Consider the following 72,089-nt stretch of genomic DNA (forward strand, 5'->3'; position numbering starts at 1 on the left):
TATTAGTGATACATTCTCAGGGAAGAGAATGGGCCTAGGCAAGGTGGAGCAGAGGGGGAGAAAAAAAGAGAGGGAATAGGGAGAGAGAGAGAGAGAAAGTGAGTCAGAGAGAGAGAGAGGGAGAAAGAAAGGGGGGGAAAGAAAGGGTGGAGAGAAAGGGGGAGAGAGCATGAGTGGCAGAGAGCGCCCCATTTGTGTTCGTAGTGTACAGTGCTTGAAGGGAACCTTTGCTCCCAGGGCATTCTCACCGAGATTTCATCTCTACACTGATGAGCTATCAGTGACACATCCTGCCTGCGTGACTTGGAGTGACTCCACTACTAAGGCACAGCTAAGGCAAGGGTGGGGGTCTCTGGGACAAAGCTGAAGGCTCTGGATCAGAGCTAAAGTTGTGTCACAGGTCACAAGTACTTTAGGACGTCTACCATAAACATCCCTCAAAGCACAAAGCCCATGACTTAGGGACCTCCTCTGTCCCACCCTCTATCTCACATACACACACACGCACGCACACACACACACACACACACACACACACACACACACACAGCAATAATCTTATGTTCACCCTGAGGAAGACCTAATTCTAACGCTGGAGCATGGACTAAATTTGAAGCCATTTTCTGTATTCTGTCCACAGCACAAATTCCCTGTCAAGGCAATTGGTTCTGCACCTGTGACTCAGGGTACTGAATCTCTGGCTCACTCCAGAGATTTCTCGGTGACACAGGAACAGTTAACTCCACTATTTATTGAAGGGCAATGATATTCTAATATCATGGGCAAAAGACCCCCAAACGGGGTCAACTCAGTAGCAGTGACCTCACTCATGACTTGGCCAGTGTGGTCAGGTGGGGGTTGCCCTTGATTGCCACCCACACCCAGCACGCACAATGCTGCCCAGCCTTCTCAGTCTTCTGGAATCCTTCTCTCCCAAACGCATAGATAAGAGGCAGCAGTGGGAGGACACGAGTCCCCTGGAGACGGCAGACACTAGAGCATTGAGTAGCTAGATTTCCTGCCGGGGCTCTGGAGCTCTCAGTGGCTGACAGCACCAACACCCACCCCTGGTAAATTATTTATTCCCACAGGATCTAAAACCTTACTCCAGGCCAGTCACTGGGCTAGGAAGCTTAGAGATACAAAGATGAATGGAGTATGAACCTGATCCTCTAAGAAGCACCTTGACGAAGAGTTGGTGGGGTCCATGGATGGGTTTCAGGGGCTTCACAACCTCTTGAAGTTCTGTGCAAAATTTGCTGGACATTTGTAGATTTTTGTAGTTAGAGGATATTAGCTCTTACTAGATCATCAAAGGGCAGGACTGTGTGGTCCCAAAATTTTAAGAATGATTGGTTTTCTCAACTGTAATTTTTGTGTATTCTCATATTAAGAAGAGTAGCCCTATCACCCTGGGTAAAAGCGGGTGTGAGGAAGCTGGATTCTATCTGGTTTACTGCCCAACATTGACTTAATAAGTGGTCAGCAGATTCTAGTGATATCAGTATCTCCATGGAAATGTGTACCTCTATGGAAGATCAATTTGAAGAGCCTTAACCAAATCTAATTGCTGACCCTCATTTCCTGAAAATACAGTGTCTTATGTCACTAAATTCTATAACATTGGTGCAAGTTTCAAGTTTCTATCCTACTGTAGCTGCATGTTCAAAAATAAGTAAATTGTAAATTGAAGGTAGTCAGTTTGTTGTGCAATGCAGCCAATCCTCCTGTTTCTGTAATCAGTGTGAAGAGGGCAAAATTGCCCCATAGTGAGTTCTGTCACTGTGATTGCTGTAATCAAAAATATGGAGAGAAAGGACCAGGTTGGTGATGGGTCGGCCGGTAAAAGAACGCGTATGGTCAGGCAAGTTAAGAAAGTTTTTATTGTAAGAAACAAAAGTTCATCAGGCTGAGCAAAAGATGGCGACAGCCCGGGCTGCACGTCTAAAAGAGACTTGCAGCCCCGAAGGAGGGGGTGAAGAGGGTCTTATAGGGGCTGTGATGGCAGTGTAGCATTGTTTGAACAGAAAATGTTGACTGCCTGCAAACCAGTAGCTGTTTTGTGGTATTTTCTGTTGTCGTAAGTTTGGCTCCGTCAGCAGATGCAGGTCAACAGACATTTTGTTGTTTTCTTGCAGACATGGCTCTGTCTGTAAGTCAAGGTCTCTGAAACCTAACATTCAGAGACCTAACATTAAGCCAAGGTCTCTAACATTCAGAGACCTAACAGTTGGCTGTACCATATCCAGCTGGGCCATGATGCTTCTTTTTGAGTTGGCTTAATGCAATCCAGAGTCCCATTTGGCTAGTTGTTGTTCGATTGCATTGTAAAAATTTGAATCTAAGCAAATCTAAAATTTAGTCTTTGGAATTGTATTATTTCTCTTCACTTTTGTTGTGGGAGAGGCATTTTTTTCTTTGTTACCGAAGATTTTGGTGAAAATTTTACCTGCAGAAATTGTCCTCTAAATTACTGAGTAACTTTTACGCAATAATGTAATCTAAATTCAGGTGTTTTTATCAAATGATTAACTGTGGCCTACTTTCACAGCTTGTAGCTTTCCTAAGTTTAAAGAAGATTAATTCCATACCTAAATTGAGATTGCTTCTTTTTTTTTGTATGAAAATACCTAATTATTTAGAGCAAAAAGCTTCTTACAGATATTTAATACTAGCAAAATTAATTCATTCACTTTTAAAAGCAGTGGTCTGACAACAAGTGAAAACTTCAGGCTGCAGAAAATTTAAGTTATCTTCTATTCATTCCTTCCAATATTCTAAATCTATATTCTTTATCATAACTGGGTAATTACTGATGAAATAATAAAGTGCAGGGAAAGTTAACAGTTAACTATTCCATGTGACTTTAGTTATATAATATTGTTTGGGAGAGTTGTGTAAAAGTTGTATAAAATAAGCTCTGGTTGGCTGTTAAAAATAATAAAAAAATAATAATAATAATATCAGGCAACTTTATGATCAGTGAAAATCTAACATGACAATTTAAAAATATCCATTTAGTTTATGATGCTGCATTTTAAATATACATTTAGATGATAATGGGAAAAATGATTAAGTTGACACTTTTCAGTTAGCTAAGAGATGAGAAATATATTCTTTCCTTCATTGCTTTAAGTTTTATTGGTATTAATTGATAGTTTCTTTGCTGAAGAAGTGAGCCAGTGGTTCATGTACCAGAACATTTATATTTCCAATTCTATTTCATTTTTCTAAATCCCAAAGAATTTTACCAAAGTGAAAATTATAATTCATTACTGAATCATAACAAAAAAATTAAAAAGTGGACTCTGTGCTTTTGCTCAGAGCAGAACAATGTTTTATAAAATGTAAAACCAGAAGGAATTTCTTGTGACACAAAAGGATATTCTCCATGTTGTCTGACCAGACAGATCACAGAAATTGCTAAAAACTGTCTATTGCACCATCATAATATGGATTTTTTCCTTTTTTATTCACTAAATATTTTGAGATGCGTGAATGAAGTGTGTGTGCATATGTGTGTGTGTTAAAAGAACTTTTAAAAAGTGAACTGCAAAGATTCTGCAATAAAAGTTGTGTTTAAACTTTAAAAAAAAAAAAAACTACTCTCGTAAAATACCAACACAAATCCAACTGTGTTCAAATCCAAAATACCTGTTCAAATCTAACTGGGCATCCTGGAAGCATTCCTTGTAACATTGTGCTTTAATTCAAAAGATTATCTTTCCATAGAATGATGGAAACTGCCTTCGAAGAAAAATAGTCTTATTCGTCACATCTTCTAGGCAATTGAGATTTGGGAAGGGAGCAAGTTGTGAATGATACTTGAGAACTAGTAAGTTATGAATCTCCACAAATCAAGGCATGTGATTAAATATTTGCCACCAAATGTGATGAAGATAATTCCTTCCCACACTTAATATACAGAAGATGGAAAAGCTTTGTTCAACAAACTCATTCATTTATTCATTCATTCAACAAATATGTCATGTTTGAGATGTTTGTGGAACATCTAAGTACAGGTGTTTTGGTGTACCTGGCATTAAGATGACGAACTTGAAAAGACGTGGCCTCTGCCCATAAAATACTCAGAGCAATGAAGAGAGGGGCAGCCAAATGGACAATTACAGTACAATCACATATTACTATAATGGAAATACATACAAAACTCACACAGAGCATTAGGAGCAGCAATTCAGTCTGCTGGAGATATAAAGAAAGACTACAAAGAGGATTTTAAGTTTGTCAAACTAATGGGAAAGAGGTATTTCAGGCAGAGAAAAAGTCATTTTCAAGGACTCTGAGTCATGAGAAAGCTTAAAATACCCAGGGAACTACCCACTGATTTGTGTGGCCGTAGCTAGGATGTAAGTAGGCTATTACAAAAATACAGGGGAGACATGTCCAGATCAGTAGCAGCACAGAAGGGGTAGAAAAATGGGTGGAGATATTTAGAAAGTTGACTTGACTAGGTTTTGTAATTGACAGGATGCAGGAATAAAAGGGGGAGCACCAGGAAAATATTTACTCTAGCATTTTTGCCACAGAAAGGACAGGGGTTGATGCTGCGTTTGTTGTCTCCAGTGGAATTGCGATTGGCAGATAGCATTTCATCTTAACTTCACTCCCAGGAAAGCTGGCACATCATGGTAAGGTGATGTCATTGTACTCCCCTTAGATTGTCAGGTTCAACTTTTGAACTGTTTACCCAAGAATGTGGGTAGAATAAGCCTTTGAACCCTACATATCAGGAGCAAAGAAAAAACAAAGCAAAAGAAAAAACAAAGCAGGAACCCAGAATTTTCTTCTACTTACTGTTCTGTTTTCTGATTTTTTAAGGAGGGCAAGTATAGCATCATATATGTTTGTCCTATGCAGCTAGCACAGTGTTGAGTACTCAGTGGGGTCCAGGAAAGAACTACTGACAAGATGAATGATAGTCATAAAAAAAACTAGCTTGCAGCACACAAATATAAGATAATCTTGCATTTTGCAACTGGCCTTTCAGAGAAGCTTCATATTCAAACCAGAAACAGAGGCTGGGAGAACAAGCTGCAGCGGGTCCAGAGAAATGAGTAAATAGAAACTTTAGTCCTCCCCTCCCCCACCCGTCACTCCAGGAGTTAATCATTCCTCAAGCCCTAGAAAGTTTATCACGTGACAATTACAGGAGTTATTTGGGTGAATTAAATTCTCAACTGAAGTTTAAAATGATGTATATATAAAATTTTTCCTGTAGTTGAGGAGGAGAAGATAGCAAAAATTAGCAAATGTTTCATCTAGCTGGTCATATCTCTAGTGTCTTTAAGATACACTATTACTGACAGATGAAATAAACAAGTGTGCACCTGTACATTTGCTGTTAACTAATGTGTATGTGTGCACACGTGTGTGTGTGTGTGTATGTATGTGTGTGTTTAAATCAGAGAAAGATAATGGCACATGTTGCTTCTTGCATCTGAGTAGCCACCATAGATAGTATTTAGCCTTGATAGGTAAGCTTCACGTCTGTATTTATTTGTCTTGGACATTTCCGAAATCATAACTACTCCAGTCTTTCCAAGGTATGCTGCCTAGCTTGCCTGCTTAGTCTCTGAGATGTAATTTGCTGCAAGCAACAAGCTGCTTGGAAACATTTTCATTTGAAAAACGCATTCTGGATGTTTACATACAGTGCTAATTGGCCAAAGACTAGACGGGAGAGTGTGAAAAGGAAGGCCTTAGAAGAAGCAAGCCCATACAAATACTAAAAGAATTTCCTGGAGCCTTTGCTGTCTCTGGGAAAGTTTATTTCACTTTTCAGTCTCATTGGAGCTCAAAGGAATTTCATCAGCTGTAACTGGGCAGAGGGGTTCACCTCTTCATTTATTTATTCAATGAAAATTTGTTGACTATTTAATATGTGCCAGGTACTCTGTGTGAATGGCTAATAGGCCCACAAACTCTTTCTACCATTCACGCCTTCTTACATCAAAAAAAGAGCCTATGAGATATACACTTCTGGGTTCTTGATTACCATGGGCTGTCTTGGAGTAACCAGTCTCTACTCCTTGTCTCTCTAAACATGAGTAAATTCTGAGCAAGGTTTGCGCTTTCCCCTCCATTTTCCAGACCACACCATCTCCATCTTACTCATCACCACTTTCCAAAAAGTATTTTTCTTTGTTTTATACTGAGTAACATTTAAACTTGATATAAAAAACATTGTGTGTGTGTGTGTGTGTGTGTGTATTTCCTATTGGTTCAGTTTTCCTAAAGAACCCTGACAAAAAGAACCCTAATAAAAAGGGTATATACAAGCATAAATTTGTATGTTATAGCATGCATTGTACATGTCTACATAGTTTTACACAGATGATAACACTCTATAACCTTTATTTTCTTCTGTTTGTCACATAACAGACTATCTTAGAGACTATTCTATATTGGTACACATATAGAACTGCATAGTTTTCCACTGTATGTCTGTTAACTAATTGATTGAATTCATCTCTTGTGGATGGACATTTAATATTCAATTAAAGTTTCCAAACTTTGTTATTATAAATGATACTGTGTGAATATCTTTGCATGCCACACATGTCGTTTTATATGTGTAGATACATTGCATATATCTACAGATACATATTGTATCTATGATAAGTGCTTACAGGTAGAATTTCTGGGCCTCAAGGCATACACATCTTGTATTTTGCTTGGTCTTGCCCTATTGTCCTCCACTGAAGTTAAACAGATTTACAGTTCCCCATAAATAACAGCACGATGTGTTTTCAAAATTGTTTTATCTTTGCTAGTCTGACAAGTGAAAATATGAATCTCAATGTAAATCTGATTATATTGTTCTTATTATAAGAAAGAAAAGGACATCTTATACATGTTTAAGAATAATGACCTTTTCTGTGAACTATCTGTTTATATGTTTTGCTTGGTTTCCATTGGTGTGGGAACAATAGCCTTTTGTAGTAGTCACTACTGTGTGCCTAGAAGGTAGTCCCAAAATATATAAATGCTTTCATATTAAGCTAGAAGTTAATAACTGTCACATGGACAAATTATCATCAGAATTTCCAAGTTGGGACCCTCATGAGGCAGATGGGATACAACGATCATTATGTGGCTATCTATGTCTTATGTTATCATTATACACTAATCTGAGGGTAAAATATAAGCCAAGCTATTCTAAGTTGGAGTAATTTCTGTCCTTAGAACTCTAATTAAATCTACTAGACAGTATTCTTATGTTAAGGAATTCAGGATTAGAATTAATGGTTTTTGTGATTTGTTATAGAGAGAAATATTTTCCAAAACCCTCGTTTCATGAAAAATTAGTAGACGACAAAGGGTATCTAATTCCGTACTAATCTGGTCAGTTGTTCCAAAGTCTCTTACGGCTGTAACCCAAAAGCATTCAGGAGGTTCTAAGGCAACTCAGCTTTTAGCCCAACCATGAATATTTTGATTGTATTGCAAACTTCATAATGATACATATGATGGCATTTTTATAAATTGCATAGGAAAAGAATTATTTGTTTTTCATAAATATTAAAAGGAACAACAGCCTACCTGTTAAGACTGCCAAGATTTCTACAGAAACTCCATTGAAAACTTAAAGATGTCAGATAAGAAGGTGAAACAGAACTTTATAAAATGAGAAGCAAGTGTTTCTACTTCAAATAAAAAGATAAATTATACCTAGTAGAGAAAATAGCATGGACATATTTAATAAAATATAAGTATCACAAAAGTCACTTGGCCATTCAGCTGGCATCGCATGGAACTACAGTTGGCCTTTGAACAACACAGGGCTTAGGGTCACCGATCTTCTGCAAAGTCAAGATTCCACATAGAACTTTTGACTTTTCAAAAACTTAGTTTTGCCCTCAGTATCATTGGGGGATTTGTTCCAGGACCCACCATGGTTACCAAACTCCTCCAATGCTCAAATCCCCTACATAAAATGGTGTAGATCAGTACACACAGTCAGCCCTCTATACCCACAGACTTCTAACCAGAGATCAAAAATGTTTAGTTATTTATTGAAAAAAGTTCATGTATAATTGGAAGCACACAGTCCAATTCAGTCCCGTGTTGTTCAAGGGTCAACTGTATTTGCAAAATCCTTCAAAGGTTTGGATCTTTCATCATAGCATTTTATCTCCCTTAATCACCTCCCGTGACCTCGCAGTTCCTTTATCTGTCCCAAAGTATTAATATTTGGTCCTATTGTCTGGCCAGTCTTACAAGACTCACTTCCTTTATAAAAGTGTAAACTAGCAGAGAAGAACTTTTTATTCATCCTGGGAAAATGTCTGAAGTAGACATTATGTGTACCCCATCAGATCACAGTCGTTTGGAGGAAGAAGGGAAGTGAACATAAAAGGGTATGTTGACAGGCCAAAGATACATGCCTAATATTTACGGACTACTTACCAAGTGCCAGAACTGTGCAAAGTATATCTGTATTAACTTACTTAATAATCACAGAGCCTTATAGGGTAGAAACAGTCTATTATGATCCCCCTTTGAGAGATAAAGAAACAGAGGTACAAAAGATTAAATAACATGCCCCAACCACACAGCCAGTAAGTGACAGAGCTGTCACGTAAGTTCAGGCTTCTGGCTCTGGAGTATGTGCTCTTAACCACTCTGCTAATCCACTTCCTAAGAAGAGATAACTGAGCATCAGCACCAGCTCTGAAAAAAATGGTGAGTTTCTGGGTCTGCTTGGATCAGAGTAAAATAAGTATTGTAAGTATTTTACTCTTACAAGAAGAGTAAAATAAAGCTCTGCCTTCCTTGTTATTGGTCCCTATGGTTACTTAGAACTAACTCTGGCTAACCAGATGAATTAGTTGAACACATGTAAAAATCTTTAGGAACAGAAGTTACAAATATTTCAGCATATCATCATGGGCCTACGCACACTGATTCATACCTAACGTAAACACCTAATTTTCCTTCTAGGCCAATACTCCTTCCTTTACCACCTAGTATAGGGCTAGGGATACTGAAATATTTCTTTGCTGATTGATTAATTGGTTGACTGATTGATAGGGGGAAGCCTTATTCTTTTTGTCTTCTGAGCCCCAGCTTCATTGATAGTCAGGTGCTTCAACACCCCACTCTTAGCCATTTATAGAACCAACAGACAAAATCAGTAAGGGTATAAAAGAATTTAACAACACTATCAACCAACAGGATCTGATTGACATTTACAGAATACAGCACCCAACTCAGTAACATTTTTTTTTTCCCCAAGGGATCATGAAACATTCACTTTATTCTGGGCCATAAACAAACCTCAGCAAATTCAAAATAATTGAAATCATACAGTGGAAGTGTTCTGACCATAATGTAATCAAATTACTGTTGGGTTCTGTCAAACTATTCAGCCAAGTTATATAATGTCATTTTTACCACATATACTACTAATATGCCTTTCTTCAAAGACAGATTGATGTCATAGTGTCACTTTTAAAATCTCCTATATAAATAACCAAAACTACCGGGGATGCCAAAAGAAATGTACACACGACTTGTCTTCATCTTTTGTTATTGGTATAATTGAGTATTACAATTTTAATACAGTTGTATCCTTTCTTAAAATGTGTATACATTTTTTGGCACATACTCTCCACCCCACCCCACCCCCTGTATTTCTTCCAACACTTCCTTGAAGAAGCCTGATAGCTCATGTAAATAAATCCTTTTTAAATGTAGATTTTTTTCATGTCTTCTTTTCTTACAAGAGACACTTTTATTTCTCAGTTCCCCATGCAAAGCATTCACAGTATCAAAGCATTAATCTGCCCTTCCTGTTAGGCTGAGATCACTGGCTGCCTTGTCTCTTGAGCTAAGAGGATTGCGGGTCTGCAGGTACAAGGGAATCCATAGTTCTCTGGGAGTCTGCCTTTAATCCCTAGAGATAAACTTACTGTGCGAGGAGGAAAATAGCCCCTAAAGAGAAAAAGTCAACAAGCTTTGTCATTCTTCTTCCTGGGTTATTTCCCTATAGTTAACATGTTGTCTTAATGTCCCAGGCCAGTAGTTTTCTGAATTTGTCTTGTCCTTGGATTAGATGCCACAAGGTTTCATGGCTTTGTGGCCTCCAGAGTGCATCAGTGACGCCCAGGGTATGCCCAAGAGGCATTCTCCAACAAAATCCTTCCACTGAAGCAATCACCATGCCCAAAATCCATCTCAAGAAACACTTGGACACTGAAGAAACCATACTTAAATCAGTGGGACAGTTTCAAGATCATCTGGACTATAGTCCCTAGTCAGCTACTCAGTTTGCAGCATCTTCTTGAAGCTTTTCAAAGCCCTTCTTAGGAAACACAGGAAGTGTGTGTCTACATCACTGCCCACCATAAGGAGATCATGTACTTCTGTTTGTAGTCCCCATTCAGACCATTATGAGCTCAAGCTCCCACCAAAATTCATATGTTGAAGCCATAATCCCCAATGTGATGGTATTTGGAGATAGGACCTTTGGAAGGTGATTAGGTTTAGACAAGGTCATGAGGGTAGGGCCCTCAAGATGGGATCAGTGCCCTTGTAAAAAAAGACACAAAAGAGGGTTTCTCTCTCTCTCTCTCTCTCTCTCTCTCTCTCTCTCTCTTCTCTCTCTCTCTCTCTCTCTCTCTCTCTCTCTCTCTCTCAATCTCTCTCTCTCATCCCCACTCCCCAAACCCACTCCCCTGCCATGTGAAAACACAGGGAAAAGACATCTGTCATCAAGCCAGGAGGACAGCTCTCACCAGAACCTGACCATGCCGGCACCCTGATCTCAGACTTCCAGCTTCCAGAACTGTGAGAAATAACTTTCTGTTGTTTAAGCCACCCAGTCTGTGGTGTTTTATTATGGCAGCCTGAGTGGACTAAGACATATGTTGAAGTCCTAACCTCTAGCACCTCAGAATGTGACTGTAATAGAGACAGAGCCTCCAAAGAGGTAATTAGGTTAAAATGAGGTCATGAGTGTGGACCACGATCCAACAGGACTGGCATCCTTATAAGAAGAGATTAGGACACAGACATGCACAGAGGAAAGTCTGTGTGAAGACACAGCCATGAAGATGGCCATCTACAAGCCAGGGAAAGACGCCTCAAAAGAAGCCAACTCTATCAACACCTTGATTTGGACTTCTAGCTTCTAGAGTTGTGAGAAAATAAATGTCTCTTGTTTAAGCCCCAAAGTCTGTGGTACTTTGTAGGACAGCCCTAGCACATTTATACACAGGTGATGTTGGGAGTCATTGTGACATATTCCACATGTTCCTGTATCAAAGCCCATAAAATAACCTGAAAAATAAATGATTTCACTGATAGTGAAGTACCATGGTAGAGATGATGAAGAAAACAGGACAGACAACCTTAATAGAGAAAGTGGAGATTAGGGCTGAGGTTTGGTTATTAGGGCAGGAGAGTGAGTGAGATGAGAGACTGGGAGAAGAAGGAAGTCATACATAGGAGTGCTGCCTCTCTCTCCAGGGAAGAATTTTAGGGAGAGAAACATTAGAGTGGTGAAAGAGGGGCAGCTGTGATCTGCGCTAAAGATGGGGGTCCAGGCATCAGCAAGATGGGCTTGGAAGCTGCTTGAGTCATCTGATTCTCCCACCTCTCCTCTACCTCCCTTCTTTGAGGAAGGTTCTAGCTTCTCTGAGCATTAAGGGAGCAAATATCTCATCTGCCCTCTAACGAGACATAGCTCTGTTATTAATGAAGTGAGAATAAAGTAATTATCTGGATAATATAGACATCCACAACATTTTCAACTAAAATGTCCAGGTTAAAAAAAAAAAAAAAAGGTGTAAGAGTCAAGAAGACTAGATTGATTTGAATTAATGGCCCCAATTTACCATTTTATATTGGACTTGTCCAAATTAAGTTACACAGATGTCCTTTAGCTGTGTTTATGGGTCAGCCAGTGATAGAGAATGCTGTCAACCAGTGTTGCCCCAAGGAGCTCCACTCTCAGACATGATATGGGATGAGAGGACAGACATCATTTCATATTGAGTCATTCTTGGAGGTATTTTCTGGGTGTGTGTTCATCCAGTAGGATTAACTATGCAAAGACCATTATACGCAACAACTGAGGTCTCTGAGCCAACTTCTTGTTTACCTACTTGGGGAAAATGCATGAAGTCATTTAGAAGGAGAAAAATTGCAACAAACGGCATTTACATTAAGAGCCCATCCAAAGCAGTGACCACAGGTTGCTTCAGCACATTTATGCTTAATCCCTAAACCTAGATGTTACCCCCTGAATGTTATCATATCATAACCTGGCAAATGCCACTAAGCCCATCTCCTCCTCAGGCAGAGGGTCATGACAGTATTTTCATGTTGTCTCTCTGGAGCCAGCGAAAGCTCAGAACCCTTATGCCTTATTTCTCTTAAAAAAACATCATAATGGGTCCCATATTTCCCATTCCTCTCAGTGAGATTCAGGATGGTGGAGTTCGAACTACCTGGACTATGAAGTCAGAACATGTGAGTTTGAGTTCTAACTCAGCTAGTTATTATGCCAGGTGGTCCTGAAAGTCATTAAACTCCAGGGAGCATCAAGTGCCTCACCTGTGACATATAACAAAAATCTCACAGGGTTACTCCATAGAAGGATTGAAAGAAGTCGTGGATGCCAAAGCCCTTAACAAACCTTAAAGCAATGTGCAGCTGCAGCTCTTGTTAATAAAACACGAGTTTATTTCCTCAGATAGAAGGCAACTTGTGTGTGTATGCCCAGAGTCAAGCAGATGTGACCTGATGTTGTTCATTTGATCTCTTACACTCATAATCACCCCTTCTAGGTACCTGTACTTACATAATGAAGATAGTAGAATTGGGTGAGTTATACAGAAGTTAGCCCTGGATTCCTTATTTGTAGGAACGGGTTAAATATCTATTTTGCAGGTTTTTTCTTTTGAATATTCAATGAAATAATTTAGGAAAGTTAACTATCACAATGATTGATACATTGTCGGTACTTAATAAATGTTAGGTTTTTAAAAAATATTTATAATGATATGGCCATTGTTCTGTTGCTGCTCCGGAGCAGACGGGTGACTACTTGCCCTGCTCAGCATACAGCGTGCTGTTATCATTGGCCTGGGAAGGTCCCTGTCTCATTTTGTTGGTTTATTTGTTTGTTTATTCCCCATCCCAACTCCCCATTCTCATTCCCAACTCCTGTTCTCTTCACCCCAAAGCAACCATTCTAAGTTGTTTGATGTCACTTCGTTTATTTAATTTATTTATTACTAGTTTTGTATGTTTCCTTATAAAATATGCTGAGCTGTTTGGTGTGCAGAAAAGCTTCCTTTCTCTAACCACTGCATACTTTCTAAAGGAAAAAGGAAGAATGGTTAACAAAGCATGATGGACTCCAAAAGCAGGTGGGGATTTCGGCTTCAGAGACCAAGAACTACTCTTTTTTTTTTTTCTTCTGACAAGACAAGAGCTCAGGGCCTGGTCCCTCAGTGACTGTGGCTCTCAGGCCCGGATGACTGGTCACTGCTTGGAAAGCACCAGGGCGGTGCAGCAGCCTGATAAGGGGCTGATCCTGCTCATTGAGCAAGAGGGCTGATGTCACCCTCATGAGGAACAGGTCATGCCCTATTAGCAGGGAGGTGGAAGAGGTTACTCAGAGCCATGTACAGGCTCACGGAACCTAGAAATTTCTAAAACAAGGCTCAAAAGGAGCCTTCCAGACATAAAAACTAACTCTAAGTGGATCGTCGACCTAACATAAGACCTAAAACAATAAACTTCCTAAAAGAAAATATAAGAATAAATGTTCTTTACCTTCTTTTAGGTAATGTTTCCTAAATATGGCACCAAAAGAATAAGTAACAAAAGAAAAATTAGATAAAGTAGACTTCATCAAAATTAAACACTTTTGTACTTCAAAGGACACCATCAAGAAAGTGAAAAGACAATACACTGAATTAGAAAAAAATTGCAAATCATATATCTGATAAGAAACTTATATCCAGAATATATACACAACACTTAACAACTTAACAATGAAAAAGTAAGAACAACTCAATTAAAAAGTTCAAAATCCAAAGGATTTGAATAGACATTTCTCCAAAGGATATATATAAATTGCCAATAAGAACACAAAAAGATGCCCAAAATTATTAGCCATAATGGAAATGCCAACCAAACCACAATGAGATACTACTTCACACCCACTAGGATGGCTATAATAAAAAAGACAGTTAATAACACGTGTTGGCAAGAATGTGGAGACACGGAAACCTTTATATACTGGTGCTGAAAATGTAAAATGATGTAGCCATTTTGGAAAACAGTCAGGCAGTTCTTCAAATAATTAAATATAGAATTATCATATGACCCACCAGTTTCACTCTTAGGTGTATATCCATGAGAAATGAAAAACATATGTCCATGCAAAAACTTGTACATAAATGTTCACAATGGCATTATTTGTAATAGCCACTAAACGGAAACAACACAAATATCCATCATTTATTATTGGATAAATAAACTGTGGCATATCTATAAAATAGAATATTGTTTGGCAATAAAAAAGGAATAAAATGCTACAATATGTATGATCCTGGAAAACATTATGCTAACTGAAAAAAAGCCTACCACAAAAGACTATATACTATATGATCCCATTTATATAAAATGTCCAAAATAGGCAGTTCTATAGAGATGAGTGTACATTCATAGCTGCCTCGAGCTGGGGGAATGGGAAGTTTAGGGAGTGACGTCTAATTGATATGAGATTTTTTTTTTGAGGCAATAAAAATGTTCCAAAATTGATTGTAGTAACTATTGTACAATTCTGTGAATATACTAAAAACCATTCAATTATGCACTTTAAATTGGTGTATTTTATGATGTGAATTTTATCCCAATAAAACTGTTTAAAAAAAGAAAGTTTCTTTCAAGACTGGACCTTAGAACAGCTGAAGGTGGCCATTATTTTTTTTTTAAAATAACTTTACTAAAAGCTAAATGCCAAGAAAGACAAGGAACTTCTGATATTAACTGGCGCATGTTTCTAACCTCTTTCTACGTTGGAGACCAGTAACCAAGCAGACTGAATGCTGGGAATACCTGACTCTTCCCCTCCATGCTAACAGAGAGGGAAGGATATACAGATGAAAAAAACTCAGTAAATCTGTTAATTATTTATTTTTGACTTCAAAATATAGCTGAAGACAGTGTCAGAGAAACTCCCATCCCAAACTGGTATCTTTCCCAGCTTTCCCTATAATGGATGGTCTGTGACCTGGATGGGGGACAGAAATAGAAGAAACCAGAGATGTGGCCACAAAGCATTGCTATCCATATACAGGACCCATTTGGCCATCTGTAGATTGACAGGCTGGGGAAGTTTCCCTTGTAGGGACTCTTAATTGCTATGCTTACTAAAGCATCATCTAACTTCACAAAGTCCTACCAGTTAGACAACCTCCCAATGGGTGTCCAGATATTCTCAGATGGATAGAACACGCACACTGAAAGATGAGCTGGGTTCAATGAGTTTAATGGCCCTTTGAGACCCTGAACGTCTGTGATTCTATATACTTAGTTACATAGCACTATTTATTCTAAATACAAACCCACAGAAAAAAAATGAATTAAGTTTTCACTTTTAACAACTAGTAGATTGCAAGGAAATACACTATCAAAGATTCCTCTGCATAAAACAATCTCCAAGCAATTTTATGTCATTAATATAGATTTAGTGCAATTAGAGTAGAATGAATACTGTAGATTATAAAGTAGGAGACCCAAAATATTGCCCTACCTCCTTTTTTTTTTTTTTTTTTTTGTGGGAAAAACAAACAAAAAATCCTCAGGCTGTCAAGATCTCAGTTTCTCTATCCATAAAATGAGAACAATAGAGTCAGTCTCTCTGGTCTTCTCTATGTCTGACACGCTATGAATCTGTGTTCCTCCTCCATTTCCCTTCACACCTCTGGACAAAGAGAAGTCAGCCATACTCATGGCCTTCTATCAGTCTAGAGGTTTAATGCCATTTGTACTAAATTTAATGCTGAATATATAATATGCAATTTGTATAGTAACCCGTACTTAAATCAAAGATTGAAATTAGCCAGAAAGTTCTGTCTCTGGCCTAGACAGAGCAAACTGTGCTCCCTCCTGACCTGCTCTCCCACTTTTTTCCACCTTCTGAATGGACTCAGCTGGCTGCCTGGGTTACAGACTGTCAGACATGTCAAATATAATCTCAGCTTCCTGCCATTGCTCTTTCAGCGGTGCCATGCAGTCCAATTATCCAATTGCCAATCATCCATGATCCTGCTCAAGTCTCCCTTCCTCCAGGACGTCTAAGACCCACATTGGACCCCTGCAGTCTAGCTGTAGATCCCACACTGGGCACTTTATATACACTCATTATTAGCTGTGATGTATAATCATGCCCTTCTCCTTATCAGTAAGCTCTCAGAGGACAGAGGGTTCAGGCACTCCCTAAATCCTTAAAGAGACTCAGTGGTCAGTCGTGTGGGAAGGGTGAGGCTTGTTTATCCAGCCAGCCATCTGTTTATCATAAGCACTGGTTTCAGCCTTTTGAGGACCAGGTTTTCTGGTTCTTAGCCCTGTGAGAACATACAGAAAACTTTAAAAAAAAGAAAAAAAAAAGTAAAAAGCAGCTGACAAAAGTTGTCAGCAAACAATAAAGCCTTTCAAAGGAAAAGCTGAAGAAGTATATCTGAAGCCAAGACAAGGGTAAAAACTAAAGCTAGACATGAGGAAGAAAGAACTTCCTGAGAGTTCCCCAGCACCCCCAGGAGGGCATGCCGTCTCCTTATTTGGAAATCTGTTTTAAAGGGGTAAAGTACTCTATTTCTTAGGCAGTCTGAGTGTCTTTCTAGAGGTAGCTAGCCTCCCAGAAAATCCATCCTGCTTAAAGATTCTGAAGCTTCAACCCTTAACCGTTATGAGGTTTGAGCCCAGCATAACTTATGTATCTTTTTTCAAGTGCAAAGTCTTCCTAGAATCGAAGTAGTCAGTGCTGCAATGGGTATAAGAGGTCATCTAGTCCTGTCCACTCATCACACAGATGAGGAAGTGACACTCGGGGTCTTAGAGACTGTCCTGTGATCCTACTTTGTAAATCCTGCCTCTCTCCTCCTGATTCAAGTTCACCATAGATTCTAAACTGAGATATCAGCATATGCAGCAGCATGTATGAAAGAGAATGGTCTCACCAGGACCATCTTAACTTATAATCACAGTATTTACGCTTTAGCTGCTATCTGCCTAGCCTAGTGTGAGGCGTTCATGAGGGAGAAGGGAGAGGGATACAAAGGTGAAAACTGCACAGTTCTTGCCCTCCAAGCTTATCTCTCTGGTTGGCAAGGTACTATGTAAACAGGTGAAAAATTAAATCGTATTACCAGAGAAAAATATACGTTCAGGGCAACAATAGAAGGTTTGTATGAAGACCCATCGGGATCAGTTGCCCTGCCTAGAAACTGATTGATAAAAGATCAGGGTCAGACGCCAAGAGGTCTTATCTGGGCTGGACCCAGAGAAAGGCTCCTCAAAGAAAGTGGGGCTGGTGCAGGTCCTGGAAGTGTGAATGGATGAAACTGCGTAGTCTAGGAAGCGATACTTCACTCACATAGACTTCACCACACACCTCGAGCAGTGCTGACTTCTGACTTCTTGCCCCCAGGAAGGACTGCTATTCAACATTCTGACCCTATGTCTTGGATAGAAGAATGACAGAAAAGGAAAGTTTCTTTTGGCTGCTTCATAGGAGGAGATTCTTTACTGATCCATCAGTAATGTCTCCATTTGGCTGACACTGGCCCATTCCACCATCTTCCACCTAAAGGCCCAATTTTTTTTCTTGACATTTCTTATTTGTGTTTGTGTGTATGTGTTTGTGTGAGTATCATGGCCATGTACAGACCACACTGGGCATAGTTCTGTTCTACAATTCTTGAAGTTTACTTTCCCGCTTCTGGGCATCATTTGCAATTATAATGCTGTCCTGGGCAGAAAAGAGATAAACTAATTAATCACTGTCAGTACTGGTCCCTATTTGCCAAATGAGTTGTTTGAACCGCATAACTGGACATAATTTGTATCAAATTGTATATCCTTATTTTATACCACTGAAAGTTATTTAGCATCATGGTCAAAATATCCTGGTAGCAATGGGGTATAATGAATGGCACAGATTCATTTATTTGTATTCACCAAATTATGTACTGAACAGTCATTTCAATACGTGAACTACACTGAACTCAGAATATTGGGTTTCTGAGGGGCATTTAATAGCTTCCATAGTTGTTGGCCAGGACACTTCTGGCCACTGCAGATAAACAGAATGCATCGCTTCACTTCTAGAGGCCATAACTGGTATATTCTGCATTATCTAATTCCTTGGAATTCCACTAGTCAGGCAGCTTCCTAATGGGTACCCAGAGCTCCGTGATTACTCAGACTGATGATTCCCCCCACGGGACTTTGCGTTTAGAAGCTGATAAGTCATAGCCACTCGCTGAGATTAATCTTTATGACACCAGAACGTGTCTCTGCAACAGTCGCTTGTCTGCTTGATGTGGGACAACCGCCTTTCCCCCAGAGAGAACTGTGATTTCAAATACCCAGAAATGTTAGGAATCATCAGAGACTAATGGATACTCAGTCACAGCTCTTCATAGCCCTCGTGAATGCCCTGTTTTTGCTTCTGCTCCCTTTCCTCAGCCCCAATTTCCTATTTTTGTTCCATAAACCTGTTTTCATATATACCGTGGTTAGCTCGCTCAAATAGGTACCCAACAAATACACTTCTACTCTAACACACATAAGAAATGCTAACAGTTACCATTTATTCTCTTTTGTTTGCCAGCCATCATGCTATCAATGCCATTATTTACATAATTGTTCCATTTAATTCTCACAAAAATTCCTATGAGGAAGGTAGATATTTTTAATCCTGTTTTAGGAATGACTAAACAGAGGCCTTGCATGGTGAAGTCACGTTCCCAAGGTTTCAAACTTCACAAGGAACCCAGGTAGAACTTAATTCCAGGTCTTCTTGAGTCTAACACTCACACTGGTTTCCTTTACATAGGCTGACCCCACACAGGTTAGCGCTGCTTACAGCCAGAATAGTATTTCCTCTGTTCAATGAGTGACTTATACTAGATTTCCTGACTCCTGATTCTGTTTGATGTCTCTATGAAAACTGGTCGATATTCTTTTGAAATTTAAAACATGTTTAGGGGAGGGAACTGAGAAATGTTCTACTTAAAGGGAAGGAGGAAGGGTGCTATCTGTGGTCACATATAATGCTATAATTTCAAATAGCTTTTGGAAAAAGATCTAAGTGGATTTTGTAACTAAGGAAAATCTATGCACTATTCCTTATAGTATTCTTGGGAGTGTAGTAGTCAGCTCAACAATGCAGCATGCGTTCCGTGGGGCTTGTGCACTGTCAGAGGATGAGTTCTGCTGCTGGCTGAAGCCCCGCACGGGGGATGGGCGGGGGGGAACTTTCCAGGGGAAATCAGGGAAAGAAAGAGAAGCTGAGCCCAGTCTCAGGCTTCCTCCTTTAGAGGTCATGACAATCCACTCAGGGAAGTCCAACCGTCCCACGAGTTTTCCCTGTGTCCAAGTTATCAGATGCATTTTTGATTCCCAAATCGTAAAAATGATGTCCTCTACTGCTGCTGGCTATGACACTGACTTCCTCTGTTCAACACAGAATAGACTGTGCTCGTAAATGAAAGTCAGCCATCTCTGTCTGGTTTCTTTGTAACTAAGTATTCGCCCCCATTCTCCTTAAAGTGAATACACGTGGAGGAGGGACCATTCCTCGAAATACTGCAGCTCCTCCTGTGGCGAGTCAGCCCACATAAAATAGTTCAAAGAAAGTGCTCAAAGAATTGGGGTTTCAGGACAATTACTTTTTCCAGATCCTTCACAACTCAGTGGCGTAGGGTTGGGTTGCCAGCCTTGGGGTGAGACCTTTGTAATAATATCCACCTTTAACAATATTGATATGCCATGGAGGTGAAGCAACTGACCACTAAAGAGAGTTTAGCTACCCACAGGGACTTCGTAGCTAAAAACAACAATACTGTACATGAGGGAGAAGTGTCTAGGCCCAAGTGCCGGGAACAAGACAAAAGTCGTGGTGAGAGTCTTCCTAGGGAACAGGGGTCTTTATACTATTACTACTTCAGAATACGACCCTTCTAGAACCATTAGCCTTGCCACCGGAAGATTAAACAACGTCACAAGTAGTTGTCACAACTGGATGTATAGCTGAATACATTTCATAAATAACAGACTATTATAACAAGTACTGACTCTGCCACAAATGCTTCAGCTGTCTATTAATCCATAGCCCCTCTTCATTGCTCCTGGGCCCCCTCCATGCCCACTGTTCACTTTGCACTCCTCCGGAGTTTATACCCCACACATGTTAGGGCTGCTGACAGCCTACCTTCATTGCTCACCGGCAGTTTTCTGTCTATACATCTTGTCTCCCCAACCAGATTGGAGTTGCCGTGTGGATACGGCCAGTCTCAGACATTCATCCACCCCATCACAGCACCAACCCATCAATCACTCTTTATGGTTGCTTCAGGGTCAGTCAAATCAGTGATACTGAGCTAGCTCTCCTATGCCTGATTTCCTACAGCTGAGCAGAGGAAGGGCGCCTTGGGGGAAGTTTCCTGTGGGAAACATCAGTACCGAGGGAAGGAAGGAAGGATTCATGGAGAAGTTTCTAGGATATTTAAATGGAACGTGGCATGTCCAGTCCCCTACTCTGCTTCTCCTCACTGGCCTCCCCAACCCTGGAGGAAACTCAGGAGCTGGTTCATGTAGGGAAAAGCCTCCTCTCCTTCTTGGGATTTCCCAAGAAGATCCTGCCCAAGGGGATGGAGCAGGGCTGAAGAAGGGACGCTGGTCTTCTCCAAAGACCTCACTTCACTGAGGATTCTGGAAGATTTGGGCACCTGGACTCCTTCTGTGACTGTGACTTGGTTGTCCCTCAGGGCAACTTCTGGTTAGTCACTCACCAGGCCTCCCTCCTTCCCCTTTCTCTCTGCTCCCTCCTGATAGTCTGAATTCAGAACAGGTAACCACAGCCACAGGTACAGATCAGGATTCAGGGAGGCCATGCAAACCCAAGTCCACCAAATAGGAAAAGAACTGACAGAAAAATGCCTCCACCAACACTCTGTAAAGGAGTGGGTCTCTAAATGGCTACAAAGTCGCAGCAGGGAGCAGTGTGGGTTTTGTCACTTTGCCTGGTCATCTCCTGAAAGTACTGCTGGGTCAGGGCAGGCTTCTCAGGAGCCAAGCCCACTGGCCCCACCCTCTGAGGCCCTTGCTGGACAGGCCTGTCTGGAGGAAAGGCTGGGTGTGGCCATGGCTGGGTCCCAGCTGAGCCCCCTCATCGTGAGCCCTCCTGAGGCTCACACAAGAGCCCGGTGTGGAAAAGCAAATAGGCCCGGGACGCTGCCCTTTGGACCTTTTGCAATTTGCTCGGCCGCTGTGGCCCTGGGAGGGTGGCCTCCTATAAAATAGGGCGCGGGCGCCCAGTGCACATTCTTACCTCAGTCCTGGGCCCCAGCCTTTGGGTGCCCGTCTGTGTGTTGCCAGTGAGTGGTGTGAGGCGAAGCGAGTCGAGTCGCAAGGAGGAAGCCTGCCCAGGTCGGCCATGGGCCCGCCGGGGGCCAAGCTGCAGGTGCCAGCACTGCTGCTCCTGCTGCTTGCCGCAGGCGCCTGGACACGTGAGTGAGGCAGCCCCCAACCTGCCCAGAGCCTTCCGGGGTGCGGTGCGGCGGGAGCATCCAAGATGAAACCAGAGTGGGAGGAAGCCAGTGGCAGGAGCCATGGCTGGGGCATCTTGGGCCTGGGTCTGAAGGACGGCAGTCACAGTTGGGGGATAGAATAACAGGGCCAGCTGGGTGGCTCCTCCAGCCTCAGGATGGGAGTGGGGGTGGGGTGGAGGGAAGGAGGGGCTGGGGAGCAGGTTCTCCAGAACCTGCTTCGTCCTAAAAGATTAAAACCCTATGCATGCAGTTGTCCTCCCTGTCAGACCCTAGGACCGGTCTGCAAGATCCACAGTTGTCTTTCTCCTTTTCTTACAGAAGATGAAGTGCTGGAAAATGTCAGCCCCAGCTGTCCAAGTAAGGCATTCCCCACTGGGCAAGGAAGGGTACCCCTAACCCCCAACCTACCCATCTGTGCCTCAGAATGCTGTGATGCTGTGATTGGTGTGCCCTGCTCTGAGAGCCAAGAAGCCAATTCCTTGGGCTTCTTCCCACCCTTGGGCTTCTTCTCAACTCTCTTGTGCTTGCCCTTCTATTCTGTCCCGAAAGCTCGGTCAGGGGTAGGGTAGGGAAAGGAGTGTCACTCTGTTGGCCCATGGACACTTTAAGGAGACATCACCATCCTGTTTACCAGTGGTAATCATTGATTTAAAGCACATGAGGGTGAGGAAATGCTGACTTTAACCTTTGTGCAGAAACCCAGACCCCCACCCCTTTGTATTTACTTGATCCCTAGGGGTCAAAGCTGGCCTTGCACTCTGTGTTTGCCTGAGCCCAAGCTGGCCTCTGGTGGAGCAGCACTGCCATCTCGTGGACATTTGGCATTACTGTACCTGGGCTCGTGACCCAAATGTTCTTTTTCTCAAATTGTTCAGAAAATTCCTCTCAAGCCCAGTGGAAACATCCAGATATTCCTTCTTGGGGGTTTCTTAAGTCAGTCAGATACCCCTAACTCTTAATAAACTTTATCGAAGTATTTGGTAGAACCCAAACAGAGCCACAGAATTATGGTATTTTCAAACTGAAAAGGCATTAGAGATACCTGCTTTGTGGTGTCAACTCTTTAATCTTCCAGTCCCTCCTATAGACTGTCTGAGCCCCATTACTTTACACTTGCCTCCTTGCACCCCAGATGGTATATTCAAGGAATGCCAGCTAATTTAAACATTTGCCTCAGCAAAACATAGTAAAGTTAAATCTGTAAAAGAAAATTAAGTATAATACAAAGTCAGTTAAAAATAGTTTGAGTTTAATAGCACAGACACTTTTTTAAATTGTCTATGCCCTCTCTGCCCAGAATTGATTATCTTTGGGAGAGGTGTTTTTTTCTATGTGGCTGACATTTCTCCTCACTTTAGAAGATACAACTAGATTCAAGCACCTGAGGAAGTACGTATACAACTATGAGGCTGAGAGTTCCAGCGGAGTCCCCGGGACTACTGATTCAAGAAGCGTCACCAGGATAAACTGCAAGGTATGAGGGGAGATGGAGGGGGCCACTGGAGGACCTAGAATCCACGGATGAGCAAACCCAGCTCATGCCAGGACGGTTGTAATCTTGAAGTGCTGGGACTGACCCCCAGTGTGAAAGTCAGCCATGTTGCTGAAAAGGTGCCTGCCCCAGAATTTTGCCAACCAGATTTATTTTCCCATCGGCAGTATGATTGGAATAGGTGGTCTAGAATACCAGCAGTGTAGGATAGCAGATTTAACATGATGGAAGAAGCCCATGGGTGATCCAAGGGAAGTGGTATCTCAGGAAAGCTTTGTGGAGTGCAGTTTTTATAATCTAAGTCAAATAGCATCTGTTACTAAAAACAAATGGAGAAAAAGAAAAACGTAAACATGCAGTTTGTTCTCAAATAAAGCCTTCTGATTGAGACTGGTTGTACTCATGGGCATGTTCCTATGGAACAGATCTAAGGGCCACAACTGGGGTTCAGGTGGGGAAATGAGGCCAAGAAGCTGCCCTCTTCTTTCTAGCGCCCCATCATCTGTGTGGTCAAATAAGGTAGCCATTAGCCACATGTGGCTATTTAAATTAAATGAAAGTAAAAATTCTGTTTCTTAGTCATACCAGCCACATTTCAAGTGCCCAATAGCCACCTATGGCTGGTGGCTCCCATGTTAAGTAGTGCAAATATAGAACCTTTCCATCATTGCAGAAAGTTCTTTGAACAGTTCCTGGATAACAACTAGGGATCTGTTTAAACTCCAGCTATATGCAAATGTTTGAGTAGTCCTTCACAGATACAGTTTTGGGCTTTTTGGATTTTTGGGTGACTTTAAGGGAACATTTGCTGTTGAAACCAGTGATAGCTTTCTCCTGCTTCCTGTTTTTCTTCTTACCTCTCACTCCTAGGCTGTGTTTTCTAACCAGTGATACCTCTCTATTACTAAAGTGAGTATATGTAGAACCAATTAAAAAAACAAACAACAAAAAAAGTCCTTTACATGCATAAGGGCATACTTAAGAAATTTAGGACCCCAGAATATGGAAGAGATCAAAAATGGGACTAAAGGTAGGTGGGTTCCTAGAGAACTCCTGAGGCCTGTTAAGGACACACGAGGTGTTGGGAAGCAGACGTCTTGTTCTCCAACAGCATTTCCCCTCGGTGTCCTGATTAGAGAGTAGGCCACGCAGGGGCCTCACATTCTTGATGGAGAGTCTTACTGTGCAGCTACCCTGTCTCTGCAGATCGAGCTGGAAGTCCCCCAACTCTGCAGCTTCATCTTAAGGACAAGCCAGTGTACCCTGAAAGAGACGTATGGCTTTAACCCTGAGGGCAAGGCCTTGCTGAAGAAGACTAAGAACTCTGAAGAGTTTGCTGCAGCCATGTCCAAGTAAGGCTGGGCCTATGCATTTGAATTTCTGAAGCTGTGGGTGCCACAGATGTTTCTTGCGTGTGTGTGTGTGTGTGTGTGTGTGTGTGCTTGCACACATGTGCTGAGATAGGAACGTGTGTGTTCTGTATTCTGTATTCACCATGGATCAGGAAATCGCTGATGTTTCACAACAATCAAAAAGAGGGAAGCATTATTTATCCTCCCCTGGTAAAGTTCTCCTACTTATCATTTAAGTGTGTTTCTAAAAGATCTTATGCTTTAAATTCCTTGAGACAACAAAGCTGAGATGGTTTGTCCAATCACGTAAATTCTTGTTTAAAGAAGTAAGCAAGCGCTGGTGCCTGATGGTCTTCAGGGAGCACCCAGTGGGACATGCTGCTGTGTCCTGCCAATGGCAGTGCAGGGTCTGGTCAGCGAGGGTAAAGGCCCAGCCTCAGGGAATCCAGGGAGAGCCGGGGCCTCACAGGCCTGCACTCGGCCAGTGCACACTGACCAGGCCAGTCCTGTGTTTACAGCTGGCTTCTCTTTGGACTGATCAGTGTCCATGATGTTGTACCAGTTGCTAAATATTTTGAACATCACCCCTTCCTCCTCTCCAAGTCAGTTTGTGATGTCCTAAAAGCGTGCAAATGCCAGCAGTCATAGATCTGTGGACTTGGTAGCACTGGCCACTCCCTGCCTATCTTGGGATTTGTTGAACATTACGCCCAGAAGCCAGTCCTTTCTCCACAGAGTCAGCCTTGATGCTTCTGTCTCTAAGCAATCCACCTTATTTTATCTGAGACTTCAATGTGTATGCGGGAGCGGGGTGCAGTAACAAACAGAAGGAGTGAGCAGTTACTCTTTAGTCCTTACCCTCCTGCAAACCAAAGGGTCTCCTGCTCTTGACTACCTCAAGGCTCTCCAAGCCTGCATCGCCATGTCTGGAGTTTTCTGAGAGAGTGTAGTGTTGTAGGAGGCATGCCTGGCCTCCTTTTCCGCCTTCTGAATTAATAGAGCAGGTGCAACCAGGCCCTTTGAAGCCCCTAAAAGAAAGTTCCCTAAGGAAAATCCCTAAGATCAAAGTTGACCCAGGCTTCAAACATGGCCTGAGACCATAGCAAAGAGTGAATATCCATTGAATGTATGCAAAGAAGCTCAAATTCACTAAAAGTCAGAAGATGCAATTAATGTAGCAAATACTTATCACCTTATACACGTAAGACTACAAACATTTAATCTCAAGATCCATTCACATTGTCGCAAATGGTACTATTTCATCTTTTCTTATGGCCGAATAGTATTCCATTGTGTGTATGTACCATATCTTCTTTATCCAATCATCTATCGAAGCACACTTTGGTTGTTTCCATGTCTTGGCCACCGTAAATAAAGCTGCAATGAACATCACAGCATATATACCTTTTCGGATATATGTTTTCATATTTTTGGGGTAGATACCCAGGAGAGTAACTTTACTAATAATTGTCACCCCAATAAACTTTAATTAGAAAATAAATTTAAAGGAGCTAAAGCACATGCTGCTGGCAGGTCTATGAGGAAACGGTGCTCTCATGCATTGCTGGTGGAAATGAGAGCCATTAGTCAATATCAATTATAATGAAAAAATACTACAGTCTTTGACACAGAAGTTCCAAATTCTGGGACTCTAGCCCATGAAAAGAAAAGCAGGAATGTGTGAAAATATGTGCATAAGGTTGTTTATTTCAGTGTTGTTCATGTGGCAAAAAAAAAAAAAATTCCAGAAAGAAAATGGATGCCATTAAATAGGGAATGTCTATATAAATTATATATAAACACAGAATTCAGTGCTTTGAAGCTTTTTTAAAAGAATCTGTTAGAGTGCTACCAAATGACTCAGAAAGACTTTCATGGGGTAGAATTAAGTGAGACAAGCAAAATAAAGAAAAGTGTGCTTAATGCAATGCCATTTGTATAAAGCAAACAATCACCAAATCTTTGTATGTGGGTGTTTACACCCACACACATCTATGTAGGACTGTCTGAGTGTGGAGGTACCTGGAAACCCATGTAGTTGTTCTGTGGGGAGTATGGCAGCAGAGATGTGAATGGAGGACAGAGAGGGGACAGGTGAGAAAGCAAAAAAGGAAAAGAAATAAGAGTGCCAAAAACATATACATACTTGTATACTTTTTAAAAATATATATCTACTTGGGTAGGTATAGTTATGAAGAAAAGATGTAAAAAGAAAAACAGTTAAGTGAAAAGGAGGCCGCAGAGCTACCCAACTTCTGTCCAATAGGCTCCAGATGGAGAACGGACACTGTTGTGACCACACTCTCTCTGGGACAGGTACGAACTCAGGCTGGCCATTCCCGGAGGCAAACAAGTTTTACTTTACCCAGAGGAAGAAGAGCCTAAACACATCCTGAACATCAAGAGGGGCATCATTTCCACTCTCCTGGTTCCCCCGGAAACGGAAGAGGCCAAACAAGTGTTGTTTATGGTGAGAATTTAGAAAGCTGAGAAGAGTGACCCTCTGAACCCATCTTCACATATTCAAGCTGGGTCCCACCGTCTACAAAGAGTGGATCCTTGACTCAGCTGCACAGTTGTTTACACAGGAGGGCCTTCATTGGTATGAAACCCCAGAGCCCAGGCTCTCCCTGTCCTCTGGGCTCAGAGACATCATCCTGAGCAGGTTGGATCTAATTTTAAAGCAGTTTCTAGGGAGTCCTGATCACCCTACTCTGTTGTCTGATTTTGTTCCATTCCCACAACGTGTAACACAGGAAAGCCTCTATGTATTTTCTTTTTTTTTTTTTTTAAGATTTTATTGGGGAAGGAGAACAGGACTTTATTGGGGAACAGTGTGTACTTCCAGGACTTTTTTCCAAGTCAAGTTGTTGTCCTTTCAATCTTAGTTGTGGAGGGCACAGCTCAGCTCCAGGTCTAGTTGCCATTGCTAGTTGCAGGGGGCGCAGCCCACCATCCCTTGCGGGAATCGAACCGGCAACCTTGTGGTTGAGAGCCCATTGGCCCATGTGGGAATCGAACCGGCAGCCTTTGGTGGAATTAGGAGCCGGAGCTCCAACCACCTGAGCCACCGGGCCGGCCCACCTCTATGTATTTTCAACATGGAAAATAACTGAACCTGTTGCCAGCCTCTTTTAAGAATTTCAAGTTCTGATCTGAGAGAGAATTCAATTCACTTCAGTTCCATGATCATTTTTGAGCCCTTGGTATGTTCTATGTTCTATACTTAGAGAATCCAGACCTCCTGCAGAGGCCTTTCCTCAGGGAGTTCCCGGGACCTGGGGGCAGAACCAAGACACATATTACACAAGGCAGATTGGAATAAATGCCGTAGATAAGCAGTAGAGAAAACAATCTGAGAGCACGGAGCGTAAAATCAGCTTTGGCTGGGTCCTAGGAGGCCTGTCTGGAGTCTGCGTCAGAATCAGAACCACCCTTCATGGCTGTTCTCACTCCACCTCTGGCTGACTGGGCGCATGCAGAGCCCACAGTCTGCCTGTGAGGAAGAAAGTGTCTCCACATCCAAGCTGCTCCTGCCTTTTCTCCCAGGCTCCTTTCCCAGGCCTTCCCAAAGTGCCAAAAGATGTTTTCTTATGTTGAATGCACCTGTTGTATCTTCTCCCTTAGGATACTGTGTATGGAAACTGTTCCAGTGACTTTACCGTGAAAACAAGGAAGGGAAACGTGGCAACAGAAATATCCATTGAAAGAAACCTGGAGAAGTGTGACGGGTTCGAGCCTGTTAGCACAGGAGTGAGCCCACTTGCTTTGATCAAAGGCTTGGTAAGTTTCACATCAGCATTGCTATTCACCCAAGCAATATCCTCGTTGTTACTAACCTTCTGGGAAGTTAGAGTTAGTAGGGATCTCAGAGAAGAAGCTGCCCAGCCGCTTCCTCAGACAGACTATAGTGGGAAACTGTGGCCCAGACAAGGAAAGCTCTGCCCAAGGCCACGTGTCTAGAATCAGATTTCTGATTCCCAATCCAGAGCGCTGCCCTTCTTGCTGTCTTTCTGTCACTCGTACCAAACCTTCTGCCATCATTTGAGAGTAATGATTGTCCGTCCCTGAGGAGGCTCCAAGGCTCAATGTAGGGGAGCAAAGCTACCTGTTGCTGCTCCTTCCTGGGCAAAGGCTGAATGTCCCCAACTCTAAGCCTTTAGCCTCCACGGCAGTCCCAAGACCTAAGTTCTGCTCTCCTCTCCCTTACTCCTATGACACGACATAACTGAGAACATTCCAGAGTCCTGTCTTCCCATCCCATGGATGACCCTGATCAATGCCTGGGCCCTCTGCCTCCTGCCTGGGCCACCCCCTCAGAACTAACTCTTCTGTGCTGTCCTTCAACAGGGGTCATATAGCACCATATTACCTGGGACATGAATCACAGCTTAGCTCAGCAAATACAAAGGGCTTGAGCAATCATGTCATTCCTGGCAGTGCTCCTGGTCACTGTCCTTGGGCCCAAAACAGGGAGAACAAGGGCCACAGCCAGCTGAGGCCAGTGCATGGGTTTCTTTTCTCTTTTTTCTGTTTTGTTTTTGTTTGTTTTTCCAAGAAGCTGCTGTGTGCTCAGCCCCATTCTAGGCAGCACTGAGGGAGGGCCAATGGCAGATGAACCATGGACCTTCCCCTCAGGGTGCTTACAGTCTAGTGTAGGAACATGGTTCATACACACGCCAAGAAAGAACAGTATGTGGCATTCCTGTTAAAGTGCTCAACTTTTAACAGGATCAAGCGGGGCAGACAAGCAGTTCTAGGCCTGATCACGAAGGAGAAAGCACTATTCACATAGCTCATTGGGCAAAGCAGCTAGTAGATCCAGTTAGAAGAAATGATGGGTGAGCATCAGTGAGCCTAGACTCCAAGTTTCATGGAAGATGTGGAGTATGAGACTGAAAGATACAAAGGATATGTAAATGGAAGAGAGCTATAAGGGTGGGCTTCTAAGAAAACATAAGGAACAGTAGTGTGTGAAGTGTCAACGTGTGGTGGGGCAGGTATGTATAGGATACCAGGCTAAACGAACTTTGTGCGGAAGGAGACGTCTCTTGGATAGAATAAAAAGAGTCCATGCCTTGAATTGGCTTTGGATCTGCCAAGTTGTTCCATCCCTTTGTCTAAATGTCAAGTACCAAGTTCTCTTCTTTAACTGAGTTTGTCTAGTGGTACATAATTCTCATTCCCCTCCTCCCCTTCTTCCTTGAAGGTAAATGCCTATGGCAGAAGACTCTGGTTCAAGCCCCAGGGATTGATCAAAATGCTTTTCTCCCATGTCATTCACAGACCCGACCACTGTCTACTCTGATCAGCAGCAGCCAGTCCTGCCAGTACACTCTGGACCCCAAGAGAAAGCATGTCTCAGAAGCCATCTGCAAGGAACAAAACCTGTTCCTGCCTTTCTCCTACAAGTAGGTCACCTGCTGCACCCCCCGATTCATCACTTGTGGGGTCTATGTGAGCCAAATGCTTCTCAGATACCCTGATCGAGGCTAGGCTATGCCTGGGAGAGGGTTATGAAGAGATACAAAGCAGTGCCCATCCCTGTCCCCCTTTTCAAGCTAACAAGAGATTTGTCAGGAAAATCTTAGGCATGCAAAACAATTTGAGATCAACAAGAGACATCTGAGACCCAGACTTCAAGGGTTATAGATCAGGAAAAGCCTGGATCATTGCAGGCTGCCCCAGTTAGAAGGGCTTTGTGGAGGATTTGGAATTTGGACTGGAGACTTGTGTATCTAAACCCATTTGGAAAATTGATCAATCAACTCATGTTTTTGGAGTCACCACTATATTCTTGGCACTGTGCTGTGGGAGATACGAAAGAATTTCGAGGAACAGAGTTAGTCCCTGCCTTCTGGGTACTCTAAACAGGTTGAAGGTATGGGGTGCTTATGTCTTTTGATGGAAGGACAGCTAGTATGGCCAGGAGGAGGTGGGCCCTATCCATTAGGAGGGTCAGGATGGCTGGGTTTAACCATGCTTTGAGAGGTGGACAGGATTTGGATAGAAGTGGACACAGGAAAACATTCAACATGAAAAAGCATAGTATGCTTTGGGGAGCTGGCCATCCTTGGTTACCTGATACGCTTCCTTTGTTACCAGGAACAAGTATGGGATGATGGTACAGGTTACACAGACTTTGAAACTTGAAGACACACCTAAGATCAACAGCCGCTTCTTTGATGAAGGTAAGACTTTATATCCATGTGGGTGCCACTGCCCAAGATGTTCCATGCATCATGGTTTAGCTCTTTGCTGAGCCACATGAAACGTCTGCTGACTAATGAATTAAGTGGGCTCTGGTGTTCTGGCTATGGGCTACTCTAGCGAGAAAGCATATTCATTTCAGAACATCAAGTGACAAGGGAGATTCAGGAAAGGGAGAAGTTTCCTAAGCTTTCCCATGTTTTTGTAAGTAGGAAACTGGCCTCCTAAATCTACCTTTGGTAGTCTGACAAACTCGTCCACCTTGTGATAAGGCTTAGGGCCAGGGACAAGCTGGAGAGGACCTTCTGCATCAGGAAGGTCTTTACAGATGGAAGGGACTTCACAGATCTCTAGCCCAACTCTAGCCCTGCATTTGTCTTATATTTAAGTCTGTCTCATGCATTATCTCATTGTTCTCAGCAACTTATGATGTAGGTGGTAACTGTTGATATTAATTCTACAGAAGGGAAAACGACGCATAAAGAAGGTTAATCAAAGTTGCAGAATATTAGAGGTGGTGCCAAATGAGCCCATAGATCTAATCGAAGCCAGGATTCCTTCCATTCCACCTTGCTTAACCCCCTTCCGGAGCATAGGTCAGAGCAGTGTGGTAAAGGAAACACAAAAGAGTCTCCCCCTCCCCCACAAACTGCTATTAGATTCAACTGGAAGAAATAATGGGTGAGCCTCAGCTGTAGCCTCAGCTGTCGCCCTATCAGCATCTCCTCACCAGTTCTTTTGGGCAAAGAGGTAATCTGCTACCAGCTTCAAACAAGCCTGGATTCAATTCCAGCTCTGCCTCTTACATCCCGTACTTGTCTTCCACAAGCTGAGTTGCTCAAAGCTGGGTCTTAGTTCCCTTACCTTTAAATTGAAGACTAATACAAACCCACAGGGATAGTCTGATGAGTCCATGAAAACACTGAAGTCAAATGCCTAGCACAGAGCCAGATACAGAACAGGCATCAAGTACAGGGTAGTTTCCTTTTCCCCTTTGTTGGCATCTCACTGATTTCCAGTTTCCAGGAGACGAAGACAGATTGAGATGTCAAGGAAAGCCAAAATTCCTTTGACACATTCCTCTTTCCAGGTACCAAGGAGGTGGCTCTTGCCTTTGAGAGCACCAAATCTGCATCACCGCCGAAGCAGGCCGAGGCCATTGTGAAGACCCTCCAGGAGCTGCAAAAACTACACGTATCCGAGCAGAATGCCCAGAGAGCTAACCTCTTCAATAAGCTGGTCACTGAGCTGCGAGGCCTCAACAATGAGGCAATCTCATCCCTCTTGCCAAAGCTGGTCAAGGTGTCCAGGTATATCTTTAATGGTTGCAGCGTTCTTCATAGATTATAAACCTGTGGTAGCTAGCTGAAACCTTGACCAAACAGAGAAGCTCAGAGACCATTGAAATATCAAGCCAGTCAGTCAATTGGTCAATCAGTTCATGTTTGCTGGATAGAGAAATACCACCAGCTAAGGTGCCTAGAGTTCCATGGGCAACACAAACATATACAAGGTGTATCCAACGCAGATATGTATTCTGTCTGTTAAAATAGGAGGGAAATAGTTCCTGCATTTTGATGGGTATCTTCTAATTCCTCATTCTGTTACCCTGGAAGGTTTGAGAGAAAAAGAAGTCTGTACCTTTCGGAAGCCTATAGGCTAGTGGAGAGAGAACTCGAGCAAAAAAAAAATAATACTGTGACTTCTCTGTGCTTCAAGAAAGGCACTGGCTCTTAGTGCTGTGAAGAACAGAGAAGAAACAGGACTGAAATGAGACCATGCCAGTGTTTGTCTTGCATGTTGTGTGTTCTGACCAAAGGAGTGCTGTTATGGTGATAAATCCAGAGGGTCCTTCTTCTTACTTGCGTCCGTAGTGTGCCACTCCATTGGATGATGCGCATGGGCAAGGCTTCCTGGTTCTTGGAAACAGCGGGAACACCAGGGGCCAAGCATATTTCAACTGCCTTGAAGGCAATCTATGTAATGTTCTCTGCCCTTTCCTTCACAGCCCCGTCACTTTACAAGCTCTGATTCAGTGCGGACAGCCCCAGTGTTACACTCACATCCTTCAGTGGCTGAAAAGTGAGAAAGCCAACCCTCTTCTGATAGATGTTGTGACCTACCTGGTGGCCCTGCTCCCAGAGCCCTCGACCCAGAGGCTGCGGGAGATCTTCAACATAGCAAAGGAGCAGCAGAGCCGGGCCACGTTGTATGCTCTGGGTCACGTGATCAACAAGTGAGTTTTACACTGGTTCTCTTCATAAGAGCTGAGGAAGACCCCACATCTCTGTATTAAGATGGTACCCCTTCTTCTAAGTTCAAACTCTGAGGCTTACTCTTTGGTTTTTCTACTGGTCTTTGCGAGAGTAATGACTTAACATAAGAAATCAACAAACACACGTTTGGACTTTTAGATACACCTACCTATGCTTACTGAGTCCTAACTCTTTTTCTGTAGATATCATGACACAGGCTCTACCATGGCTCAAGACCTTCAGGACATTGCTGATTACCTGTTGGAGCAGATTTACAATGACTGCACCGGGAATGAAGATCACACCTACTTGATTCTGAGGGTACTTTCCGTCTCCTGTGTAATAGTCATCATTTCAGAAGCACTTTTCCTGGACACCCCTCTCTTCTCCTTCTGCACCCTGATTCCCTCTTGTTGCTTTTCAACGCAGGTCATTGGAAATATTGGTGGAAAAATGGAGCAGCTAACCTCAAGACTCACGTCTTCAATCCTGAAATGTATCCAAAGCACAGAGCCATCACTGCTGATTCAGAAGGCTGCCATCCAAGCCCTGAGGAAAATGGAAATTAAAGATGAGGTAAAGTCCACAGAGGAGGTCTGAAAGTGAACATTATTCAGATTGACAAGGATTTGGAATGAGATTCTAAATCTCATTGTTCGATGGACCTGACTTTGTTCTACTGCTTTCTAATTGCAAATTGCAACGAGCCCATTGACTTGACTGCCTAGCAGGATATGAACATGAGAGAAATATTTGACCTTGCTACTCCAGCATGTAGAATATGAGATTTTCATGACATACTATCTTTCTACCAGAATGACCATCACTCTCACTCTCATTCATCTTTGGAGAACATGCCTGATTTTCCCCAATCTCTCCAAACTAGGATAGTCAACCTACCTATCCTAGTTTGGAAAGATTGGGGAGAATCAGGCATGTTCTCCATATTTTTGGACACTACCTTATTTACTAGCCCCAAACCTTCACTATCCCTTCTCACCTTTACACTCATATTGAAATAATTTGTGTTAAAACAACTTCATGTTTAGTTAGTGGCAGGTCTCCAACAAGTCATAACTTGGCCATAAAGTGTGTGTTTTCATAAAACTGAATTTGACATACATTCGATAGGAGTTTTCTGAGAACACTTCTATGAGCTGGTTGCTATGGGGAACACTGGCAAGAAGATTCAGTACCAGCATTTGAAGAGTTATTAGAGAGAAATTCGACTTGCACATAATAAATTGCTTGCAGACCATGCTGATGTTTGCCAGCCTTGTTCTGTGTTCTGACCAAAGGGCAGTGATAACAGTCTCCTCTTTGGGCTACAGGTCCGGGAAGTCCTTCTTCAGACTTTCCTTGATGCTGCCTCTCCAGGGGATAAGCGACTGGCTGCTTATCTCATGCTGATGAAAGACCCTTCCCCGTCAGATATTAGCAAAATCACCCAACTTCTCCCCCGGGAACAGAATGAGCAAGTGAAGAATTTTGTGGCTTCCCACCTCGCCAACATCTTAAACTCAGAAGAATTGTATGTCCAGAAGTAAGTAAGAGTGATTTTTCCCCATCTGATACAAAGGGCTGAAATTCCAAACTTCAATTTGGATTTAGTTACTGCCTGCTCTTTATAGAGTAGTCTTTGTTCTGGAACAAACACTTGTGCAAAAAAGTACAGCAGACCTGAGCCAAACTCTTGGGGCAAACCCATGACTTTGGTAGCAATTGGAAATTCATATTTTCTTGGGATGAGAGAAGCCATGCATATGTAATATGATGTGTCGACTCAAAATATACTCCTTCTTTTCATCTAGTTTGAAAAAATTAGTGGAAGAAGCTCTGGAAAATTCTCAACTTCCAACTGTCATGGACTTCAAAAAATTTTCCCGCAACTATCACCTTTCCAAATCTATTTCTCTTCCATTGTTTGACCCAGTGTCAGCCAAAATCGAAGGCAACCTTATATTTGATCCAAATAATTACCTTCCCAAAGAAAGCATGCTGAAAACGACCCTCACTGTCTTTGGATTTTCTCCATCTGACCTCTTTGAGGTAAGAGTCTTATGTATTCTAGCCCATTCTGTTCTACACTGTAAATAAAAAAGTCAAGGGAGCTGTGAACCAGAGGGGAGGAACAAGAATCATCTGGCAGTTAGTTCCGTACCACCCCCTTGAGGCCTGCTCCTTTCCACCTCCCTCACCTCCCTGCCTCCCTGCTGGGTGGGGAGAGGGGTCATCTGAATCATGACTTCTTAGTATAAATGGACATGTAGATGTCTCAGAGAAGTCCTGAGACCAAAAATCCAAGGAAGGGCATGGGCTATGGTAGTCAGATAGATCTGGTTCAAACCCCAAACCCATTGCCAACTCTGAATCTTTGCTTTAATTATTTATCCTCTCTGAACCATTGTTACCTCTTCTAAAAAAGGGCAAAAATAAGTTCTGCCTTTGAATATTCTAGCGAGATTTAAATAATACCACTCCTGTGGAGTGTTCAGCTCAGTTCCTGCCTTATAGTAGTCATCAAATAATTGTTTAATTAAATGTACATAAAGAGGGGGATGGGAGGTTGAAAAACAACAATGAACTTAATAGCTTTTTTTTTTCTTTTTGCCTGATTTTCTTTTTCAGGTTGGTTTGGAAGGAAAAGGGTTTGAGCCAACCTTAGAAGCTTTCTTTGGGAAGCAGGGATTTTTCCCAGACAGTGTCAACAAGGCTTTGTACTGGGTTGATGGTAAAGTTCCCGATCGTGTCTCCAAGGTCTTAGTGGACCACTTTGGCTACACCAAAGGTGATAAACATGAGCAGGTATGTTTTTGTTAAGTATCCTCTCAAGGAGAGCTTTGGGTCTGAATACAAAGACATTCTTATCAGAGTCTGGAAGTCATCAAGGAACTATCTAAGGGCTGTGACAACTACGGGTTTTATTGACCAACTCCATGGGAGTAAGAGCTGGGATCCTCAGCAGTTATGGGCCACCTAAAAATTCAGTGTGCCCAGGAACCAGACTCGCTAGAGGGACTCTAGCATATTGATTAAAAGTGTGAACTCGGGGGCATGGATTTGAATTTTTACCTCACTGTCTTCAAGCTATGCACACTTGGTATGTTCCTCGATACCATGTCTATCTGTCTCTGCATCACCAAAGTGCTAATAGTAACCCACGTCTCACAAGGTTATTTAAAGACTAAATGAAAGAAATTATATAAAATGCTCAGCAGAGTGCCTGACTCTGATACTGCTTCTTCAATAAGCAGATACTATTATCATTTTTAAATTCATGGTTTTCATTCTGGCTAACTTCTTTCTTTGGCTTTCACGCACATCAGTACACTAGCTAATGAAAGCAAAATTCATCTTGAAGTGCGCATCAGCCCCCGCTTAATGAGTAGAAAATATATTGTATAATCTGGAGCTTCTTATTCTGTAACTTTTTGCTACCCAATGTGTGGTCCCATCATTGGCATTACAGAAATTGGCTTGATAGAAATTCAGGTTCTCTGGCCCCACTGGGATTTACTGAATCAAAACCTGCATTTTAATGAGGTTAACTTGCATGCACATTTCAGTTTGCGAAGCAGAGCAATAATTTACCCCTAGATGCTCACAGAGAGCCCCTCCTACATCTTCTAATTTCCTTATTTTCACTTGAGGCTGAGGGTCATTGGTCTGTTTTGGGTTTGCCAATCACTCCCTTCTTTTTCAATGCCTACACATCGGTCTATGGAGTTCTTATCTCTAAAAAGAACTTGTCGAGGATCAGAGGTTTTTTCAAGCTTTTGTCCAATTTATATGGCAGCTAAGTTCCCCCAAGAAACCCCTACTATTCTTGACTAGTCAAAGGAAAGAGGGCAGGGAATAGGGTGGCAGACCAAGGAGCTTCTCATTTGGGGGAGCCATAGGGATCCTGTCATCCTGGAGAGTAGAGCGCACCCTTATTATGCCTACATTATTCAAGTTAAGAACAGTGTGGAAGCACCTCTGTCCCTTTCATCTCAATTTGGAGAAGCTATCTATCTTTCAAGAAGTGGGAGCGATTTCAGTGTCTGGCCTGGATCCCCACCCTGAGTGTCTGTGTTTAGGTCCATCACAGCTGTAGCAGACAGGCCCCTAGACTATAACAGAAACGTAAAGGTATTGAACAGTGCTAACATCTCACTAGACATTTGTTGTTAACATCCCAGGACATGGTCAACGGAATTATGAACAATATTGACAAGCTGATCAAAGATTTGAAATCCAAAGAATTCCCAGAAGCCAGAGCCTACCTCCGCATCTTGGGAGAGGAGCTTGGCTTTGTCAGGCTCCAAGACCTCCAGCTCCTGGGAAGGCTGCTCCTGAATGGTGTCCGTACTCTGCATGGGATCCCCCAAATGGTAAGTGGGCCAGGCCCATCACAGGTGATGACATTGGCCTGTGCTCTTTTTAGATCTCCCAGATTCACTTAAAATCCTGGCCATGTAAGCCAGCGAAAACGCTTGTACTTCCTTCAAAGAGACAGGTCAGCCTTGAATTTTAATGAAGAAGATTCTTAGATCACAAGGAATTGGTAGTATTTAGAAATTAAGCTATCCACACTGCTAGATGTATCTTTTTAGAGCATTCATGTGTTCATCTGGAAAACAATGTTAAGTGTATTTTCCTCTGCCTATGCTACTGGTTTATTTTAAAATTGAAATGATGCAATGATTATGAAAGGATGTATTTGACAATCTGGAATCTACTACCTAAATATGAGCTGTAGTTTTTATTATTATTAATTTATTTAGAAGGTAGAAAATATCAAAATATACTCCCTGGGATTTAATAAATAATAATGTTGGCTTTAATAAAACAGATCTGAAGTTATTTTCTAGATATGTCATACAAAACAAAAACCAATGCATACTAATATGTATATCGTCTCAATAGCTCATTGGTTTCAAACATTTGGTTTTAACATAATACATTGTATTTCAAGTAAACACTCATTTACATTTGGACTCCAAAAAAAGTCATACCATGCTATGAGACTTGAAGTCCGTAAAAATATGAGGCCTCGCAATATTCTTAAATACTTTCTGGATCATTAGTTGAAAATGATGTGATGTATATCCAGGGCAATTTTTTTATATCCCAATTTATTGAAATCAATAATCATTCATCTTTACTTATTAAATTATTCAGCTAATCAAAATATGCTAGTCTCTTCCTTTCTGGATAAAGAAGAATAATTATTGTCTGATGTAGGGGAAAGCGCATTTCACAAAGCCCACTTCGATGAGGCTCACTTTTTAGTTACTCTCCCCTGTCGGATCTACAGATTGGCGAGGCCATAAGGAGAGGTTCAAAGAATGACTTGTTTCTTCATTACATCTTCATGGACAACGCCTTTGAACTCCCCACTGGACTTGGGTTACCATTGCAAGTGTCTTTCTCTGGAGTCCTCACTCCTGGAATCCAGGCTGGAGTGAAACTGGACGTAGCCGATGTAAGCCTGTTCACCTTTTGATTCCTCGGGTTGTTCTTTTCCTTCAGAGTGGGTTTCTTGTGCAATTTTCAAATGTGTTTCCAGTTCAAGATGAAGTACCTCATCAATGTAATCACTTCATTCATTTTTATGAAAAACTTTAGGGTTCCAGTAGGATATACCACCTCGCCAGCTCCACTGGGCATGGCAGTCACGTGAGAACTCAGCTATTCTCTCAATATCTGAGGATTTCCATCATCTTTTTATATTATGCTTAAAGTTAACTTGGGTACTTCCTAGTGTGGGGTATCAGTTTGTCTGGCCCTAGAGAACTGAGAACTTGGCTTTTCTTCCTCCAAACAAACCACAGTCATGTTTCTTGAGGTTTGAGTTATCCAGAGATGTTTGCCCAGGGGTGGGAAGGGTAGCTGATCTGACTTCAGGGTACTAAGGTATTGAACAAAGCTGAATAGGTCATTTTCTGACTTACAGATGCAAGCAGAACTGGTGACAAAGCCTTCTGTGTCTGTGGAGTTTGTGACAAATATGGGCATCATCATTCCAGACTTTGCTAGGAGCGGAGTCCAAATGAACACCAACTTCTTCCATGAGACAGGCCTGGAAGCGCGAGTTTCCCTAAAATCTGGCCAGCTGAAATTCAGTATTCCTGCTCCAAAGAGGCCAATCAAGTTGCTCAGTGGCAGGTAATTCTTTCAGTTAGATCTGACTAGCCAGTTTGAAAGAGAATTGAGACTGTACCTGCAGGACTTGGCCAGACCAAACAGCTAATTGAGATAGTTCTGGCCCAGTGGATCTGGGGTGAGGGAGCGAGAAAAGGTATGGGATTACCTAGCCTAGACTCACTAAATAGTTACAATTTCCTTGGTTTTCCACATTTTAGGAAATGGAGACTTAAGATCTACTGATTAACTAGTTGTTATTAGGTTGTGCTTGGTTGGTTGGTTGGTTGGTTGGTTGGTTGGTTGGTTGATTTGTTGGTTGGTTGGTTGGTTTTAAGAATGAAAAAAAGACTAGTTCTACAGAAATCATCCTTGGCAATGAACATGTTTTTCCAGGAAAATTACCAAAGAACATACTGATTTGTGGTAGCTAGCTCAGTAGATAAAGCATTAAGGTCCCAATCTCACGATTATGGGTTGCAACCTCATATTGAGAACTTCATTTTTAATGACATCCTCAAACATTGCTTTACTTTAGTTTCCATATTCCACATTTATATGATTCAAAAATAGTGAAAGCAGTATTTAATTGCCTAATCTATACTAAGCATGTTGAATGAGATAGACAGGAGTTTGGACTCTTCTGAGGGCAAAGGAGTTTCAAATGAAAGCATAAATAAGGGTTGGTGTTTTAGGAGAAATACTCTGAATCCAGAGTGGAAAATGGATGGGCAGGAGGCACAACTGGAGACAGGGTGACCAGTTAGGAGTCTGTCATAATCATGCATAGGTGAGAGGTGACAGTGGCCTGCACCAGGTGAGGGCCTGGGTGTAAGGAACAGTGAGCTGACTCTAGAAATTCTTAGGAGGTAGGAATATGAGTGCTTGGTGATTGACTGGATATGGGGGTGAGGCAAAAGAAAGTAAAGGAGAGTAGGGGGTACCCTTCTTTGAAAGGAAAGTATGGAGGAAGATGACAAATTCAGGCTTGGATATATTGCATTAGAACTCCTGTGAGACAACCAATTAGAATCTCCAACTGGCAATTAGACCAATGGGTCTGAGCTCAGTAAAAAGGTTTGAGATACAAATACAAATTTGGGAGTCGGTGTCATTAGAGGTTATTGAAATCAAGGGGCAATTGATGTAAAAACTAGGAAAGAAACATAGAGAGTATAAACATGTGAAGGGGGAGAGAAATAAATAGCAAAGAGTGAGGAGTGACCAGAGAGGCAGAAGGAGAATGAGACTGTGACAGGTCATAGAAGCCCAGGAGGGTTGCCGCAGAGGTCGGCCAAAGCTGGCACTTAGAGCTCTAGTTATCAGTATAGGTTTGTCTTAGGGCACCCCTAAAATGAAGAAACAATACTGAGGAAAGAACATAATATATCATAGCATCCTTGGATGAGATCAGGGCATTGTTGCATTTTCTTGCACTTAGTAATTTTTTAAGTACATACTTGGGTGGAGGATACCATAATCTTTTTAGGGGTTACAGATTCTAAAGTCTTAATTTGGCCAAAAGTGAGCAAGTCTACTAAATGCTTCCAAGAGATCAAGGAAGATGAAGCCTAAATACATCCATTGGAGTTAAGAGCAAGAAGGTGATTGGACATATTGATGAGAGCAGTTCCAAAAGCACGATGGGGGAGGCCGTCAGATCACAGTACAGAGAGAAGGGTGTTGAAAGAAAGTGGAGACTGCAAAGACAGACAAATGTCTTGATTGTGGAGGAGACAAGAAGGGGAAGAAAGTTGTGTGTGTGTGTGTGTGTGTGTATGTGTACAATGGGAGAAGAGACTTGAGGGTGTTTAATATTGGTGGAAAGAAGCCAGTAGAGACTAAGAGATTTCAGATGTAAGAGAGACAGGGCCCCTCTTACCCTAAATCATAGGTAGGAAGAGGACACCTGAGGTCAGGTCCCAGCAATCATTACTTAACATCTCTGAGCCTCTGTTTCCTGTGTAAAAGGAGACTCCTAATGCCTACTGTTGTGAGGATAATGGATAACAAATGTAAAAAAGAACTTGGTGCAGAGTCACTGTGATCGTTAGCCTTGCTGATGTTTTGCTTACTATGATTTATTCCTGAATAAATCAGAATTTGAGGTGGGTGTGGACAGAGGGCGATAGAGAGCAAGGTAAGGGAGCATGTGCACTGAGAACCAGGGATATTCATTTCCATTCATGACTTGAAGATAACTCAGGTTTTTTTCTTTCTCCACTAGTAACATTTTGCATTTGGTCTCTACCACCAAAATGGAAGCGATTCCACCTCTACCTGAGAACAGGAAGTCCTGGTCACTTTGCAAGCCTTTCTTGACTGGCCTGAACTATTGCATCAACAGTGTTTACTCCAACGCCAGTTCTACAGACTCTCCTTACTATCCTCTCACCGGAGACACCAGGTCAGATGGGCCCGCCCAGCATTGCTCACCTTTTACCTTATGATCACTTAGCAGGGCAAAGAAAAAATGCTACCTGTTGTGGGCCTGTGTCAACAGCCTTAGGTGTTTACCCCATCCTTTAATTATTTAAAACACACCTGAAGGGTGCACAATTCCTACCTAAAATTTGAACCTACCCCTGAGTTTCTCCATAGGTGGGAGGGGAAGGGCAGTGTTGGGAGGTGAGGTGTCATGAGCCCTAAGGGAAGTCTTAGCTCAAACAATAAACAACCAACGTGATTCTATCACACTCCCCCATGAGAACTGCACCTACTGCCATTGAGAATCACTCCTTTAAGAACATCTCTTCATACATGGCACCCCTTCTTTCTCCCTTATGCATTAGACAAGGGGATCACAGCACAGATTTCAATTTGCTTCTTTTCAGTGTCCATGTTTCTGAGCCTCCAGACACATTGGCATGGCCTTTCCTAGAGCCCACTGATGTGTTCAAAGCCCTCGCCATGCTTAAAAGCTCCTTGTCTTCAACTGCCCCCACTCCCACTGCTGGTTCTCGGCTTTGCTGACACAACCAACAACTCCTGCTCTGCTTGTCCAAAAACCCCTGGGAATCCCAGGCTCTGCCATTGCCGTGAGCTCTTGGAGGGACTGAAAGGGGTCATGAAGATCATCAGTAGTTAAGGGCAAAACAACGATGTTACAATAAGGACCATATTTTTGTTGCTATTGAGGCTGAGTTGTTTTTGGTACGTTGTCGCGATCATGGAATGCTCTAACATCACACACCATATGCACTGTAACATCTTTAGGTTTGAACTGGAACTGAAGCCGACAGGAGAAGTAGAGCAGTACTCTGCCAGCGCAACCTACGAACTCCAGAGAGAGGGCGAAGGCTTGGTGGACACGTTGAAGTTTGTAGCTCAGGCAGAAGGCAAGTAACCAGACAAGGAATCTTCCTCACTGCCCTCCCCCTCAGGTCCAGGACGCAAGAGGAGAACAGATTTAATGTAATGCATTTAATAAATTTGTACTGATAAGTGTCAGGCCTGTTCTAAGAGCTAAGGCTAGAACAGGAAACAGGGGAGATCGCCCCTGCCTTCATGGAGTTTACAGTAAGTAACCAAACAAGTAACTATGTAGAATGTCATATTGGTGCTGAGGAGAAAAATAGAATACAAAGGGGTCCAGAGAATGTTGGAGTAGGTTGGGGAGGAAGGATAGAGGAAGGCAGTGCCATTTGGAATGATAAAGTCTCACTGGTAAAGGGAACGTAAAAGAGATACCTAAAGGAGGTAAGGGAATAAGCCAAATGAAAGGAGTGTTACAGACTAAGGGGCCAGGAGGTGCAAAGGCCATGAGGCAGGTACATGGCTGCCATGTTTGAGAAAAAGGGAGAAAGCCAGTATAGCTGAAGCAGAGATATCAGGGAGGTAACTGGTAGAAGAGGAGGTCATAAAGATAGGGGTCAGTGGGGAAAGAATAGTCTTGTAGGCCACGGGAAGGACACTGGCTTTTACTAAGTGACATAAGAAGCCACTAGAGAGTTTTCACAATTTGGTTTATGCTCATGTTGAGGAAAGACTTTAAGGGCACAAAGGCAGAGAAACTAGTATGTATGCTGTGGCAATAATCCAGGTCAAAGCCGGTGGTGCTTTGGATTAGAGGGGTAGCTGAGAACATCTGAGAAATGGTCATATTCTAGCCATATTTTGAAGGTCAGGCTGACAAGATCTGTTGCTAGAGTGCACGTTGAGGGTAAGAGATAAAGGGAATCAGGATGACTCTAAGGTTGTGGGCCTATGCAACTAAAGAATGGAGATGCCATTTACTGCGGTGGAAAAGGCTACTAGAGGAGCAGGTTTTAGGGGATGGGACAAACTTAAATGTTCACTTCAGAAGATTTTTTTGTGTAGGAATAGTATGTCACCAAATAAAACTAGAAAAACAAGACCCACCGGAGAAAGGGGGTGTTGTGTGCTGAAAAAAACAAATGTCATGTAACAATTTTACAAAAGATATAAAATGGGTAAGCCTATGAATTGAAGGAAACACGGGAATCTTGTTATAAAGAAAGGAGTCAGGGAGAGGGGAAGGCAGGGCAGGGGTGGCAAAGAACCAGGAAGCGTGTGTAGGTGGAGAGTCATATAGAGATGTCATGGCTGCCTCACACAGAAGGACCTCAAGCCCTTACTGTTCCCTGGACATGCTGAGTGTTTCCCACAGCAGGGCCTTCGCGTTTCCAATTCCCTCTGCCTGGACTGCTCTCCCCCCAGAATGTAGCATGGCTCAGCCCTTCTCTTCATTCAAGTCTCTGTCCACATATCCCCTTATGAGAGAAAACTTCTCTGACCACCACACATGAAATACGCCTCGTCTAGCCCTTTCTAACTTTTATCGTCTTACCCAGTTGTACTTTTCTTCGTAACATTTATTACCATCTGACATAACTAATTTACCTGTTTATTGTCTGTACACGCCCACTAGAATGTAAGCTCCACGAGAGCATGGCCTCCCCTGTGTCAAGAGCAGTGCCTAGCACCTGATAGGCAATCAGTCAATATTTGCAGATTGAGCAAATGTATGAACACCACTGAGTTAAACATTTCAGGTAAAATCCTGCGCTGTCGTGTAAAGCACATTGAGTACTTGGGGTTGCTCTGCCTTTTTCTCTTTTCCTACCTCACACAGCTTCTGAATACGTGTTTTAATGACCTTGTATGCTCTTTCAGGTGTGAAGCAGACCGAGGCTACTATGGCATTCAGGTACAACCGGCAGAGTAAGACTCTTTCCAGTGAAATGCAAATTCCAGATTTTGACGTTGACCTTGGGACAATCTTCAGAGTCAGTGACGAGTCTTCTAAGGAAGAGAAGTCTTACAAACTCACCCTGGACATTCAAAACAAGAAAATCACTGAAGTCACCCTCATCGGTCACATAAGGTAAGGAAGACTCAGGGGGATCTGACCTGAGCTGACCTTCCTTTTCAGCTTGAAAGCTGACCAGACCAGGGGCTCTCCTGGTCTACAGTCCAAGGGACAGACAGAACCCTCAACATTTGGACTCTGTGCACATGTCCAGTTGGATCTTCCTGTCATTCACTAAGCACTTACTATTCATCAGACACTGTGCTGACTGCTTTAAAGAAACTATCTCGGTACTTATAATAAACTGAGTTACCCTGTTTTCTAGATGAGGATATGGTAGTTCAGAGGGGTTAAATAATTTGACCAAGGTAATAGAGCTGTCAATGGTACAGCAGCATTCAAACAGTTTTCAAAAACCTTCTTTCTCCCATACCTCCCTGGAAAGTCCTGAATTTGTGCTGAAATTGGCTGTACAAGTTAATGAGTTCAATCTCGGGTCATTTCTCTGAGCTATTCATATATCTCACTCTCATCACCACAAGTCCAGCTTCTAACTGTTTAATCCTGTGTATCTCCTTGGAATGGACACAGTCATTGGTGTCAATTGATTTTCTTTTCAATAGTGGTAGCAGAAATGAAGAAGGCAAGATCAAAGGTGTTATTTCCATACCCCGTTTGCAAGCAGAAGCCAGAAGTGAGATCCTCACCCAGTGGTCAACCACAAAGCTACTCCTCCAGATGGACTCATCTGCTACAGCTTATGGCTCAACAATTTCCAGGAAGGTGGCATGGCGTTATGGTATGTGTCTCTTCCCCACGAGCGCTTCCAAGAGCACTCTGTACTCTAGTGCAGTGTTGAGAGCCATTGGTCAGGGGCTGACCTGATACCACTGACAACTATTTCATGTGTGCGTTTTCAGATGAAGAGAAGATTGAATTTGAATGGAACACAGGCTCCAATGTGGATACCAAAAAAGTGGCTTCCAATTTCCCCGTGGATCTCTCCCGTTACCCTAAAAGCTTGCATAAGTATGCCAATAGTCTCTTGGATTACAGAGTTCCTCAAACAGACAAGACTTTCCGTCACGTGGGTTCCAAATTAATAGTTGTAAGTACAAATCAGCCAGTCAAATAAATGCATGGTTATAAGTGCAAATTAAATATGCAACCCTGAGTTAGGTGAAAGAGGTGATCCAAAGATGGATAAGGCATGCTCCCTACCCCCAAGGAACTTCTGGGGAAGAAAGAAACGTCCATGCATAGTTGCTCAGTTATACAGACTGTATGTGATAACTACCAAATGAATACAACTAAGCAGAAGCGTTTGCTATGACTAAGATATCGAAGGAAGCTTCGGGACACTGGCTAGGAATTTCACTATGTTATTATTCCTTTTATAAAATACAAGAAGAGATCAATGACTGACAACCAAAATTTATAATTTTCTATGATTCATTTTTAACTTTCAGTGCGTCATCCTGCTTCGTGATTGATCTGTCAAATATGGATGACTGCCTATTGTTAATTGTACTTGGAAGCCCATCCATGTCCATTGCTCTGAAAACTTCTATTATTTTGTAGGCAACAGACACGTGGCTTCAGAAGGCATCCATGAGTGTTCCTTATGCCCAGAATTTCCAAGATTACCTCAGTGGCCTAAAAGAGTTGAACCTCCAGAAAATGGGATTGCCAGACTTCCACATCCCAGAAAACCTCTTCTTGAAAAGGTATAAGAAGAAACCAGAAAATGTTTCTAGAACCTTCCAAAGTTAGTGGAAGATTTTACTTAGGATGATGTAGACTCTAGTTTACTTTTTGAAGAGAAATGTTTTAAGCAATATAAGGAGATTAATAACAGTAGCATAAACACTGTGGCATGTTTGCATCATTAAACATGAAGTCAGACTGTGAACACCAACCCAGCCAGAAAGAACCTAAGAAAGTAATTAGGCATTCTGTTTCATTCACTACACCTGAATTTGAAAGCCATTCAATTTTCCTCTGTTATACATGACCCCCCCCTTTGTTCTGGATCAGAACTTACTCATAGTTGTTTGTGAAGAATTCAACAGTGTCTAGTGGAATTGTTGACTACAAGTTTGCAGTTGAGCTTTAGAGGTTCAGAGCAGCCATTGCACACTGAATGAAGGGAGCATTCTGAGAGAATAGTTCACGTTAGCAATATAGCTTCATCCTTATGGAGAAGTCAGATTCCCAACTAAATGTCTCAGCTTACTTCTGTCATTACAGAAATAAAAAGTGTTTTACTTTGTTTCATGAAAATGAAAAGGTCAGAGTATGAGCTGTAAAGATGATAGTCTTTTCTAGATAGATTGTTCTCTGTATACTCTTCAGGGTTAAGGAGACAAGTGGCCCGTGTCACATGGGCCTTTCTATAGTCTATGGCTGAGCAGCAAAGTTTAATAGACCAAATGAGTGTGAAGAGCTGAAGTCCACCAAAGCGCTCATATGGCCAAACATATTGAAGATAAGGGAAGAAAGTGGCAACTTCAAAGGATCCAGGAACCTCTTTCCTCACTATTAGTGCTTCTGGCCAGCAGTCTTCTCTGTGCTATGTTGAAAAGACAGGACCACAGGCCTACAAACCAGACAGGGTCTTAGCAAGCATCCCCCTACTGAATGTGAGAGATCCCTGGACAGACACTTGTTGGAGTGATGTAATGAACAGTTGATTTGCTTACAATTTAAAACTCTGCCATCCTACTTTATTCTTATAAGTTATTATAATACTCCATTGTATGTGCATAGTATTGAAAAGGTTGCAAAGTGCTTTGGGTATTTTTCTCATTTGATATTTAGCTCTGTGAGGTCAGCAGAAAGGGCGCTATTATTCTCACTACATAGATAACATCACTGAGACTCAGAGAGGTGAATTCACTAATGTAATATTACGCATCAGTGGAAGCTAACACTCTAACCCACACCTGTGTTCTTCCAGCATATCAAGTTGCTTCAATTCAGTTTAGCAAATATATATCAAGTGTCGCCTATATACAAGATACTAGACTAGGTGCAGAGAGAAGGGGCGAAAAAATGGATAAGGTATAACCCATCCTCCAATGTAGCTACGGACAAAGGAGCAAATATATGCTCATTATATAAGCAGAATTATATAAGCTCTCTGAGATATGGTTAAGGGATTATGTCACTATAAGAACAAGAGAAATTAACATGACTTAAATAGGTTATACGGATAAGGAAGCAGCTCTTGGAATGGTTTTGAATGGAGGTGAGTGTTTGATAGGTGGCGGTAAAAACAGAAGGATGCAGGCATAGGGAGTAGCATGAGGAAAAGTAAGAATGGGTTTGGGAATGGGGCACACACACTATTGTTTGGAAAGCCAGATGGCAGAGAACTTTGAATTCTTGGTGTCTGACTGTGGGGACATTGTCTTTGTTGTTCCTTTTAGTGATGGACGGATCAGATACACCTTTAACAAGAACAGCGTGAAAATTGAGATTCCTTTGCCTTTCGGTGGCAAATCCTCCAAAGATCTAAAGATGCTGAAGACTATTCAGATACCGGCCTTCAACTTCAAGTCTGTGGGATTCCACCTGCCATCTCAAGAGTTCCAAGTCCCCACTTTTACCATTCCCAAGGTGTACGAACTGCGGGTACCTCTCTTGGGTGTTCTAGATGTCTCCACAAATATCTACAGCAACCTGTACAACTGGTCCGCGTCCTACACTGGCGGCAACACCAGTGTAGACCGCTTGAGCCTTCAGGCTCGGTACCACATGAAGGCTGACTCTGTGTTCAACCTGCTCTCTTACAGTGTGCAAGGTAAGCCATGCTTGGTTAGAGGATACATCGCAGGCTCTGATGGGATAGCCTCCTCTTGGGAGGAAAAAACTTGGGCTTCCTTCGAGATATTTTCCTTTTTACTTGGAAGCCTATTCATTCATTCATTCATTCACTCATTCAACCAACAGAAATATTTATTAAACATATAATATGTACCAAGTATTCTACTAGGCAGTAACAAAGAAAACAGACAGATAAACTGGAAACTATAGTTAAGTATAACAGGTGCTATGATAGGGTATAGAGTAGAAATATAAGGTACAGTCAAAGCATTTGTTAAGGGAATCCAGCGAGGTCTGTAGTGGTCAGGAAAGTCTTCCTGCGGGAATATCTCTTGCTATCAGATTTTATGCTTGTGTTAGAGATGGAGGAGAATGTTGCACAACTGACCCAGATCAATGTTACTTTATTATTGAAAATCTTACAACATAGAAATTGTTCTGGAAATTTATTGCCTAATTTAACCAATGTGTTTTAATTTTTACATTAGGATCTGGAGAAACAACATATGACTACAAGAATACGTTCACAGTATCATGTGATGGGTCTCTATACCACAAATTTCTGGATTCAAATGTCAAATTCAGTCATGTACAAAACATTGGAAACAATCCAGCCTCAAAAAGTTTGCTGACATTCAATGCATCTAGTGAGTGGGGACCACAGATGTCTGCTTCAGTACATTTGGACTCAAAAAAGAAGGAGCATTTGTATATCAAGGAAGCCAAGATTGACGGGCAGTTCAGAGTCTCTTCATTCTATGCTAAAGGTGCATATAGCCTGTCTTATCAGAAGGATCCTACCACTGGCCAGCTAAACGGAGAGTCCAAGCTGAGGTTTAACTCCACCTACCTGCAGGGCACCAACCAGATAACGGGAAGATATGAAGATGGAACTTTCTCCCTCTCCTCTTCCTCAGATTTACAAGGTGGCATCATGAAAAACACTGCTTCCCTAAAATATGAGAACCACGAGCTGACTCTGAAATCTGACACCAATGGGAAGTACGAGGACTTTGCCACGTCTAACAAAGTAGATCTGACCTTCTCTAAGCAAAGTGCATTGCTCCGTTCTGAATATCAGGCTGATTATAAGTCATTGAGGTTCTTCACTCTGCTTTCTGGATCACTAAATTCCCACGGTCTTGAATTAAATGCTGACATCTTGGGCACTGACAAAGTTAATACTGGTGCTCACAAAGCAACACTACGTATTACCCAAGATGGACTGTCTACCAGTGCAACGACCAGCCTCAAGTACAGCCCCCTGCTGTTGGAGAATGAACTGAATGCAGCGCTCGGCCTCTCTGGGGGATCTGTGAAATTAACAACAAATGGCCGCTTCAGGGAAAACAATGCAAAATTCAGTCTAGAAGGAAAAGCTGCCCTCACAGAGGTATCACTGGGAAGTGCTTATCAGGCCATGATTCTGGGTGTCGACAGCAAAAATATTTTCAATTTCAAAATCAACCAGGAGGGACTCAAGCTTTCACATGACATGATGGGCTCCTATGAGGAGATGAAACTTGACTACACGAACAATCTGAACGTTGCAGGTTTAGCACTGGACTTCTCTTCAAAACTTGACAACATTTATAGTTCTGACAAGTTTTATAAGCAAACTTTTAATTTACAGCTACAGCCCTATTCTCTTGTAACTACTTTAAACAATGACCTGAAATTCAATGCTCTGGATCTGACCAACCATGGGAAGTTACGGCTAGAACCCCTCAAGCTGAATGTGGGTGGAAACATAAAAGGAGCCTACCAAAATAATGAAATCAAACACATCTACACCATCTCTTACGCAGACTTATCCGCAAGTTATAAAGCAGACACTGTCGCTAAGGCACAGGATACAGAGTTTACCCATCGGCTCAACGCGAACATCGCTGGGTTAGCTTCAGCCGTTGACATTAGTACAAATTACAATTCGGACTCACTGCATTTCAGCAACGTTTTCCACTCTGTAATGGCCCCGTTTACAGTGACCATTGATACCCATACCAATGGCAATGGGAGACTGGTTCTCTGGGGAGAACACACTGGGCAGCTGTACAGCAAATTCCTGTTGAAAGCGGAACCTCTGGCCCTTACGTTCTCTCATGATTACAAAGGATCCACAAGTCACCTTCTCAGGTCCAGAAGGAGCATCAGCTCTGCTCTTGATCACAAAGTCAGTGTCCTGCTCACTCCAGCTGAGCAGACAAGCATCTGGAAACTCAAGACCCAGTTGAACAAAAATGAATACAGCCATGACTTCGATGCTTATAACACAAAAGACAAAGTCGGCGTGGAGCTTAGTGGACGAGCCCTGGCTGACCTCACCATGCTAGACACCCCGATTAAAGTGCCACTTATACTCAGTGAGCCTGTCAATGTCATTGATGCTTTGGAGATAAGGAATATTATTGACCAGCCCCAAGGATTCACCATTATTGCTTCTGTAAAATATGATAAGAATCAAGACGTTCACACCATTAACCTCCCCTTCTTGAACATCCTGCCGGAATATTTTGAGAAGACCCGAGGAGTAATGGTAACTGTATTGGAAACCATACAGAGAGAATTGAAACGCATCGACATTGATCAGTTCGTGGAGAAATACAGAGCAGCCTTGGACAAACTCTCACAGCCAGTGAATGATTATCTGAATGACTTCAATTGGGAGAGACAAGTTTCAAGTGCCAAGGAGAAACTAACTGCTTTCATAAAAAATTATGGAATTACAGAAAATGATATAAAAATTCAATTGGACAATTTCAAAATCAACCTTAATGAAAAACTATCTCAACTACAAACATATGTGATACAATTTGATCAGTATATTAAAGATAATTATGATTTGCATGATTTTAAAATAGCTATTGCTAAGATTGTTGATCGAATCATTGAAAAATTGAAAATTCTTGATGAACGTTATCATATCAGTGTAAATTTAGTAAAAACAATCCATGAGCTATATTTGTTTATTGAAAAGATTGATTTTAACAAAATTGGAAGTAGTACAGCATCTTGGATGCAAAATATGGATACTAAGTATCAAATCAGAATCCAGATACAAGAAAAATTGCAACATCTCAAGACACAGATTCAGAATATTGACATCCAGCACCTTGCAGAAAAGTTAAAACAACAGGTTGAAGCTATTGATGTCAGAGTGTTTTTAGATCAGTTGAGAATGACAATTCCATTTCAAAAAATAAAGGAAATGATTGAGCATATAAAATTCTATGTTAGCAATCTCATTGAAAATTTTGAGGTAACTGAGAAAATCAATGCTTTCAGAGACATGGTTCTCAAGTTAATTAAGATGTATAAAACAGACCAACACTTCCAGGTTTTAATGGATAAATCAGTACAGTTGGCCCACCAATATAAGTTAAAGGAGACTGTTCAGAAGCTAAGCAATGTCCTACAACAAGTTGGGATAAAAGATCACTTTGAGAAATTGGTTGGGTTTATTGATGATGCTGTCCAGCAGCTTAAGGCGATGACTTTTAAAAAATTCATTGAAGAAGTAAACAGATTCCTTGACCTGTTGGTAAAGAAATTAAAGTCATTTGATTACCATCAGTTTGTGGATGAAACCAATAAAAAAATCCATGAGGTGACTAAGAGAATCAATGGTGAAATCCAGGCTCTGGACCTTCCACAAAAAGCTAAAGCACTAAAATTGTTTGTAGAGGACATCAAGGCTGTGGTCTCAGTCCATCTGGAAAATCTAAAAGACACCAAGATCACCTTATTCATAGATTGGTTACAGGAGGCTTTAAATTCGACACATTTAATTTACATGAAAGTCAAATTCCAAGAGACCCTAGAATATATACGAGACCAAATGTATCAAATGGACCTTCAGCGGGAAGTTCAGAAATACCTGTCCTTGGTTGGCCAAGTTTACAGCACACTTGTCACTTACATTTCTGACTGGTGGAGACTTGCTGCTAAGAACCTTACTGACTTTGCAGAACAGTATTCTCTCCAAGACTGGGCTGAAAACGTGAAAGTGTTGGTAGAACAAGGGTTCACTGTCCCTGAAATCCAGACCATCTTTGGGATCATACCTGCCTTTGAAGTCAGTCTGCGTGCCCTTCAGGAAGCTACATATCAGACTCCCAGCTTCATAGTCCCCCTGACAGATCTGAAGATTCCATCAGTTCAAATAAACTTCAAAAAGTTGAAAGATGTAAAAATCCCATCCAGCTTTTCCACGCCAGAATTTACTGTCCTCAACACCTTCCACGTTCCTTCCATTACAATTGACTTGGCAGAAATAAAAGCAAAGGTCATCAGAATCATTGACCAAATACTGAACAGTGAGCTGCAATGGCCAGTTCCAGAAGTATACCTGAGGGACCTGAAGGGGGTGGACACCATTCTTGCTAGAATCACTCTGCCAGACTTCCATGTACCAGAAATCACAATTCCAGAATTTATAATTCCACATCTTGACCTGAAAGATTTTCAAGTTCCTGACCTTCATATACCAGAATTCCAGCTCCCCAGCATCTCAGACACCATCAAAGTACCTGCTTTGGGCAAGCTGTATGGTGTTTTGAAAATCCAGTCTCCTCTTTTCATATTAGATGTAAATGCTGACATTCAGAATGTCACTACACCCGAGAACAATGCAGAAATCATGGCTTCCATCACTGCCAAAGGAGACTCCAAATTAGAAGTCCTCAAATTTGATTTTCAAGCAAATGCACAGCTCTCAAACCCTGAGATTAATCCACTGTTTCTGAAGGAATCAATGAGTTTCTCTAGCAAGTACCTGAAAATAGAGCGTAAGGTTGAAGTGCTATCTTTGGGAAACACTATTGAGGCAAAATCAAACACAGTGGCAGGTATACACACAGAAAAAAATACACTGGAGCTCAGTAATGGTGTGCTCATCAAGATAAACGATCAGCTTACCCTGGACAGCAACACCAAATACTTCCACAAATTGAACATCCCCAAACTGGACTTCTCCAGTCAGGCTGACCTGCACAATGAAATCAAGGCCCTGTTGGAAAATGGACATAGAACATGGACTTCTTCTGGAAGAGGGTCATGGAAGTGGGCCTGCCCCAAATTCTCAGATGAGGGAACACATGAATCACAAATCAGCTTCTCTATGAAAGGATCCGACACTGCCTTTAGAATGTCTAATAAGGTTAATAGCAAACACCTAAGAGTAAACCAAACCTTGGTTTCTGAATCTGACTTCCTCGACTTTGCTAAATTTGAAATCCAGTCACAAGTTGAATCTCAGTACGTGGGCCACAGTGTTCTGACTGCTAAAGGCACAGCACTGCTTGGAGAAAAGAAGGTAGAGCTCACGGGCAACCACGATGCTCATTTAAATGGAAAAATTAGTGGAACTCTGAAAAATTCTCTTCTCTTTTCAGCACAGCCATTTGAAATTACTGCATCCACAAACAATGAAGGGAATTTGAAAGTTAGTTTTCCATTAAAATTGACAGGGAAAATAGACTTCCTGAATAATTATGCACTGTTTCTGAGTCCGAATGCCCAGCGAGCAGGTTGGCAAGCAAGTGCCAGGTTCAATCAGTACAAGTACAATCATAATTTCTCTGCTGGAAACAATGAGAACAGCATCGAGGCCCACGTAGGAATAAATGGAGAAGCCAACCTGGATTTCTTAAACATTCCTTTAACAATTCCTAAAATGACTGTACCTTACACAAGACTCACAATTCCACAGGTAAAAGATTTCTCCTTATGGGAAAGAACAGGCTTGAAGGAATTTTTGAAAACAACAAAGCAATCGTTTGATTTTAGTGTAAAGGCTCAGTATAAGAAAAACAAAGACAAACATTCCATCCCAATTCCTTTGGATGTGTTTTATGCATTTATCAATCAGAACATCAATTCCTTCAACAAGCATGTTGAGAAAGTCAGAAGCAAGACATTAGATTTGTTTACCAAATCCTATAATAAGGCAAAGATTACATTGGATAAGTACAAAGTTGAACAATCCCTTAACAGCCAACCCAGGATCTTTCAGATTCCTGGATACACTATTCCAATCGTCAACGCTGAAGTGTCTCCATTCACAGTAGAGATGTTTGCTTTCGGCTATGTGTTCCCCAAAGAGATCAGCACCCCCAGCTTCACCACACCAGGTTCTGGTGTCATTGTGCCCTCATATACCCTAACCATACCATTCCTAGAGCTGCCAGCTCTTCATATCCCTGGGGATTTTCTCAAGTTTTCTCTTCCAGAATTTAACAAATTAAGGATCCCAAGCAATATTTTAATTCCAGCCATGGGCAATGTTACCTATGATTTTTCCTTTAAATCAAGTGTCATCACACTGAATACCAATGTTGGACTTTACAATCAATCAGATATCGTTGCTCATTTCCTCACTTCCTCTTCTTCTGTCATTGAAACACTGCAGTACAAGTTAGAGGGCACCTCAAGCTTGACGAGGAAAAGAGGGTTGAAGTTGGCCACAGCTTTGTCTCTGAATAACAAATTTGTGGAAGGCCATCATGACAGTACCATTAGCTTCACTAAGAAAAACATGGACGCTTCAGTGGCGACAACTGCAAAAGTCCAAATTCCAATTCTGAAAATGGATTTCAAGCAAGAACTTACTGGAAATACCAAGTCAAAACCAACTATCTCTTCATCCATTGAATTAAAGTATGATTTCAATTCCACCAAACTGTACTCTGCTGCTACAGGGACAGTTGACCACAAGCTCAGCTTAGAAAGCCTCACTTCTTACTTTTCCATTGAGTCATCTAACAAAGGAGATATCAAGGGTTCAGTCCTTTCACAGGAATATTCAGGAACTATTGCCAGTGAAGTCAGCACTTATTTGAATTCCAAGGGTCCTCGGTCTTCAGTGAAGCTGCAAGGGACCTCCAAAGTTGATGGTATCTGGAACCTTGAAGTAAAAGAAAGTTTTGCTGGAGAAGCCACTCTCCAACGCATATATGCCATCTGGGAACACAATACAAAAAACCACTTACAGCTAAAGAGACTCATGGTTTCCACATCGGGAGAGCATAAAAGCACAGCCACCCTAGATCTCTCCCCATGGAAAATGTCAGCCCTTGTTCAGGTCGATGCAAGTCAACACAGTTCCCTCCTTGATGTCGGTTACCTTGGCCAGGAAGTGTCCCTGAATGCCAACACTGAGAACCAGAAATTCAGCTGGAAAAGTGAGATCAAGGTTCTTACCTCATCTCTCCAGCACGATGTACAGCTTTCTAATAATCAAGAAGATGTACGCCTTGACATTGCAGGTTCCTTAGAAGGGCACCTATGGTTCCTCAGAAATATTGGCCTACCAATTTACGACAAGAGCATATGGGACCTCCTAAAGCTGGATGGAACCACCAGTGTTGATAAGAAACAGTATCTTCGTGCTTCAACGGCCCTTGTATACACGAAAAACCCCAATAGCTATATTTTCTCTGTCCCTGTGCAAGCATTGGCTGATAAATTCATTATTCCTGGACTGAAACTAAATAATCTGAATTCAGTTCTTGTCATACCTACATTCCAAATCCCATTTACAGATCTTCAGGTTCCATCCTACACACTTGACTTCAGTGAAATAATAATCTACAAGAAGCTAAGTACTTCACCATTTTCCCTCAATGTACCAGCACTACCCAAAGTGACATTCCCTGAAGTTGATGTATTAACAAAGTATTTTGAACCAGAAGACTCCTCAATTCCCTTTTTTGAGGTAACTGTGCCTAAATCTCAGTTAGCTGTGTCCCAGTTCACCTTTCCAAAACGTATTTCAGTTGGCGTTGCTGTTTTAGATCTAAATGAGGTGGCCAGCATGATTGCAGATTTTGAGTTGCCAGACATCACCATGCCTGAGCGAATTATTGAGATTCCTTCCATTAAGTTCTCTGTACCTGCTGGAATTTCCATCCCTTCCTTCGGAACACTGACTGCACATGTTGGGGTGGCCTCTCCCCTGTATAATGCTACTTGGAGTGCTGGTTTGAAAAACAAAGTAGACCACATTGAAACATTCCTGGATTCCACATGCAGCTCCACCATACAGTTACTGGAATACAACCTAAATGGTAAGGAAATGTCCTGACTCCTCTCGTATACGAATTCTATGTGTTATAAATAATAAATAATTATGTATTTAGATATGACTAGAGGCCCAATTACTCTCTATAGGAAAATTTAAAAGAAGAGGAGACATACATCTACCCCACATGTAAAAACCATCCTGTAGAAAACCTACTGACATTCAAGAGGAATGGGCTCAAAGAAAATAGACATTTCTGTGATGATTTTAGTACTAATAATATCTCCTTCTAACTATTTCTGTTTTTAAAAAATGTGGACTGTATGTTTCAAATATATAACTAAGGCATTTGGTTAAAATAGATTTCTCCCAGTTTTCACAATGAAAATGTCTGTGTCCTACAGTTAGTAATCAAATGAAAAATCTCTCCTATACAGTTGTGGGAACACACAAGATTGAAAATGCCATGTTAGTCTCTCAGACTAAAGGAACATTTGTGCACCAGGACATAAAAGCAGAATATAAAGAAGATGGCAAATATCAAACATTTTGGTATGGGATTTTTATTGAAACTTCATCCTTATCAAGTCACTGTGATTTTTGCCACTTTTGTCCCCTTTTCATGATGGCTTATCTGCTTCTGCTTGTAGGAACTGGGAACGAGAGGCTCGCCTTGATGTCACCAGCCCAACATTTACTGATGTCCATCTGCACTCCCGTGCAGATGCGAAAAACTACTCTTACTCAGCAGCCTCCCCAGCCATAGGAACCGTGGCCATGGACTTAGAAAAGAATAAGTATACCTTAAAATGGAACTTGTACTACCGCCCTCAGGTGAGTCCCACGTAATGGGTTACATACCCACCCCATGACAAAGTATTCTCTATGGGCTTTCCCAGACTAGGTGAAACACAAGCAATGAGCAGGTTGAACTTCCTCTCTGATGAACTATTCTCCAGAAAATATCACAACAAGTCTTTTATTGACTTTAATTATTAGATGTACACATGACATCATATTGCCACTGTTACGTTATTACTTTTGGGGCAAATATAGAAAGAGGAGGGTTATGTTTTACCACCTAAGTCACAGGAAAACTCTGCTACATGCTGAGTTTCAGATAATAGTTTCTGGAATATCTTGAGTTTCAGATAGTAGTTTCTGGAATATCTGAGGCTTCAAAATGCTTCCCCACAATAGAACTGTTAGATGAGATATGCCAGATTTGTCTCATGTATTTCACAAGTTCTTCTAGGGCCAAATCAAAGATGCCATTAGATTTAGTAGAGGAAGAGACATTATATGGTTCTATTACTGAAGTGTGTCATGGGCTTGAAGAAATGAGTGGCTCCTCATACTGGTATTCTAGATCTCTGCTGGATGGGCTCTGGACTTTTTCCTTTTTTGCTACTTCTTTTTCTCTGAATTAGTCTTTTTTTTCTTTCTCCCCTTTGTCCTCCTCCTCCTCCTTTTTCTTCTCCTCCCCCTCTGCTCTTCAGCCCTAGGAAGGCCTTAATGTTAAGTGTTACTGTGTAAATGCCATGCATAATTTTATCCTTTCTGAGGCATGTGATAAAGAAGAATTAACACCAGTGGACTTGTTTAACCATAAGACAAACATGAACTGACACATGAAAGATAAATCCCCCTCAGAATATGCAAGATCCTCTGATCTCTCAACTGCTAATGAAGTTTTAGTGTAGTATATTACATAATCAGGATAATTGAAACCATGTTGTCTTCATCCTTTTTTTCTTTTCTGGTCTTAGTCGTCTCCAGACAAAAAACTCAACATACTCAAAACTGAGTTGCGGTACCAGGAACCTAGTGAGAGATTTCAGATGAAAGTTAACTGGGAAGAGGAGGCGGTGTCTGAATTGCTCAACTCTCTGAAAGACAATGTGCCCAAGGCAACAGGGGCCCTTTATGACTATGTCAGCAAGTACCACAAGGAGTACACAGGACTTACTCTGAAAGATGCTTCTTTAAAAGTGAGAGGAAGTCTGCAGAACAGTGCTGACCAGGCCTATCAAGAAGCAGTGAGGCAGATTGATAAGGTGAACCAGACACTCGGGAGGGTAGCCAGAGGCACCGCTCAAGCCTATCAGCTGTGGAATGACAAGGCCCGCAATCTGTACCAGAACCTGTTGGATCAAGAGGGCCAAGTCGATCTCCAGAAAGTTGAAAATAAGGTGCTGGACAGCCTAATAGGAGTTACTGAGGATTTCAAAGTAATAGTCAATCGTCTGATTGGCTTATTCATTGATTCCCTAAAGTTCACCAGATTCCAGCTCCCGGGAAAGGGTGGAACATACTCTATAGATGAACTTTGCACTATGGTCCTGAGGGAGGTAGGAAAGGTACTGTCCCAGGTACATTCAAAAATCCATAATGGGTTAGAAACACTGTTTTCCTATTTCCAAGACCTGATGGAGAAATCTGAATTGATCAAGGACCTAAAGATTAAACTACCTTTTGATTCAAGGAGTCATAAACTAATAGATATAACCTTGGAATATGGGAAAGTATTGAAATCTTCATCACAAAAGGTCCAAAATGTATTTAATGACCTCCAGTCTAACAAAACTACAGAAATGCTAGCTGATCTTCAGAGATATTTACAAAATGTTTTCCAAGAGATACAAGGAGAAATGAACCGCTTAAAGGAGAAAAAATTTACTATTCTCATAAATGATATCCAACACAAGATCAACACAAGTTTCAATGGTTATATTCAATATGTTTTCAGATTTCTGAATGAAAACCTATACCCTAACTTTAACAAGTTTAATGAACTTGTTCAAAACAAACTTCAGGAAGCTTCTAGAGAGTTAGAGCAGATCCACCAGACTGTAAAGGCTCTTCACAAAGAATATTTGGTTCCACGTGTGGTCAGCTGGACAGGGAAATTCTATGAACTTGAAGAAAAGCTAATCCACCTGATCAAGATCCTAATAGATGGCCTTCAGGACTTCCATTCCAAATACAGTGACAGAGTTGCTGGCTTTACTTCCCAACTCTCAAGTGAATTTGAACCATTCGTGCAGAATTCTATCCAGAAATATCTCAGCATCCTTGCCGATGCAGATGGAACAAGGAAAGAGAAGATTGTAGAGCTTTCTACCGGTGCTCAGGAAATAATTAAAATGTGGGCAGATCTAATGAAGGAAATCACTTCTGATTACCACCAGCAGTTCAAATATAAACTACAGGATTTCTCAAACCGACTCTCTGATTACTATGAAAAATTCATTGCTGAGTCCAAAAGATTGATTGACCTGTCCATTGAAAACTACCACATGTTTCTGAGCTACATCATTGAGATCCTACAAACACTGAAATCGGCTGTAGTCAGTGGCATGAGCCCCGACATAAAGATTGCTCCAGGAGAATTTACTATCACCTTCTAATTTTCTTAACGCAATTCTCATTTATTCTTCTACTCCAATTAAGCTTCCACATAGTAAGGGAAAAAATCAAACTGTATGTTTGAGTTCATATATCATACACGGGGCCAGCCCTGTAGCAGGCAGCTGACTACAAGCAGAAGCACATGTGAACTGGAGCTGCACGGAAGCTGGCGTCAGATCTTTGAAGGTCTCTGAACTCTGAGAGACAACATATTTTTGCAAGTTAAAGGAAATCAGAATCTGAGTTATTCTGCTACACTTGGGGGGAGGGAGAAAAAAAATAAATGAATTCTCTATTGTGTATTGGACCATTCATTGTGGCTCATTCGTATTGAAAGATAGTGAAACGAGGGTATTGATCAAACGTCTGACATTTCAAAGCCTCCAGCAGAACACACGCTGTGTTTTGAGTGATAAAGGGGAAAGACAGAATTTGTGGAGGGAAACATTTTGCCACCTAAAAATAAGTATTCCAAACTCTGAAGTCAACCAGGCCATTGCCATGGGTTGTCACTAAGGCCTTGTCAGCTTTCTTTTTTGAACCATTTGTAGCTGGGTAGTTAAAGGGCCCAGCCCCTTTTGGGGGTTCTCTGAGTTTGCTGAAACAATTATTCCCTGCTGGGAACTCCTCTGAGACAACTCACTCAGCACTGGTGTGGGCTGTTTGTTGACTGACTGAGTGACTAGCCATGGCACTGAATTACTTGTGGGCTTTCTCACAAAGGGTTTGGAAGGAAGGAGGAATGGGACTGAAAATCCATGAGGCTGACGGGTTTTTTGGAGAGAGTCTATCTATATCCTCCAAGGAGGCTGAGCTACCAGGGGCTGCTCAGGGTGTTGGGGAGGCAAAGTGTCTGTGTTCTTTTCTCTACACCTGCTCCCAGGCCTGGCACTGCCCCTGCCCCACCAAGAACTGGCCTCCGCCCTCCTAAACCTCCCCACTCCTACCATGCCTGCTTGCTGCCTTCCCAGCCTCCAGCCAGCCACTTCTACTTCCTCTGCCCCAAGATGACTGGGTGTGTATTTTAATGTTACAAAATCAGGCCAGTCCATTTGGTCCATTATAAAGGTTTTTCCCACTGTACCTCCTCTTTTCTCTGATGTCTTAGATCACTTCCTCTGCCTGCTTCATTGTCTTGACCTCTGGTCAGGGATCTTAACACCATGAGTGATGGACAATGGAAGGCCCCCTTTACTGACTGGGGCCTGACCCTCTGGACTACCTTCTCCCCTTCCCTCTGCTTCCTTGCTCCCATGTCATATTCCGTGTTTTTACCAAAACTCCATCTCTTCCTTCCCCTCCCTGGCACCCTGCCTCCCCATTCATAGGTCCCTATGCAGGGCTGACTCTTGCTCTCCAATAGGTACAAACTACCGTGTTTCCCTGAAAATAAGACCTAGTCGGACCATCAGCTCTAATGCGTCTTTTGGAGTGAAAATTAATGTAAGACCCAGTATTACTCTATTATATTATGTGATGATATGACCTGATATGATATATTTATTATATACCCAGTCTTACATTATAGTAAATGGTCTTATATTAATAGACCAGGTCTTATATTAATTTTTGCTCCAAAACATGCATTAGAGCTGATGGTCCAGCTATGTCTTATTTTCAGGTAAACATAGTAGGGGTACAGGGTCTCCCTGTAGCACTGTGTATGAGGCAAAGCCAAGGAGCTAGAATGGAAGTTCCCAAGTCCCCGATAATATGGGACAGAATCGGACACACCAGAATCAGACACACCAACCCTTCACTCCTCTCTCCTTCTTCCAGGGCTGCCCAGCTTTTCCAGGATCCCCATAGGGCCACCAAGTCCTGGGAAATTCTAGTGGGAATCTGGCCTCCCAGAAGTCCTCCATCAGGCCAGCGGGACAGCCAACCATTTCTGAACAGCCTACTCAGAAGAGTCCCCCCACGGCAGTCAATGGGCAGTATCCCATCTAGTAATTAGAAGGCCCTCAGAGGGCGTGTGCAAAATATAAGTTTTTATAGGAAGAAGGGTGGGGCAGAGGAGCAACTAGCAAAAGAAAACAAGGGATTGTTTTCTAGGCTAGGATGTCTTCATTAGGGTGGAAGAGAATGAAAGAGTTTTATCATGTAGATTGCCTCTATTTCCTGTGGAGAAGAAGGCAAGGGCCCACCCATGTGACAGATTACTAGTGCTTGACCAGAAAATTTCAAGCTGGCTCATTAAGATTATATTTCTGGGAAAGGTTGAAATTGCAATTAGGTCAGGTACTGTCTAGGTTTGGTATCACAGACTTTAGCACAAGCGATACAAACACAAAACCACCATTAGAAAACCACCATTCTAAGCCTGTGGTTTTCTTTTTAACAGTACATTTGGTGCATTTTCCTCAGAGAGGCCCCAGGCTGACATGGGGACAGGAGCTATTTCCTGTCACCTCATAATCACTGACACGTACATGAAAGTGAAGTTTCCTTGGGGAGTAAGCTGATCCAGGTTCCACTCTCACATCTAAATTGGAGCCCTTCCTGTCCCCTTGGCTACACACCATGCTTTTTCACCCACCTCCAAGCTTTCCTTCTCCATTTCCTGTGCCTGGAACACCTGCCCCCGACTCTCTGTGGAATATTCAGGATCCTCTCAAGTCCCACCTCTTCCAGGAAGCCTTCCAAGACCAGCCAGCCCTCTCCTGAGCTCCGTCAGCCTTAACCATCTCTCTGCCCACAGTGAAGCGCCACTGTTCTCCATCATGTCTGATATTCCCTCTGTGTCTGACCAAGCTGGTCACATGACAGCACCTCAGCACTACCAGCCTGGGTCATCTAGGCTGTAGGCCCTCCCCCAGAGTGGTGATGAGGTTCCCTGCCCCCTCAGCCCCTGTGAGGACAGGATTTGGTCGTGCTCCCCTTAGGGTATGCTCCCTTGGCACACCCTAGCTCTGGAGGTAGCCCTGCTTCAAGCCAGCCAGTAATTTCTTTGAGGTAGAAAGGGCAGGTTGGAGCGAAATGAGACTGGACTTGAGGAGCATGGGGAGTGGGTTTGAGTCCCAGCTCTGTCAGTCATACAGTTGACCTAAATCTAGGAAGTCACATAATCTCCCTGAGACTCCATTTCTTCATCTGGTAAAATAACTTCCTCACAGCAGCACGGAAACACCTGGTGGCAGCTGAAGGCATTGCACACTCAGCCTTGAGCACGGCCTGGCACACTGACGCTCAGTCAGGTGAGGATGGAGAATGGTCAGGACTCCATGCTTCCTCAGAGCGGTGACCCTGCCCCTAACCAGCTCTGACTCAAGAACCAGCCTGGTCCACCTGCCTGTCCAGCACCGGCCAGCTCTCTGACCTAGCCTGATTCTTGCAGAAACTTTCTCTTGTTGGATAGAACACACACTTCCTGTCAGCTTTTTATTTCTGTGAGGGCTTGCTTACAAGCAGGGCATTCTGTTCTTGGAATTTCTTGTTAAAATATTTCATTTAATTAAGTTTTTACAACCAGCTCTGCTTTGTGTCTGTCAGAAGGTAGACATAGCTCTCTGGGAGGCCAGGTCCCAGAGACTCCGGGGAGGGCCAAGCCCAGGCCTGCGGGCCGTGTCCCTAGGTATGAAGCATTCTTTGCAGCCACGAGGTCTGGGAGTGTCCATGGGTAGACCTCCACAACACGCCCCACTGGAGGCCTCAGTGCCAACTGCGAGGTAGCCTGAGCCCTCTCGGGTGGAAATCTCTCTCCGCCCAGTAACAGCCCAGTCCAGAGCAAATATGCTGTGGACGATCACAGCCACCTCTTAGCACCCCCAAACTCCATTCAAGACCCACGTCTGTTCCCTTCCTTCCCAGGACCCCTCCTGAGCCCACTCCTCTGGCCTCTTCAAGCCGTGCTCTATCCCTTCTCCCCTGGGGGCCCTCCCCAAGGCCCTTGGTCAGAGCTGCCTTCCTTCCCCACCCACACCCCACATGGTGACTGTAGGCCTGCCTGACCTGGCCTTTTATCCTCCCTTTCATCTCCAAGCAGTGCATACGCCCAGGCCGCAGCTGGGTACACCTTGTCTCCTGACTCAGCCCCAGCACAGGGCCTCGCTGAGGAGGCCTGGGGAGGAACTTAATGGAACGTGTTCTTCCTTCTCGCCATGGCCACAGGACAGGGATTTGTGGTCAGCAATGAGGCAGAAGGTGCTGTGCTTCCACACTCATGTTTTGAAAGGTTACAGACCATGTGTGCCAAACAGGCAGAACAGGAGGTCACTTAGAATAAGCGAGAGAGGCCCGGTGAACGGTGAGCAGGTAGGTCTGCACAGGGTGTTCTTAGCAGGGATGCGGCTGCACCCAACTCCCAAAATGGAGCCTCTCTCTACACAACCAACAAGCCAGCACTTGCCCGTTCCTCTCCAGTGTCCTGTGGCAAAGGCCCCTCAGGCTGCTGGAAAGCCAGGACCCATGTGGAGGGGTGCGAACGTGGGCTCCTCCTGCGCCCTTCCCACCCCACCACAGGCTAAGGCCATGCCCTGGCCTGCCGCAGGGTGGCACAGGAGGCCGAGCCGCTGCCTCTGTGGGCTCCTTACCTGCAGCAGGCCTTCTCCTGACCCGGCTCATACCTGGCCTAAGGAAACCCCTGTGGCCCCTGGATTATTCCAGGCTGCTTGGACTGTTGCTAAGAGCCCGGCTGCCACCTGTCAGGAATTTGCGTTCAGGGATGTGGCAGAATGCGCTATTTTCCCACACTCGTATTTTTAAAAGGTTACAGACCGTGTGTGCGTAACAGGCAGAACATTAGGTCACTTGTCTCACTTAGAACAATAATCCGTTTTGCTAGGGGTCAGGTTGACACAAAGAATCTGTCCAGACCAGGTCTCTGGATGGGACTTAGCCCTCCCCTCAAACTAATGAAATTTTCAACTCGTGGGTACTTGAGTTAATAAAGTGTGCCACACATCTGCTTAGGCCGCTGGCAGAAGAAAGCCCTGGGGTTCAATTCTGAGATCACTGACATAATGTTTGAGTGGCCTCCCGCTGACGCCCGGTGGGACACCAAATTAAGGAAAGCCGCACAATGAATGTGTGAGAAAAAACATTAGTGTCTAAACACAGAGGCCAAGGCTCCCTGAGGGCAGGGTGAGAGAGAGGAGGCCTCAGAATTACAGAGACAGGGTCCGTGGGGCTACTGCTGGGATTTCACACCAGTGGCCTACAGGTAATGAATTATTTTAAAGGAAATTGGCACCGACCTGATCTTAGGTCAAAAAGATGAAAACACTAAAAAGAGCTTATTTTCAGTGGCTGTTGAATTAAGTGCTAAAGTATAATGTGATCGGTTCTGAACAAAATATAAAGCTAGAGATGAGAATATAAAACAGCCCCAGGAGAGGTTAAGTTTCAAGCCCTGAGGACCCCTGAGAATGTAGCCACTTTCCTCCCCTGCCACAGCCTGGCTGGGACAGGGCCATCGGGTCTGACTGGGGCCTGCTCAGGGGGCAGGTCGGGGGACACCCACCACCCTGGGACAGAAACTCTCCACTGTTTTTTCCCAGCAGCCCACAGATCAAAAATCAAACTTCAAATTCTTCAGGATATTCAAATCCCTTCGAGACTCATCTATTTTGGAGAGGAAGGGGAGAGAGAGGTCCTGAAGTTTCTGTGGCCTTTCCTTGAGAAAGGGAGCAAAGACTTCTTAATTCCTTGGTCTGGCTCCCAGGAAATGCCACTGTGTTTACTTTGAGCCAAGGCGGAGCTGTGGTGCCCCCCGGGGAAGCAGAAAGCTGAGGGGCACCTGGCAGGGCTGAGACCTCCTGCTGGCAGGGCCCTGCATCCCCCCTACTCCTTCCTGCTGGGATGGGGTGGGAGGGAAGGGTGCTGAGGGCTCCCCAGGACCTCAGACCAGGGCCTTGGGCGGCAGATGGGACCTTGGAGGAGGATGCAGACCACCAGAGCTGTTCCGCTTCCCCCAGACAGGAATCCGGACACTGTGGGGCTGAGGAGACACACTGCTTAGGTGAGCCGAAGGCCTCACCTCAGTCCTCGCAGCTTGGCCAGCCCCTCTGCTGCAGGGGCTCTGCTGGGGCACTAAGTGCAGGGTAGTGAACACCTAGTTTACTTGTCCTTCGTTCTTTTGTTCCTTTCCTTTTGTTCCTTACAGTTCCTTACTGTACCTTAGTTCTTTTGTGCCTACCATGTGCTTTGGGGGCCTGCCCCATGGGGTGTACAGAGGGGCCAGGGTGAGGAAAGTACATAGGGATGAATTGATAAGGCTACACAGGGTCTCTGTGGCCCAGCACCAGGAGCTGGGCCTCAGCCCTCCCCACTCATGAGGAATGGGGTTCAGCAAACGTTGCCCTTAGGGCTTTGCCAGCAACGCTCAATCCTCCCCTTACTCAAGGACTTGCCACATCTTGTCTGCCCACCTCCTAGAGCCCTGCCCCCCATCTTTCGGAAGTCTTCTCTGACCCAGTTCCCCAACCCCCAGAGCCCACCCCCGCCCCCCAGCACGTGTGCCCTCAGGGCTCTCTTCTCCTGGTCATGTGACCTGTGCACACCCCTTGTCCAGGCCCGGGCTTCACACATCTCGTCCCCTCTGAGCCCACTGAATCCAGGACACTGGCAGGGACACAGCAAAACCTTGTGGATCAACTTTGGAGCAGAGTTGGTCCCAACTACACACTTTGGGGATGCCAGAAGCCCACTCTCCAAGCGAAAGCCATGCTCCCTTCCTGGGTGAGAATTCAGCAAGTCAGAGAGGGGAAGCAGGGCAAGGTGGGGCTGGTCCCCATGAGGGGCCACATCAAGATTAATGAGGCTCCCCAGAGGCTTCCAAGCAACTGCACGTGGACACGATGGAATGCAGAGCAAGCTGCCTTTCTGAGCTGCCCAGCCCTGCTACAAGCCACAGGGCTTCCCCTTGCTGGGAATGTCTACGCTTATAATTTCCAGCATTCAGCCCAGATCTCCCCAAGGGGAAAGAAAGAGCTTTGTGCTTTGGTCCCATCCTCCAACAGGGGACACAGAGAAAACACAGAGAAACTGTAATTCCAGCTCCCTCGTGAGCCAGTGGGTGGCCTGGTGACATCACTGGGCTATTCTGTATCTCCATTTGGTCATATGCAAAATTGGGATAATGATAATACAGTGCCCCCCCTAATCCGCGGGGGATATGTCCCAAGACCCCCAGTGGATGCCTGAATCCCCAGACAGGACTGGACCCTGCATGTATTATGTTTTTTCTTATACATACGTACACTTTACAGATTCCCTTTGGCACATCCAGTTGCCAGCATCACTACTCTTGCACTTTGGGGCCATTCTGAAGTAAAATCAGGGTGACTTGAACACAAGTCCTGTGACACAGCTACAGTCCATCTGGTAAACTAGATGGCTACTAAGTGACGAAAGGGCAGGTAGCTTGTACAGGGCGGATACACTGGACAAAGGGACGACTCATGCCCCACATGGGACAGTGCAAGATTTCATGCTACTCAGAATGCCGCACAGCTTAAAACTTATGAATTGTTTGTTTCTGAAATTTTTCATTTAATATTTTCAGACCACAGTTGACAGAGGTAACTGAAACCACGGAAAGCAAAACTACAGATAAGGCGGGGGGGGGGGGGGGCAGGGGGCTACTGTATCTACCTCAGAGGTTCTTGTGAAAATTACAGACATTAGTACATGTCAGTTGCTCCGAGTAGTGTCTGACACAATGTAAATGCTATATAAGTAATTGCTATTTTTATTGTCTGATGATCTGACTTTGGAAACCTACTATTCCCTGAGAACCAGTGGGCCATCAGCTTCTGCCTCCCTCACCATCTCCAAAGAAGCAGTAAGTTTCTATAACATTTGTTACCCAGGGTACTGGGAGGCCTTGACTTGACTGAATTTCTGCCTCTACCAGCAACTCAAAGGCGGCATCTACAGAGGCCTTATAATGTGGAGAGGAGGTTTCTCAGGTGACAGAGCCAGCTGCAGGTGCACTGGCCTTCTCATGCCTCCGTGGGCCCCTCAATGCAGGGAGGCCTGAGGTCCGTCCCATATTACATATCTCCAGACCACAGCAGTCACAGCTGTACAGTGAACGGTGGATCCAGGTGATTTGTAAAGGCCTCCAGTTTCTGACAGACTGCACAGGGATCCTTCCTGTTACCATCATCATCGTCATCATCATCATCCATAAGAAGACTCAGGTATAGATTACTTCCTGTGTGCAAGGCAGTATTAATAGTACTACAACAAACCCTTAATAACATCCTGTGGTCTTTATCTTGCAGATGGGGACACTGAGGCCCAGAGAGGTGGAATAGCTTCACTTTTACAACTTGTAAACAGCAAACTGGGCCTAAAATCCAGACCTGTGTGATCTCCAAAACCATACCTAGAACCATACACTGTGCCGTATGTATACGGCAAAGGATGTCTAATAATAGTAACAACTTCCAGTGCCAGGCACACTGCTTGGGTGTAATCCCTCTTCACCTTTGCACCAACTTTACATAAGGGTGAGTGTGGTCATCCCAGCTTTACAGGGAGATTAGGTAACTTGTCTAGAGCCAACAGAGTACGCTTTTTAACATGTAAATCCGATTCTGACACATCCTTTATTGAAAATCTAACTCACCTTAGCCAAAACAGATTTCCCTCGTTTCTTACCCAAGTTAATTTTTGGTGACAACAGAGCTGATGTCCCACTGGCACAAAGAAGGCCATACCAGCTATTAAAATTTTGAAATACATCTGAAGCAATAGGTACAGAGCTGCTTCCCCAAGCCCTTCACATGCTCGGATAAACTCTTAAAATGTTTAATATGCCTCAGCTCATCTTTTACCACCTGTATAAAGACACCAGGCATGTACATGCACACACACAAATACTGGCACGAATGTACACATGTGTGAACACACATGAACAGACACACCCCAGATCACCCTCCCTCTTGATGCCTTCTAGCAGCTACCAGAGAGAGACACCATTCCAGGCTCACTGCTGGCCTCCGCTTCTGAAGTTCTCTCTTTCCTGCTTTATGGTGTCCTTGGCTGCTCCCCCGAAACCCAGGGCTACCCCACCTGATCCGTGGAAGCAGAGAGAGGAGCTCAGAGGCAACGGTCAGATGGCAGATCCTTGAGAAAGGGGACAAGAGCAAGTTGTTTGTCAACCTAGCCTGCAGCACCCAGCACACACAGGTGCTCTGCTTGACAGATGTCATCTCAACTAGAAGAGACATAGCCCAGTCACAAGCAGGCAGACTCAATTGCCTCTGAGTTCCTGGTAAGTCCACATGTTCAGCCTCTAGTCAGAAGGGAGATGAGGAGGCTTTGGTTCTGCCGGCTCCATGGGAGCCCCAGCTCGGCACCAGCTGCAGTGCCTGAGCCACGGAGTTCCTCACTTGGCCTGTTGCTGTCCGTGGGGTGCTTAGGGACGCCCAGGGAGGGTGGCCTTCCTGGATCAGTTATAGAAATCCCCACAAGAGTGTGTCACAGCACTTTGCTCCCAGACGCACTCGTGCAGGTCAGCCGACACACCCTGGCCTGAGCACAGAAGGGGGAGGGCTCCCTCAGCTCCCTGCCTCCTACTCCAGCCAGTGTCACAGTACTGAAATCGCCTAGGAGTAGAGATGGGCCAGACTCTTTCATTCAACAGACTTTCATTGAGCACCTGCTCTGTGTCAGACACTCTTCTAGGAGAGAACAAAACAAATGCCAATGATTCTGCCTGCAGCAGCTCTGTCTCCAAAGCCTCAGCAGCCTGTCAGTTATTGGCCTCTGTGACTTCTATCGGGACCACAGACATTTCTTCTGTTCTATGAGGTATTTGGGTCTCAGAACCTCTCCTGTCCCTTCCAGCTTGGACTTTTATCAGGTAACTTCCAGCGACATGTAATCTCTCACGGCCATGGGAGCAGCTGAGCCTCCGAGGGAAGGGCTGCAGTGCCTGAGCGTGGTGGCCACAGCAACAAGTTTCTGCGGAGAAGGCACTCCCTCCCAACACAGGCCCTGGGGCCTGAGTTTCTCCAGGGAATGTCTCACTTTAGTAAGATGCCCCTGAAATAAAACCCACCTCAACCAAAGAACGCCCACTGGCCTGGGGTCCTGATTGATGGGGAAATGCGCTTCCAGCCACACATGTGGTACCTCTGTTTCATTCCATGCAGAAAGGCCCTGGGGAATTTCAGAGGTGACACTGATGAATGGAACGCAAAGGGCCGATGGCCAAGACCAACAGGGCTGTTTGAGAGTCTTCCAACCCAATTTCTGTGCTTTGAGTCATTGACCAGAGTTACGGCCACTGAACCAAGCCACTCTCGCCTGGGGCTACCTGCCTGCCGGTAGCCTGAAAGAGGCCTGCTCCTCTCCCGATGTGCAAGCATCTCCTCCCCTAACATCTTCACCCCCAGTGCAGAATCAGGGACAGAGTAATGAGCCCACAAGCATACTGATTGCGTTTGCCTCCAGCAGAATCAGTTCAACAAAGGAAGGGTCACCGTTTCAGACCCTTTCTCGCACCCCCATGTGTCCTGTCCATCTCCTTTTCCCTGCCACCTATCATCTCTCTGTTCGAGCCACCAGGCTCCAGGTCAACATCAGCTGAAGGGGTCGAGGCAGGCAGCTGGTTTGCCAAACAGCTCCTGTCTCCAGGGAGTTGACTTAAATCATCCCTGCCTCTCACCTCCATCCTCCCTTTGCACCTGCCACCACTCCGGGAAGAGGAGGCAACATGTGCACACTGGCTGTCCCTAACTGGAGGAGACTGATACTTTAGACACAACCTCAAGGTGCAAGGGAAGTCCCACGATTGGCTCCAAGCCAACTTTCAATATTGAGCTCAAGCTCAAATGGTGCTAAAAATGTTCAGTCCGAGACAGGAATTTACAGAGTGTAGCCCAAGCTGTGGGTGTTAAGCTGACTGTGCGTCCCTCACTGGAGGGAGGATCAGTGTGCAACAGCAGACCTGGAACTACTCTGGGCCCACAAGTCCTCTCGAGAATGAGGATCTTCTCCCCTGGCCTCGCCACCCAACCTTGCAGTCCAGGGGGGCCCTCTATGTTCCGTCTCTGCAGTCCCTGCCCCAGAAAACCACTTGGACACTAGAGAGCCTCAGGCACTGCCAGTAGGAGGAAGATGCCATGCAGCCTGCTGGGCAATTGCACTAGTGCTCTCTCCCCTTCCTCATTGGGAGCACAAGAGGATGAAAAAGACAAGAACAAAATGGTGCTTTGACTCACCTTGGTATCGTTTACTCTAGAAAACATACTTCGAAAAATTCAGCCCACTCAGTTGCACCAAGAGTTTGCAAAGCCTAAAGCACGTCCATTGAAATGACAGCTATACTGAACCCTGAACTTTGTGCTCTGCTCTCATGCCCAGAACAAGGTGGTCACTTGGCTTTTAACTGTCTGCTTGTAGAGGAATCACCTCTGTAATCGTCATCAGCTTCATTCCAGTATTGTCATATGAGTGACAGGAGCCAAGTTGGGGTTTGAGGGTTTGCTTTTGTTTTTTATCTGTTTTTACATCTCCCCCTCTTAAGCTTCTCACCATGTTATGTTCATACCATGCCAAAAAAGCTCTGGGTCTCCAGCCCAGTCAAGAGGACAAGCATCATGGGGCCAGTGAGAACTCAGATTCATAGGAAACCTGCAGGACTAAACATAAACCTGGGCTGAGGGGTCAGTGCCCCACCATCTCCTGACAGGAGTGGTCGTTGCTTCCTTTCCCTTCCAAAGGCTGTTGGCACTGGTTGTTTCTGTGTCCTCAGCTCTCTCTGTATATGGCAGTTTCTTCCTACTCCTCTAGCTTTTTATTCAATTATGTCTGCCATAATAATTGCCTGGGCAATAACTTTTTGGAAGGTGAAAAAGTCAGGCACCAGTAAATTGATCAGATGGCCGGGGCGTAAGAAAAATGTCCATTCATCATGGGGCAAAGAGAAGAGTATCAGGAAATGATGGAACTGGGACATGGGCAGGATTCTATTTCCAGTCCTAGCTCTACCCCAGGGTCGTGAAATCTTGGGAAAGTCTCCACGACCTTCTAGTCTTCAGTTTCCTTAGTTTCTTCAGAGAGAGGCCAAAAGGCAGAAAATCTCCAAGGGTCCTGGAGAGCTGCCTCCCTGGAAGAAAGTGCTGAGGTAACTAGAGCCCAGTCAGGGGCTACTGTGAGGCTACTGTGCTGGCTGAGGAGCGAGGCCAGGACCCCTTTCCTCAGGCCGCAGAACCACACAAGCAGTCATGTTCCCTAGACTCACAAGGAAGAAATGGGGAAATGGGAGGTAAGAGAGCCCAGTCAGGCCCTTTTCACCAACACAGCATATAGCAAAAGTCCCCAGGGCAGCGACCCGGGCTGCACACCAC

General features: G+C 43.4%; 1 protein-coding gene across 1 annotated transcript; it reads left to right on the forward strand.

Moving 5' to 3' along the window:
• Positions 1 to 21,703: 21,703 nt before the first annotated feature.
• Positions 21,704 to 60,084, forward strand: APOB (apolipoprotein B; the record flags this gene model as incomplete). Its single annotated transcript, XM_081068660.1, has 29 exons — positions 21,704 to 21,776; positions 22,137 to 22,175; positions 23,177 to 23,292; positions 24,517 to 24,662; positions 26,979 to 27,132; positions 28,290 to 28,445; positions 29,949 to 30,073; positions 30,768 to 30,853; positions 31,963 to 32,182; positions 32,881 to 33,108; positions 33,331 to 33,448; positions 33,557 to 33,703; positions 34,459 to 34,670; positions 34,939 to 35,176; positions 35,756 to 35,932; positions 37,309 to 37,500; positions 38,427 to 38,594; positions 39,066 to 39,277; positions 41,481 to 41,660; positions 42,470 to 42,591; positions 44,390 to 44,600; positions 45,149 to 45,324; positions 45,446 to 45,633; positions 46,107 to 46,252; positions 47,957 to 48,330; positions 48,842 to 56,419; positions 56,811 to 56,925; positions 57,024 to 57,207; positions 58,143 to 60,084. The coding sequence occupies 29 exons, from the start codon at positions 21,704 to 21,706 to the stop codon at positions 59,781 to 59,783; spliced, it is 13,722 nt and encodes a 4,573-aa protein (XP_080924786.1). The 3' UTR covers positions 59,784 to 60,084.
• Between the last annotated feature and the right edge of the window lie 12,005 nt (positions 60,085 to 72,089).

This window comes from Rhinolophus hipposideros (assembly GCF_964194185.1).
Source record: "Rhinolophus hipposideros genome assembly, chromosome: 12".
Taxonomy (NCBI): domain Eukaryota; kingdom Metazoa; phylum Chordata; class Mammalia; order Chiroptera; family Rhinolophidae; genus Rhinolophus; species Rhinolophus hipposideros.